Below are 72,089 nucleotides of genomic sequence, written 5' to 3' on the forward strand. Positions count from 1 at the left end.
GCACTGAAGGTCAGGTGGTCAGATGTGTCCTGGGGAACAGGCCGATCTGGAAAAAACAGGAAGCCGTTGCCATCCCTCCTTCCAATGTCTCCAGTTACGAGGGTCCCAACTGAACCCCGACAAGGCTTTGATTACACAAAAATCAAAAATTTCTTCTAAAGCAATTGTGATAATAACAAAACCAAAGACAGGCAAGTGTGGGGAGTGTTAGCAATCTTAATAAAGCCGAACAAAAGAGGCCAAAATCCGAGGACGTTGAATCTCATCAGAAATTAAATAAATATAAATAATGAAAGATTTGCTCTGCTTAGATTTCATCTGGGTAATTATGCCTGTTTCACTTATCTTAATTTTACTAACACTTTTTTTTGTCATAGATTTTAAATCTCATCAGAAATTAAAAAAAGCAAATAATGAAAGATTCTCTCTGCTTAGATTTCACCCAGGTAATAATGCCTGCCTCTTACTTTTACTACCATTGTTGTTGTTTGGGTTTTTTTTTTTCATTGTTTAAATATTTAATTGCAGTATGTTCAAATCAGTCAATAATGCAATCCTATTCCATGCTCAATTGCATAGATTATTTTCTGGATTACTAAATGTATACAAATAGAAATTGTCAAAGAAGTGGTCTCAGATTTCCAAACACGACAGCACCCCAAGGGAGATCTGTTGTTACTTCTTTTAATTTTTCTTTATTTATTAGAGCATTGAAGTTATACATAGTAGTTGGGTTCATTTTGACAAAGTCATAGATGCATGGAATTTGATTTAATCCATTTCAGTCCCTCCAAGAAAATCTGGTTTTGATCTTAATTATATCTGGCTTTGGGGTTATGATGGAGAAGTGTGTGGCCTCTTTAAGAAATCTAAAGATGAGTTTTACTTTCTTCTCTACCATAAAAGAGCCCAAGTCCCTCTTTCTGTGGAGGACCACTGAGCTTTTCATTCTGTTTCTATTCCAGTTTCTAGGTCAAGGCAGGCTGTGGTTTCTGGCCACAGGAGAAGATGCAGTTCATTTTCTCAAGGCACCGGTTCCCAGAGTCACCAGTGTGAATCAGGCCAGAGCAGCCCCCCATCACCCTGTCTGACAGCACAGGATCCCAGGATAGATCCAGGAGGTGGCTGCAGTGCCTGGTTGCGGGTCAGGACCTGTCACCATCGGTCACTCCCAGCCTCGGTGTCTGCAGGTCTGCTGTCTGCGGCAGGATGGTTCCTGCCCTGTGTCCATTTCTGCACACTGAGAGGTCACCGGGATATTTAAATCAAGAGTTTTTTTTTTTTCTTTCTGTCTTTAACAGAACTCCAGTCTTTCCTTACAGAACTCTTTTTATTTTTATAAGCAGGAAGCTGCTTTGAGAGCAGTCTTAGTTTTGCATTAAGAGATGAGCAGGAAGCGCAGAGTTCCCTCCCGCACACAGAACACATGCAGCACTTCCAAAGCACACACTGGCACTGTTCTGTACTAGAACTCGATTCCAGCTGAGGCTGGCAGAGGGCGGAGACGTGGACTTCTGCGAGTGCTCGGCTGGGCCAGACCCACTGTGGGGTTTGCAGGGAACACCCTCATCCTGTCAGCATGCACACAGCTCACTCTGAGGGGAGCTGAATGCACCCAAGACAAGCAGGGAATGACTTCCTCACATTATGGAGTGTGTGTCTCAGGAATAGTGACCAGACATTCAACATGATCCAAAAGGAAACAGAACGTGCTTCCTACAGTCACATGAGTCCTGTAAGAGAGACCGAGCAGGAGAAGAAAGGAGAAAACACCGGCTCTGCATTTATGTAACTTGAGTTATGTAATTTCCCCCTCCTGAGCTTTGTATCCCTTCCAAAGAGACGGAGACTATTTTCATTTTAAAGACATTGCAATTGGATCAATCACATATTTCAGCAAAATGTACTTCTTGTACCAAGACCAGAAATATCACCATTTGCACCAGCTGGTATCTGGGAATTAGAGCCAGGAATCTCCCCCAAGCTCCCTCCTCTGTCACACGGCCAGGCCCTGGTGGCCCAGCTAACTCACATCTACCCAGCATCCATGGCCCCCAGAGCCCCTCCCCACCCTTCATCCCAGTCCTTCATCAGGGGCAGAGGGCTGGCCACAGCGGGTGGTGAGGGAGGCACGTGATCCAAGTCACTCCATGCAGACAGTGACAACCAGGACTCATGCTGGGCCTGTCTGGGGAGAACAGCTTCTCCACCAGCAGATGGATGCTGGGAGCTGCTGGCCACCATATTCCTTCAGGATGGAAGAGCAACTGGGAGGAATCCAACCATGGACGATGGGACAGGCTAGGAGGGACGGCTGGAGCCCACACCCCAGACCCCTGGTGCCCGTCCACCATGAACTCCACCTGTGTGAGGACTACAGCTCCTTCTCTGCTTGGGCTTTGTTAGTATAATGCCCAACACCATAGATGGACAATGTCCACTGAGAAGCTCCCAGCCCTCAAGGGACATCTCCCATGTGACATAGCTCCCCATTACAGAGCCAGCAAAGAACCAACCGAACTCCGATCTCTGCCAGAGGCAAGGTTTGAAGAGCATGGTGGATATTGTTGGCTGCCCACCAAGGGCCACTCACCAGCCTCCTGTGGTAGAAGCAGAACTGGCTTCCAACACAGACGTCAATCATGCCAGTCACCTGCCTCCCAGAGAATACGTCAGTCCATTCCTCTCCTCCAGGATCTGAGCGAAAAACTGCCAGAGAATTGTGTGAGAGAATCTCATCCATGGTTAAAATAAGAGACCTGAGGACAACGTTCCCTCTTGTTGATGGAGCTGGGTTAATTTGTGATGTCTGGAGGCCTGCAGCCATATGGAGTTCGTGAGGTAGACCACCTAAGGAATGCAGGTGACTAGAGAGACAAAGAGCCTGGGTGATGGTTTGATGTTTCTCCTCCAAAATCAGGAGTTGCCAACGTGACAATATCAAGAGATGAAGCCTTCGAGAGGCGATAGGCCACCAGGGCACGTCCCTCGTGTGTGGGATCAAAGATTCTCAGTGTACAACAAGCTTGCCACTCTGTCTTTGCCACATAGGGACCCATTGTCCCTCCCCTCCAGGGGATAGAGCAGAGCCTGCATGAGCCTTGATCTCACTTAGATGTCCGCTCCTCCAGATCTGCAAGAAAAGAACCCTCTCCTTTTTGAAACTATCTTATCATGGGAGACTTGATTCTGCAGCAGGCAAGGTTTCCAGAGGTGGGGTGGGGAGACCAGGCTGCAGGCTCAGAGCCTCGACTGCAGCACATGCTGACCAGACAGGGACCCGCACAGAGCCACCAGGCCCCGGGCCACTTCTGCCATCTGAAATCAAACTTCAAAGGAGGCAGAAGAACCCCTGGCCGCAGCCTGCTGTGGTCTCGAGTGTCCATGTCTCCCCCCGTTCTCCCTTCATTCATCTGCAGCAGATGTCCGTGGGCATCTACTAGGCTTCCCCCTGTGAACGGAAAAGGTTGCACTGTCCAGAGAAGAAGGGAAGATAGTGTAATGTATAAAAGCACGGCGGCCAGCATTAGGCCCCAAGTACATACACCTTGAGCTGAAGGTGGTTTTTCCACAAGGGCCATAGCTTGGCCCAAAGCTGAGCAGTTCCAGACGGATTCTCTGCTCAAGGTGAGGCAGGTATGCTGTGGACAGCTTTGGAACCCATGGCAATGACCTGCTGGGTTCTTTGATGACAAGTTTCTGTCTTTGAAGGGTTCGGAGCTTGCGAATGAGTTCAACCCCAAACCCCAAGAACGACCTTCCAGGCAGAAAGGAGAGGATGGGGCCCTAGGATTCAAGCTCCCCTGGCTTCCAAGTCCTAAGACAGTTTCTGACTTAGTGGGCAGCAGGTACTAGGTGTCACACCTGCAGAGTGATCGCACCTAAGCACAAAGTACCAACACCCCACAGTAGCTCTACCTAGCTTTGCACACCAAAAATCCCACACTTGCCTCTTAAATCACTTCAATTTTTCCCATATCAAGGCTGAACTCTGTGCTGCAAAACATAATAATAGCAACAATATTTTTTAGGTAATTTAATCCAAACTTCCTCTACAGCAAATGTGAACTGGGCTGACTTTGGCCACTTTGAATGTAACTAGGTCATCAACGCATGAGGCCTTGTGGAACAACACTCCTTGTAATGGAGCCACTCAGAGGCTGTTTGGTGGCCAATGTTAATGAGCCCAAGGAGCAGACGTCACCAAGAACACTGAGAAGCATCATTTCATGAAATCTCCAGAAATCACTGTCCTGCTTTCAGGTCTTGTGGGTGTCCCTGTGGTCTCCAGGGTTGAGGCCCAGGCAGGCGAGGGAGGCAGGGTCTGAACACGGCAGCTCAGTTGATCTTCTGTGTTGATTGCCATCATCAGGCACCTGTGACTTTCTTCTCCATGAAATCCTAGCTCTGCTCCTAAGCTCACAGGTCAGGGTCTGCTCTTCTGGAGCCCAGAAGAAGCCTGGTCCATGCTCACCTCCACGCGTGGCTAAGGCACCTTGTCCTTCACTGCCAGGTCCCATGTTCCTCCACGCTGTCACCTCTGAGGCCCTGTGCCTGTGAATCAGCTCCCACAGTCCTCCTGCTCCCCCTGCCCCTGAGTCACCTGGGAACACGGGGCTCTCAGTGATGTGTCTGCCCTGACGCTTTCGCTCTCTTGGATCCAGGATATTCTTGAGCTGCCATAAAGGCAGAACTAAATAGACTCCCTTGCAGGCTTGGCAGCTTAAAGTTTCCAGAAACATCTATTTGAAAGTCTGGGGGGACGACAAGTGAGGAAAATGGAAGCCACTAGACACCAGCCCCAGACCCTCCCCCTGAGGCTCAGTTCCCTTCCCTGAGGACATGTTGCAAACTGAGCCAGCCCCCGGGGAAACGAGGCCGGCAGGAAGACCTTGCCCAAGCCCAGGAGGTGCCCTCTCACACTCGCCTTGTGGACTGAGCATCCACAAATCTATCCACTCTGCGGGGCCTGGTTTTGATCGACTGCTTTTTCCATTTTGTGGTGATGAGCTATTGACCACAGAATCTCTCTCTGTGATCAGTGGCAAATATTAGCTTGGCTGTGTCACCCACATCTCAAGCCATCTGACAAGTGCTGGGGTGTAGCTCAGTGATAGGGAGCCCTCGGGCTCAATGACCAGGACCTCCAAGGGGAAAAACCTGCAGCTCCATGGAACATGGCCCATGTCCCTTCCCTTGGCAAGCACATCGCCCATCTTACATTTTATGAAGTCTCTGCTGGATGTCCGTCATCCACGGATTTGTTGCCTGATCTCATCAAGTTATCAGGTTCCATAAAGATGGAGAGTCAGCATCTGGTCCATCAAAGCTCCACCAACTTCTAATAAATGAGCCCCTGGGAAAGGGCATTGTCTTCTTCCCCAGGGGCCTCAACACCTCTGATGTCTTCCTTGGCAGGCTCTGCCCAGTTGTGAGATCCCACAGGGGCTGATGGATTGCGATGTGGCTGAACGTCTTGTAGGATTTTGTAAGGTCAGCCCAGGCAATACTGGAGAGCCCCTGGGGTCCAGGCAAGGAGAGATGGGATCCATGGCATACCCACAAACACAGACAGTTATCAACCAGAGAAGGGAGAGGTTGTCGCAGGCGAAGGGTGTGCGCAGGCTTTAATCTGAATGTGAATTCTAATAAGCTGTCCCTATGGCACCCTGCAACTTCCTACCACAAAGCTGACACTCGGCGGCGGGTGCCCGAGGCTGGCCTGACAGCTGCCTGTGGCCTCCTTGCTCTTTGACAGTGTCATTTTTTCTGCCTCGTCTGTCTTTCTCTTGAGAAGGATCACTCCATTCTTGCCTCTCCATTTCCTTTTGCTCCCTCTTAAACACTCGGCCAGCTGGACTTTCAGAGGCGAGACTCTGCTTCCATACAGCTCTGACCTACCCCCTTCATAAGCTGTAATTAGATACTTAACCATTTAGTTGTATAGTAATATTTGCTGTCCTCAAAAGCCACGATTATTATAGCACCCAGAGGCACGTGTGCAGGCTTACTTCTGTGTCCCTGACACTTAGCACTGGGTTTAGCAGGTACCATGTTCCCAGAGTAGGTTTGATGATCCAGCGTGTGAGCCCCTGAGGCAGCCCAAGGAGGTCAGCCTGAGACACTTTGGAGCAAGGATTAAAAGCTGACCATGCAGAAGCCGATGAAGCTCACAACATCTCACCTGAATTCTTGTGCTGTATCTGCTGCCACCACAGAGGTTCTCAAGTAAATGCTTGTTTTTCCAGGTCTTGGCTGGGCTCTGTGGGATGGCTTTGCTTTCCTGGTGAAGGAGACATATATCACAAGAGTTCGGTTGTCCCTCAGTTCCCTGATGGAACAAGGTTATGAAGGTTGAAATGACAGCAAGCATTCTGTGACCCTGAACCAAATCCATGCCTTTTGTTTTTGTTTTTTAAATCAGAAACTGGGGCCTGCAGCTGCTTACCTCCAGATCCTGTGTGTGTGGGCTCCTGGAGTTTTTGTCGTATGTAGTCATAGCCTGTCTACTGAGTGAGCAGCATGTGTCGGGTTAAGATAGCACAGTGCTCTGGGCCTTTAAGATATCACAGTGCTCTGGGCCTCATCTCTTCAGCCATGAAATGAAAAATAGGATCTGGGATCTGTCTCGCCCCATAGCACTAAGATGGATTCTAAGGCAATTCAGTCTCGAATCTGGCACCTCGAGGAGGAAGGAGGGAGAGCCGGCGAGAATGCAGAGCTACTGTTGCTTTAGTTTGTGAGCTGGTCTCACAAGAAGTGAGTCTGTCGTTTCCTCTCACCTACCAGTGTTCTTATAAATAGCTCAGCTGCTGTAAGGAGGCCCTTGAAAAGGTGAGACATGCGTGTGATGTCATCTTCTTACTAGCCCAGGCAGCCAGCTGCTCCTTCAAGCCTAACATTAATTATGTCACTCACTGATGTCTACATCCTTATCTGCTGATTCCCTCATGTCAATTCAATTTCTTTAGAATAAAAAAAAATGGGCAAAGAAAAATGTTTCTCTGTTCCATGAGAATATATAATTAACTCCCAAAATAGCTGTCCTTTATCCCTTGACAGAACTTTTTAGAGTCTCTGGGGAAGTCAGTGGTACCCCACCTTCGCTCAGCCTTCTCAGCATGGCTAATGAGCACGGCGTGGGCCTCGCACCCTTGGAAGCTCGGCCCCCTCAAGCCTGAGAGTGACAGCTGTATTTTCAACTGACCTCCACCACTGTGATCGCCAAGCAGACTCGGGTTCTGAGACTTAGTTGCTTTCAGAAGTAAAAACCAAGCTGAATTTACCCTATGCTCATACCCGCATGAGCTGCCGGGCTTCACAGCTCCATCAGATACAGCAGGGCATTCTGGGCTGATACCACAAACCCTCTGACACAGTAGCCATCGTAGCCATCGCCTGTGAAATTGACACACAGATGGCACATGAGCACAACTTTGTTTCTGCCCCATGGTCTGCAGTTCTTACTACCAGAAAATCCTATTAAGGGCTTTATTAAGCTGCCCAGTGATTGAGACAGGGAGAGCGGATCTTATGGACTGAGCTATGCAAGCCGCCCCCCAGGAACAGGGCTGGCCAGCTCCGCCTGCTTCTTATTCTGCATTATGAAGCACCAAAATTGAGTTATTGAATTTTTGCTTAAAAAAAAAAAAAGGAGATGTCTACCCGACTCATTATGTATCAAGCCACAAATGATCTCCTTTTTCTTCATCCCAACATGTCATTATAACCAGCTAGTGAGCACCAAGAGACAGACGCACGCCAACCAAATAAAACTCAAAAGTACTCCAAGCAGGGGTGAGGCGAGACCAGGAGGGAGGGGGAGGGCTTTGTAGGAAGAGCTGCCCTGGAAGCCTTGGAAGGAAACCCCAGAAAAGCTGTAGTCCACTAATTGCTCTCTCGCTCTCTCTCTCTCTCTCTCTCTCTCTCTCTCTCTCTCTCTCTCTCTCACATACACACACACACACACACACACACACACACACACACAGTTGTAAGTTGAACCATAGCAAAAAAGTTAAAAATTTAAAAACCCACAGAACTAGCAAATTGCAGGGAGAAGGACTGGGGAGGGCCTATCCGTTCAGGACCCGCCATCTCATGCTTCTGCAGGGAGCAGAACCCACCTGCAAGTGGGCTGTGCACTGGACAAATTTTCAAGGGGATGGAAATGAGGGAGAATTTCCTGGTGCCTTAGTAATTTCTGATTTTAAAGAGGAAGACATCCAGGAGGGATGGATACCAGGAAGTTAAAGGCTGTTGCTGATTCCTTTCCTGTTCACTAACAACTCCACCTCTTTCCTAAAAGGAACCCCCCCCCCGAGTAACCCCAAAGCTGGAGCAGTCCTCCTGGGTCACGCTTCCACCAAGCAGAGGCGCCAACAGGTCAAAGTGCTCCACAACCGAAAGCCAGCCTCCTGAGGTCTCCAGCGGGTGAAAAACCACCATGACAACCATGAGCCAAGTAGGCAGCACAAACAGGGGATGTCTGGCATGGAGAACCTTAGAGTGGATGGGGCTCATCAACCCTATTTTATCCGTCTTTAGCACAGGTGGTCTCAGCATGGGGGTTAATGGGAAGCTGAGGAACGTCCATCTGCCAACATTTACCATGTGCCTACCCAGGCCACAACACCGTTCCCAGCCAGGGTGACACAGGCACAGCTCCTGCCTACTTGAAGCTGGCATTCTAGAGAAGGCCCCAGGTGTTAAACAGGTAAGAAAACAGGATTCTTTCAGAGGGTCATCGTTGGCAGTCCCAGAAGCCTGCAGAAGGTCCACACAGCTGGAAGGCAGGAGTGCGGGGCTGACTCCAGGGTTGCCGGTGTCCTAGAGAGGGCATGGGCAGGCACGTGCAGGGTTTGGATTTTCTTCACCTTCTGCCATGACTCATTCAAATACCAGTCTTTCTCAAAATTGCCAAAAAAAAAAAAAGATACCTTTCAACTTTGCTCCCAACCCAAATTTCCAGCTTAATACCATCATTGAATCAGGTCCTCTGCGTGGGTCTCCATGGGGGTTCTGCTGGGTCATGCAGGAGCTCTGCTCTCCTCTTATTTTGTTGAGGAAACTGTTTTCCAAAAAGGCTACAGTAACTTACCTCCTTCCCACTGATACGGTGTCCAATTCACTTTTCTCCACATCCTCACAAACTCTCCTCATCCTTCACGTTTTGTTAATAGAAAAAACAGGTGTCTTAGGTGGACATGCTAATTAGCCTGGTTGGGTCCTTCCACAACCTCCACATGTCTACAATGTTGCACTGTATACCATGAACACAGCACAGCTATGATTGGTGAACCAGCACTCTTTAGGCTAGAATTTCTACATACTAAGAAATTCAAAATGGCTCCAGCAAAGTCTCCTTTTCTTCCAGAGAAGTGGATCCTGACATTGACCTGACATCCCACCCCCAAAGGCAGGCGGAATTGCCTTTAGGCTAAACCCAGGGGAGCACAAGTACTAGATAAAAGTTTTGATTTTCATATAAAGAGAGAGTTTCAATATAGTTAATATAAATGGAATGCAAGTACATTCCCACAGTGACAACAAAAATCATTGCTAAGGACCCTGGAGGTTGGCAGATTTTTTAATACAGTATTTCAAATTTAATTCAATTCAACAAATATTTAATGAGCTCTAACAAGCTGCCAGTCCTGTGCTGAGACGCAGGCACAGCCAGTCAGCCACTGTCTACAATAGGCTCATTATCAAAAGTGACAGGCCACCATTCAGATAAGGCTCTGAATAAAATGCAAAGAGGACAGAGAGGATACAGATAATTATCTGAAGGAGTTTTGCAGATTTAGGCTCGGAAAATATGCAGTCTCACCTAATTAAAATACTTAATTTCACAATTACGGGTTATAAATTTTAACGGGAAATAGTATGTTTTTTTCTCTCATTAAATAATCCACCCAAAACATGACAGAACTCTATTTTTAGTAGAATTAATCAGGCTAAAGGATATACACCAATTACAGAAGAAATCCAGGGAAACTGTCACCAAGTGATAGCTGTTCGGTTAGGACAAGAAGATCACAAAACGCACTTCAAAGGTTTTCTCAGCACAGTGCTCTTGGATGTCAGGTATGTGGCAACCCAAAGATAAGCAACCTTAAACCTTTCATGTAGAAGAGGCAAATTAAACCAGTTATCCATCAAGGAGTTGACCACAAAATTGCACATAAATAAAACACATCCACTGGGCAGACAAGCACTTTAAAAAAAAATAAAGTAAAATTCTCTAAAGCGATGGAAAAAGGAAGGCAGACACCGATGGATCTTTGGAAAGCCATGTGGGAAACACAGATTCTTACTGACTGGCAGAAAGTAGCCCTGTTCACCTCTAAGACTCTAAAACTCAGAGCCTCACCTCTGCCTTTCCATGGGTCAGCTCCCCTTCAGCCTCTCTAAAACCAGAAAAACTCTGAGCTAGACACAAGGTCCCTCTTAGGTGTGGGTTGCCTGTTCCTACACACCTCCCTGCCAGACTGCCTGAAAGAACCGATTTTGTCTTGACCTCTTCCAGAACATCTGTGTTCCAGAACATCTGTGTACCAGGGGCTGCTAGGTTTCTGTCCAAAACCCTTCCATGATTCCTTCTAACAGAATCCTGATTTTTCTGGGTCTGGAAACATATCCAGGTTTTTAAAAAGTCCTTGCCCTTTAGATAGATCAGCCAAATGCCGCAGCTCAGGCCACAGGGACATGGCAACAGATGCCTGGTGAGGCTATAAGAAAGCACCTTGGAAAGCTGTGTGCAGTGGGTGGGGCTGGATGATGAGGGGACCTAGACTCCTCCTAACTCCTCCGAGAACTTTTAGATCTCACCTCCGGCACCAGCTCCCTAGTGCCCCCTGAAGCTGCAGGACATGTTGGGGCTGGAGGTCACCCTGGTGGAAGTATTTACACCATGGACATCGTCAAATGCTACAGAGGGCCAGCTGCCAATCATTTGACAGTATTCTCCAGTTTCTCACCCAGGACCAGGTGACCAACTGGTAAAAACTATAAGAACGGTGCTTAGCTTAGATTCCCACCTGCCCCCTAGCCTCCTCCTTCCTTTCCAACTCCCATCCCTTCTCACACAGGGCTCTTGTTTAAATCCTCCTGCCACAGGCTGCAACCTGACAGGGTTCTCTGCTGGGGTCTCCTCCAGCCCTGTGCAGCCTGGCTCCTTCTCCTTACAGAGGTTCTCCCCCCTGATTGCTTTTTCTGACCAGCTCCCTCCCCATCCTGCTGATAACCACCGCAGATTGCTGGGAATCCTCATGTTGCTTGCTGTATTTTCAGATTAGCTTCTTGGTTTACTGACATCTGTGCTTATGTACCAACATGGTGTGGACATCTTGAGAGCAGAACTTGGTCTGCTGTAACTGAGTTTTACACAGAATAAGTTCTAGAACCTCCCCATGCTGTAGAAGAAGGAACCAAGGCTGACAGAAGCTAGATGACCCATTGCAGGTGACTGCTGTTGCTGGGATTCCAACCAGACAGTTTCTACCAGCAGGCTGACCAGCCTCCTCACTCACACCCAGGTGGGGAGAGCTTTGCTGATGGCCTTGCCAGCCCAAGGTAGCCTGTGGGAACCTGGAGCTCTTTCTATCTTCTATGGGAGGAGTAGAAATATGTCTGCTCCATTAGCAGCTTGTTCCCAATGCAAGTGAGAGACCAGGAGGTCAAGTGAGAGGGTGGCTCGGTGACCCCAGACTCCCACCCCAGCCCTAGCCATCCACAGAACCTTGACATCTTGGTTAGTTTTTGTAGTAAGCTTTGTCTGTCATGAAAGAGCTCTGCCATTAACATAGACCAAACACATTTGTGACTTTCCACAATGTCAAAACTTATTGAATGACAATAGATTCATAGGCCACACCAGTTTCATCTGTGGCAGTTCACTGAATACGTGTGGGTCACCTGGTAGTTATATGAAGGGCAATCACAAGTTCTTTCATTCCAATCTTAATCTCTAATGTCTATCACACTCAAGTCACACATCACACTTTATGTACATTACAGAAAGGCCAAGAAAGGGTTAAGGCAGCCACAGGGGTTCAGAGGCTGAACTGAGAACAAAGGCAGAGACAGACTTGAAAGCAGAGTCTCTGAGGGTGGTCAGAGAAGATTAGGAACCAGCCTAAAAACTTGTTCAGGGTGCAGAGCTGCCCAAGTGCAGGAACTTACGCTAGGCGAGGTTCCTGACAGACAGCCTTTTGACAGTGTCACCTTGGAGTGTCAGCTTGAGATGTCATCTTGGAGTGGGACCTGCATGGTCATCATGGGCAAGAGAAGCTGCTCTGCTCAAGTCACAGGAGGGAGATTCAGAGTTTCTGGCGATTTTCTGGGCAAGGCTCATGATGAGCCACCAGGTGACAGGGTCAAGGTGCTGACCTTTCCAGTCTCAGGAGATTCCTCCTTTGGTGGGTCTGAGGTGAGCGTGTTGATTTTGGTGAGGTTGATAAGCTAGCGTTCCTCGTAGGGTTTGGGATGACCACACAATCAGGTGCTCTTTGATTCAGTTTGGTAAGTTGGCACGTGAGTTATTTACCAGTCTGTACCTTAGGGTTGTGCCGGTCAGATGGTGTTTGTTTACTTGTACAAACAAGGAGTGGAAACATTTCATCTCAGCCCTGAAACCCTAAATGGAGTGACACAGAGCAAACTACTGCTTTATATGATGGCACAGCAAAGAATCAGGCACAGCCTGAAAGCTGCTGTTCTACACATCATGGAGTAACTATCTGCTCTCCATTTCCCCCCCAAAATGCCCATGACTGAATCCTTGGAACTTGTCACTATGTTGCATTGTACTATAAAAGGAGTTTTGCAAATGGAATTAAACATGAGAGATTACCCAGCATTCTAGTGGAGGACAAATATAATTGCAGAATCCTTAAAGGAAGAGGAAGACAAGAGTGAGACAGGGAGACTGGAGGAGATGACTTGGGAGAGCTGAGGGGTATGAGCAGGACTCTACTATCATGGATGCCTTTCAAGAAGCCGGAAGGAGACCATGCATGAGGCAGGAGCTGAGGGTGTCTTCCAGAGGCCAACAAGGAAACACATACTCATCCCAGAGCACAAGCCAGGGCCTGAATGGGCACAGGAACTGCTTCTCCCCAAATTTCCTCCAGGAAGGCGTGCTGCCCTCTGACATCTTGATTTCAGCCTGGTGAAACTCACTTCAGATAAACTGTAAGATCATAAACCTGTGTTGTTCCAAGTCACCGTTTGTGGTAATTTGTTATGGCAGGAGTAGAAAGGTAATGAAATAATAGGCAGAAAATAATGTTTTGCCCAAATAAAAGAGCTTATCAATCTTTGAGGATTCTCAGGAATTGATAAGCTCAGATCCATAAACAGGAAAGCAGAAGTAGCGGCAGATGTCCTCATCAATTAGGTGCAACTTGATTGACAGGCTAGGAATATTAAAACAAAGACAGTATGCTGGCTCCCGTCTTGTCTCAGTGCCCTGCAGCAGAGCTGCGGCAGACGACTCCCTCTGCTTGAAGATGTACCCTGGCACAGCAGAGTGTGGGACAGACCCACTACATTAAAGGAAACCTCTACATACAACCTAATGAAAGGAGCCTTTCATTTCTTCTGAGAGCCCCAGCTGCATGCCTTAATGTCCCCAGAAACTATCCATCCATGATCAAACATGGCAGACCCAAGTCAAGTGATGAATCCTGGTCCACAATGTGTTTCTAGAATCTGGAAAGGCTGTGGAGACCCGAGGTGTCTCAGGACCTAACACCTAGATCTCTCCCCTGTTTGTGGTAATACTCTGGGCAACCGCCCTGAGTTCAGTCAGCAAACATGGTGTGGGAGGAGCCCAAGTACTCTGCAGGTGGACAGGCTTATCCCATCAGAATTGCTGGCTTATCCAATCAGAATAGTCCTTCCTCTGTGCTATAGCAATTGGCACAGGGATGAGCTTCTGACTCCATCAAGCCAAGGACAAGCAGCCCTGGGGTCTTTGCTGAACATCAGTGCTCAGGAGAGCAGCTAGCACAAATGAATATTTAATAAGTGAATACATAATGATGAATGAATGAAATGTTTAATAAATGATGCATGCTGTTACTTAATTGCACACAAATCAGACTTTGCCAATATAAGCATTTATTTGGTGATGGTTTAATTAACCTTCTCAGTTGCTAATTGTGGATAGGTTAGAGCAACTCACTTGTCTTTTGAGGGGAGGAAATTTTCCTTGATAGAATGTGTGTGCTATCAGTGCAGGGAACACATTTTTATTGGTTCCCGCTGTATCACCAGGGTCATGTAGAATTCTTGGCACACCGTAGGCACTATGGAACTATTTGTGGAAAGAATGACTAGCACTCTTTTATTCCAAGCCTTAATACTATCACTTTTCCTAGATTTTATGGCCAGTCTCCCTTTGTGTAGTTTGAATTCTGGGTCTTTGACTTGGGAATCTTGAGCACAGGTATAAAAAAACATTCTCCATGTGACTGAATAAGAAAGCAGCTTTGTCAAGTCTCTCTCTGCCAGGAAAGCTCTGGCAAGGTGGGGGCAGGATTCAACCCCGTGGACTAAATATATATGTGCACTCTCAGCTTAGTTGAGGCACGGCCTCTGTTTATTCACCAACCTTTCCAAGAGAAGCCTCTTGTCTCAGAGTTCACAGAAAACATGCCAAAGTGACCACTGTACCATGAGGACTTGAAATCCATAATTATGACAAGTACCAGCCAGTAAGTACCTAGCACAGAAAATATGGTAACATCCAAGTCCCTACCACCATGCTTGGGAAGATTGACTGTGTGGAAGTCTGGAGCTCTAGCAAATTAGTGATCCTTGCTCCATCGTGTGTGTGTGTGTGTGTGTGTGTGTGTGTGTGAGTGTGTGTGTGTATGTGTGTGTGTCCAGGCTCCTGAGCACTTGAGCTTAACTGTCTTGTGATGCCACCTCTGAGCCCATCACAGTAGCAAGCTTCCCCACAGACCCTGGGTTGCAAAAACCTGGATCAGATCTGGTCCCCTTGCTCTGTCTCCCTGGGAAAGCCACACACCTTCCCTAGATGCAGTTTCTTCACCTGGAAGGTGAAGGTGATAATTATGAGAACTTCTGAAACCCATGAGAGGAATTAAAGATGAGGAGGAGTGAATGGACCACAGGTGTTCTCAAAACTCCAAAATGTGTCCAGTGTTAAAAATTCCAGGGCATGGAGCTTCCATTTGACTAATGTCCCAAGAGCAGCCTTAGACCCACACCAGGTTCAGGTCAATCCCTGCTCACCTTCCTTTCAAATCACCTCCTCCAGGAAGGCTCCTCTGGCTATCCACCTGGGCAGCACTGACCCTTGCCTCCCTGATATCACATCCTGCCCACGTCACTTCCTGAAGCCCTTGGGAGGCTTTTGTGTGGTGAGAGACCATCTAGCTCAGTGGTGCCATCTCCCATTGCCCTTTGTGACCTCTCAGGTCCTCAGCGCCCCTCAGGGACTGAGGAAGGACTATTGTTAAGAAACCAGGGGTGACATCTCCAGGTTTCAAGCTCAACCCAATCACAGCCCAACATTACCCTGCCCCCTGCCCACACTGTCAGAAGTTTTTAGGGCATTGCCAAGCACAGATTCCCACGTGAAACCTGAACCGAATTATACGTGGCTGAAAAAGAAATTGAAGTTTCGCTGCAACTTTCACTTCTCAAGTTTGGACTGAACTCTTTAATGTGACACCTGAGCAGAAAACTCACAGGAAAAGATACAGAAATGTCCCCCAGACACAGAAAAAAAGTGGTCAAGCTCACTGCCACTTCTGGGAATATTAAACAACACTGAGGTCATATTTCTTACCTAACTGGCAAAATTGAGAACTACCCCAGTGCATCCCACAGGATAGGCTGTCGGGACCCGTAACTGCATAGGTAGATGGCAAGGATGTGGACAGACCCACCCCTGCTGGGGGGAGAAGTGGGCTATGCTTAGCTGTACTTAATGCACTTAACTTTTGACTCAATGACCCCACTCCTCGAAACCCACCCTGAAGATAAACCTCGAAAATGTCTGTACGTGTTACTCCTCTTAGCATTGCTTACACTTGTAAAACACCAGAAACAATAAAGATGTCTACACAGGGCACAGTGGTTGAATGATGTCATATCTGCAAATCAAGTGCCCTGCAACTGCTAAAAAATACAGAATGCTGTGAACTAAATTGGAGTAATTTCCAGGATATACTGAGAAGTACCCAAATAACAGAACACCATTTTCTCATTTCTCCAAGTGAGAAAAAAGTGAGTCTGAGAAAAGGCACAGGCATCAGCATTTGGTGAAAATAATTATAGGAAGAATAAACCAGAAAGTAAAAGACGGAAGGGCTGCGGGAGATTTGAAAGAAGTGCACTCCACCTCTTCCGTGTGATAGGCAAGAGGGGCCACGTCTCCCAGGCAGAGCTCGCTCATGGAACCACAGCAACATTTTATACATTTAAAGATAAATGCATGAGTTTTAGAAACCGGAGTGTTGGGATTTTAAAATGGCATGTGGAATGATCATCCCTCCCATATCACAGATGAAAACCAGCCATATAAAGGACAGGAGAAAGAAAGGCACCAGGCTGAGTAGCTTATCAACTGTGTTTTGACTGGATCTAGCAAGCCCTGTACAGCAATGTTGAAATAACTGACCCTAGGATTGAACAAATAAGTGAGTGTACAGGATGACATGATAACCATATTCCTCATTTTCAGAAAAAGAAGTTACAAATAAGGGAGGCTAGAACAGACCTGGGATGGAAACAGAGGCATTAATTCAAATCATGTTTGTAAAGGTACACAAACATGGAGAGTCTAGATGAACAGATTAGATAGGTGGATGAAAGATAGATAGATAGATAGATAGATAGATAGATGCATGCTGGTTAGAGAGATGATAGATAAAAAAGTGAATGAGTGGATAGGTGGATGGGTAGATGTATGGATGGGTGGATGTATGGATGGGTGGATGGATGGATGGGTGGATGGATGGATAGGTGGATGGACAGTTGGATAGTTGGATGGATGAATGGATGGGTGGATGGATGAATGGATGGATGGATGGATGGCAAGTTTAGCTAGATGATAGATAGATAGATAGATAGATAGATAGATAGATAGATAGATAGATAGATAGATAAAAAGTGAATGAGTGGATGGGTGGATGGATAGATGGATGGATGGATGGGTAGATGGATGGGTGGATGGGTGGATGGATGGACAGTTGAATAGGTGGATGGATAAATGGGTAGATGGATGGAAAGTTTAGCTAGGTGATAGATAGGTAGAGAAATGATAAAAAGTGAATGAGTGGATGAATGGATGGATGGATGGACATTTGGATAGGTAGATGGATGAATGGATGGATAGATGAATGGATGGATAGATGGATAGATGGGTGGATGGATGGGTGGATGGGTGGATGGATGGATGGATGGATGGGTGGATGGATGGATGGATAGATGAACAGTTGAATGGGTGGATGGATAAATGGGTAGATGGATGGAAGAGAGACAGAGAGAGAGAAATGATAGATAAAAAGTGATTGAGTAATGAGTGGATGGGTGGATGGATGGATGGACAATTGGATGGATGGATAGATGGATGGAAAGTTTAGCTAGATGATAGATGATAGATAGATAGATAGATAGATAGATAGATAGATAGATAGATAGATTTGCACATGTTGGCATGGGTTAGTAGGATAGGTCCATTTCCAGCCCTCTGTACTGAGGGGCTCAGGAGCAATGATCCCCAGGAGCCATAAACAGGCCACATGCTGAGAACTGGGAGGCAGGAGTGTCATTCCCTGCAGTCCCTGCTACTGCATCAGAATGCTCTCTACTTGAAGTAAGTAGGCTCACTGACAACCAAATTAGAGGGTAAAATGTCAAAATTTTGTCCTTCAAGGAGACATTCAAGTCCTCTGTAAGCGTCACAAGCATAGGAGGAAAGGAAGGGAAGTGCAGATCATCAACTGCTTTCCATCTTGTGTGGCTCCTTGTCCAGAAATACAGGCCTCACAGACATTGACTTCACAGAAATTGAAGGCAGCGTCCCCTGTCTTTGTGGCTGTGACAAATCCCTCTGGGAATTCTGGGAAGTTCCCACACCTGTTGTACCATACCTCTTGTAAAAAGTAAGACACTTTGTCTAAAAGCTTGTGTGGAAGGTCACAAATGTTGGATGATGGGCCTCATCTTATCTTAGCACCGCTTTCTGCAAAATGCAAAATAGAATTTAGAAAGGTTTCATGAAGCCCCAGGGATGTGTGGATAAGGTCCTCATGCCTGGACAAGCCCTCGCTCCCCCATTTAATTCCAAATGCAGTCTGCCCCGTGGGCAGCTGACACAACTGCTGTCCAGGCCCTGAAAGAGACATATAGCAGAATGTGCCCTGGTAGTTCTGACATTGCCTTTGCCACCCCATTGTGTGAGCCATGTCCCAAGAGAGGAGCAGGGGAAAGGCTCCGAGAGGCCAAATGCAAAGGGCCTCCAGTCCCTGCCTTCATCATGTGTCATAGAAAGAACTAAGTTCAGAGCTTCCGAGGGAAAGCAAGAGCCCACTACGTGCACCAAGAAGAGCTCAAGGAGGTCTCCTGAAGTGGGCAGTGCCAGGGGACCTTGCTCTGGGACACGCCAGGGAGCTTCTCAGGGAAGGCTCATGGCATACAGAGTCCAGAATTCACCAGGACACCAGGAATCTTGCCAGGGACATCATGAACCAGAGGGCTTGGGTCAATGAAACTGCCACATGTAGAACTTTGCTTGGAGCACGCACACGTGCCTACAGAAAACATCCAATGTACAGGCATGACCTCCCCCTCCATGAACACAGACAGCAAAGCATGAACCATCACAGCCTCCAGCCTGGACCCCCACCCCAGTCGCTAACCCCTCAGCTACCCACCCATACAACACAAGAGACCCAGCTTCTCCACATTGTCACTTGCACTTGGAATTGTCTCGGTTTTCTTGTCTTTGTCTACCTATTCCAACAGGTGTGTGGTTTTTTCATTTCCTGTTGGACTCACTGAATCCCTCAAGGCCCTTCAAGGTGAGCACCTCTCCTCAAACACTTGTTTGCCATCTACATTCTTCAGTGAGGTTTTCTCTTTGCCCAAGATCTAACTGGAGGGCTTTCCCACCATCAATGTTGACCAGGTGTGTGGCCTGCCAATACTTTATTGCCATGTCTCATCTGCTTACACAGAGCAAGCACTTCTGACTATTGCCAGAGCCCAGTGCATCTTTGTTTCCTGTTCTTTTATGGATCCTGCTTTCAGCTTCATAGTTGAGAATTATTCACCAAGAACACTGAATAATTTTGTTTCCTTTAAAAGTTACATGGTTTTGACATTTTACATTTGGGTCTAGGATCCCTGAGCAGGAGGGTAGCCCAGTGGTTCGTGCTTGCTCCCTTGTGCCAGGCCCTGGCTCAACTCCCACCACTGCAAAAAAAAACAAACAAACAAAAAAAGTAAATAAATGAAATGAAATCTGTGATCCATTCTGAGTGAATTTCGTTTAAGGTGTGATGTTGAGGTCGAATTTCACTTTTTGGCCTTTGCATGCCCAATGGTATTAGCACCATATCTTGGCAAATACTGCACTTCTGAAAATCAAGATGTGCTCAACTCTGCCGAGGAATCTTCTTATGCACAGTTTTCTGAAGGCAACCGCTTCTCTCTTGCTTCGTCTTCACTTACCAACCCTCTGTCTGAACAAGTAGGTACAAAGGAAGTGATTCTCAGCTTTGCTGGAGCATTTGGGAGAAAAACTCTCTGCTAAAACCATAAAGAGCAACATTTGTAAAGGACCCAGTTTCTGGAGCTGTCTGGAAACTTTGTCTCATGGGAGTGGTGTCCCCTGGATCCTCAGCCTGTTCTAGTGATGCCTGAATACTAAATCTGCCTTTTAAGGTCACTGGGCCCCACATCTCTGCCAGTGTGTGTCCAGGAGCTTGGTGCCCGAGAAGGAGGGCAGAGGAGGGGAAGAGAGATGCCCACTGCCAGGTGGATTTGGCTGGGCACCATGTATAGACCCAGGAGCTGGGTTCTAACCCACAGTCCCTTGGCAGATGCCTGACTGGCAGTGAGTGTGACACTCCTGGCCCTTCAGACCCTCACCCCAAGGCCATGAGGCAGTAAAAAATGGATAGTCCCACCTCTGTTCTCCCAGGATCTCCAACCCAGGACCTCAGCAGAAACTGTGTTGCACAGCCACCCATGGTCTGGTTAGGCACAAGGCTTGCTCCTGGTCTGTCCTGGAGGTGCTGATCCCGTGTGGGTGGGAAAGGACCCAGGTACCCGCTGTCTAGGATTTAGGGTTCACCTTTCTGCTCCCTTCTCACCCAGGGTGCCCACTGTCCTCCTTGGCCTGTTTCTCTCCTGCTCACTGCCAAAAGAAGCATCTCTACAGACAGCCCACAGCCTCGGCTGAGAGCCCACTCTTATGTAGTTGTAGATAATGAGCCGAGGAATGCACGGGAGAGTCGCAGGTTGACTTTAAGTCACTGGTAATGTTTCCTTTAAGTTGCTGCTGCGAGATACAGAAAGCCTGGTGGTGCATTCAGAATGCAGTATTTAGCCTTAATGTAAAATTGCCTGGGAGGTAAGAAAAGCAGCAGGAGGGAGAGCAGAGTGGAGAGTGGAAAGCAGTTAACACCGAGTGTGCCAGATCCACAGCCCCTCGACAAGCAGGAGGTGGGGGAAGGGCCAGCCTGACCGCAGAGCAAACCTAAGATGCGCCCAGTCCAAGAAGGCCTTCCCGCTACAAAGAGCACAGTGAGGTGGGGAAAAACAAAGGTACACTTATTTAATAACCCTATAGGAGACAGGTGACCTAGGTGACACTAGACTGTGCACCCACCATATTCAGCCAATGAGGCATCAGGAGAAGGACCCCTGCACACTATGGGGTAGAGGCTGACGGTGGCTGCTCTGAGGGCACCTGCTCATCCAGACACCCAGTGTTGCGAGACTGTCAGTCAAAAGCCTTGCTCTCACTCTCCCTCATGTCTCTTAGTGGATTCTCGGGTTTGGAGAGATGAGCTTGATTCTCAGGACTTGGGGGCTCCTCCTGGATCTCTGTAGCTGTGTGCAGCATGAACCTGGTGGAGAGAAGAGATACTCCCCACCCCACTTTGTGGGATCTGCTCTGCCTTGATGTCCTGGCCCCGACAAAGTCCATACAAACACCTGGACCATTGTCTCAGGGAGCACAGCAGAAGCAAACAAGTCGCCAGCAACCAGGTGAACTCATTCATGAGCCAAGGTAGAAAACGGGCCTTGGCTGTCAGAAATTGGGAGGGTGAGTGTGTGGGAAGGAGGTGTGTCCTGGGAGAATTTAAGTGCAGAGTCCTGGTGGGCAGTTTCTTCTCCCCCAAAAGAATTGACCAGAGACAGATGGAGCAAGAACTCAGGGTGTCCAAGAAGTCCCCAGTTATGGGGACTGAGCACACAGTGAGCTCAGAGTGTAAGAAGTCTCCAGTAAGGGAAGCTCAGTTACAGGAACCTACCAATGACGGTGTGTAAGAACTCGAGTCCTAGGACAGGGAAGGAAAATAGAAGGTCCCACAGGTACAAGTCTTTTCTTTAAGAACTTCTTCCTGAGGAACTCATGGCCTCTCCCATTCTTTAAATATCTGCGCTGACTCATCTGATCCGAAAGGGCACTCGGGTCTGATGTGGACAGCCTCCTTTACCAGAGTAATTACAGCTGCCCCTTTAAAAAAAAAAAAACACTTTGATCTTCTTCTGAGCTCATGGTTTTCCTGGTGTATTCACCTTGGGTCCTGAGAACCTAAAGTTATATATTTTACTCATTAGTTTTGTTTTTACTAACTGGAGTTTATTTATGTTTTTTAGCTGCACACCGTTTTTTCATGCTCTCTTTATTCAGAGACCAACTATTCAAGGTTCAGCTCTCAAAAGCACTGAAAAAGGAAGAGGTCTTCTCCTTTGTCGAATTCTGAGGAGGAAAACACTGGGTTAGTGGGAGTAGATCTGCCCCATGGAGGCCCAGTGGCTGCTGGAACCTTTGATTTCAGCCTCCCCAGAGCTGACAGGCTGTCCCCATTGTTTCCAGTCCTACATGCCCTTCTCATGTCTGGCGCATACTGTAAAAACCTATGACAGGCTCTATTTTAATTTCTAAAGGGTCAATTTACATTGGTAGGTGTGACAATGTCTTTGAAATTATTAACATACATAGAAATTTTTCATGTCCAGCCAATCGAGAAAACATCCCTTTCTATAAAATGTTTAGTGTAACATCCATTGCTTTTTAAATTTTTAATTTGTTTTAATTAGTTATACATGACAGTTGAATTCATTTATGCACTTTGATAGACCATATATAGATGGGGTATAATTTATCATTTTTTGATGGTGTATGTTGTACATTGGTACATAAAGTAATAATGTCTGTTTCATTCTACTGTCCTTCCTAACCCCATATCCTCTCCCCTCCCCTCCCTTTACTCCCCTCTACCTAATCTAAGGTAACTCTATTCTCCCCGAGTGCTCTCACCTACCCCATTATAAATTAGCATCTGTGTACCAGAGAAAACACTTGGCCTTAATTTTTATGGAATTGGTAATTTAGCTTAACATGACATTTTTTAACTGGATCCATTTACTGGCAAATGCCATGATTTCATTTTTCTTTAAAGCTGACTAATATTCAATTGAATATATATATATATATATATATATATATATACCACATTCTCTTTATCCATTCATCTACTGAAGGACACCTAGCTTGGTTCCATAGTTTAGCTATTGTGAATTGAGCTGCTTTAAATACTGACATTCCTGGTGGGACTGCAGGTTGGTGCAACCGCCCTGGAAAGCAGTACAGAGATTCCTCAGAAAACTCAGGATGGAATCACTACCATTTGACCCAACCATCCCACTCCTTTGTTTATACCAAAAGGACAAAAAAAATCAGCATATCCATTGCTTTTAAGAATTTGTCTTTGGTAGAAACAACAGACTTAAAGTGTGAATTAAACTTGTATGATACTTTGGTTTTCATGGGTAACCTAAATTAAAAATGAATAAATTAGATTTAACATAAGTGAAATAAACATTTATAAATGTGTTTATTAGAGTAGAAATCTTATCAATTTGCAAAATTAAAATACTAAAACATCAACTACTAAATTTAAATTTAGGTATTATTGTCTTTTTAAATTACATAAGGTAAAATATACTTGGATCTATTAAGTTGGTAAATGGAAAAGTTGGTAAATCTATTAAGTGTACTTTCATAAGTTTGGTAAATGTGCTTTCATAAGTTTGCTTTGCTTCTGGATCTAAACTAAATCAAGGTTACTAAAAATTAAAATTCTAACAAACATAATTCTATATGCAAAGAGTATAAAACATTTCAGCTCAGTTTTGATTAAAGTGTTGTAAAAAGCACAGAGTATTTTCTCTTATTAAAAAAGAAATAATTTTCTAAGTTCAGAAATTTCATGAGGATTTTTTTCATAATATGAATTTAAGAAAAGGTTTAAAACTAAAAAAAAGAGATATAAGGATGTTATCAGTATAAAAATATACTTTATTATGAAAAATTGGAAAGAAAAAGAAATGTTGTTTGGTTGAGAAATAATTTTATATGATAAAGTATATATTTGTATGTATTAAAGTCAAATATAAAAAAGGGCAAAACCTAGGATATAAACAAATTGTAGAATGTCTAAGTAGGTTGCAGAAGATTTGTGAAAGGGAAAGCTAAAAGTTTGTGCATGTGATTAAATTGGCTATAATTAGCAAAAGCAGCCAAAATTATTTAAGGGATTTTCTAAGGTTGAATTTTAATGTTCTGATACGAAACAAAAATCAAAAACATTGATCTGTTATTTTTCATCAAGACAATTTCTTGAGTCCGTTGGGTGTTATTTACTAGGGAAATGAAATATCAAAGGAATTATGGTTTGTGCTCATTTTAAAGTCTTTTAAATGAATACTCTACTACTAATTAAATAAATAATAGTTATTTTCACTTATTACAATGTAGTTGACACCATAAATCTATGGAGCTAGAGATAGGTATACATCTGAAATTAAACATGCCTGTCTGAGGCTTGTCTAAATGTTCTGTAAAATTTGTAAAATGAAAGCATATATAGGTTTACAGGCAAGGTGGCCAGTAAATGCTATTTTTTTTCTATTTATGATCATTAATACTGTTTCCTAAGTGTGTGAGATTTAAGACTGTCCTTTGCTTTTTGCTAGTATCGCTAACCTGCTAACCTATGCAGACCTGTGATTATAGTTATCATGCACTATGGATTTAAAACCTTATTTTAAAAGTTATTAGTTAATATAAGGGCCTCTGTGTGATGTGACACTGTTACTGGCTTCTTTATGTATTTCACGTATTCATATTCTCTATGTACACAAGAAGTCTTTTCCAATGTAAAGCTGAGAAGAGCAATTTACCAAGTTGGTGTTCTCAAAAATAAAATTATCTGTAGTGAAATTCTTCTTCGGATTTATATAAAAATAACAGATTTGTTTGGTGTTTATTTATGTCATTTAAGGTTCTGTTACTGGATAGAGGTTACCTTTTATCAGTAAATTATATGTAATATTTTGTGTTGTTTTTTAACTCTGGGATGGAAATTTACATGCATTTTTGAAAGATAATGAGGAGAAGCCTAAGTGTTTAAAGGTTGACAATGTGAAACATAGAAATGTTTTTACATTTTTTTAATGAAAATGAGTTAGGAGCTCTCACAGCTTTGTTCGATTCGTGATGCAGATGCAGTGTTGAACTGTGCTGTTTGTCAAGAGCGAAGCACCTGAGATAAGGCTCTGCCCCTCACCCTATTCCATGTCAGCATGGCTCCAAGGAAGGCTGGACTTACAATCACTTAAAGTTATGTTCAAAAGATAGACTTATTATAAGGATTACTGTGACCTCGAAAGAAACAAGGCATATGATACAAAACTAAGTAAAGAAAGCTTGGGGGTAAATTATAAAAAAAGTATTTAAGGTTGAAACAAATTTTAAAAGAAATAAAATTTGTAAAGAATCCATATGTGATAGAGTTGATAAATTTATGGATCTTTGTGGAGGCAAGATAGATATCAAAAGTACATTAATCCTAATATATATAATGTTTATTGGTTCAAAGCTATTATACAATTTAATATGTTTTTGCTCCTTGTTAACTTATTTTGAATTTTCCTTGTAAAACTTTACAACTTATCCTTGCTAGTGTTTTGCCTTCCAGAACAACTTGGGTTTGTTTCAGGTAATATGCCATCAGCTATAGGACAGACAGGACATTAGGGTGACTTCCAGTACTAATGCTGACCCTCATTAAATGGAGGGTGAACTGTAAGATCATAGATGCAGATTTAAAGCCCAGTACCCCTACTTCAGACTGTGAAACCCAGTCTTCTGGATATTTAAATCCAAAACTTAGAGACAGAAGTCAAGGAAGGAAAATGGTCAAGTAAAACTCAGATTTTAGCTCTTGCTCTCAAGACTCAGCCAGGATCCAGGGGCCTCTCTTAGGGTCCCGAATCTCCAGTGGGTCACCCAACCTCCCCATCAGGGAAATTGAGAGGACCCTAGAGAATCAGTGCACCTTCTGCCCAGAGAAAAATCAGGGCCAGAGGAAATGTCCCTGGTGCTTCCAAGGGGAGCCACACATGGTCACCCAGACCCTGACCTGTCCTGGCAGATGGCACAATGGTAAGAACAAGACAAAGGAGCCAAGAGTCTTCTCATGAGTTCCCAAGAGCCATTCCTGGCCAGTCTTAGCTGATTCTTAATAACAGACCAATTTGGCTTTAAATACCTGGCAGGAGAATGTTACAGAACACAGCTACCATGGACATTTAAAAGTTAACACAGTGGTCCTCATGATGTTAATTGAGACGTATATTATGTCAGTCCTTCCAAAAGTAAGTAAACTTTCTAAACTGGGAGTTTAGAAAGAAAGTATTTTTATGCAGGAGTTCCTGATAAATCTCACACAAAGATCTGTCAGAGTCACAAGTTTGAGTCTATTTGAGACCTACAAAACTTCCTACCCTCCTCTGTGGACAGACTGATCTGTTTCTGGTTTTTTGTTTTGTTGTTTGTTTGTTTTTGTTGCTGTGATTTTCTAGCTCTGGTATTTATTACGAGCTGCTATATGGGCTCCTTTGAGAAAAACTACAGAATTCCCTACCATGGAAACTAAAGACCAATTTCTGAAAGAATATTTGCTCGGGCTATGTTCTACTTTACCACCCATCAAGGGCTCCTTGCTCAAGCTCCTCCTCTGGGGTTTGTAGTCACCACCTCCAGCTCCCTTACTTGGTTTTAATCAAGACCTAGGAAGAAGACAAGCATCAACTGAGTTGGGAAGGGTTGTACCGAGGGCTCCTGACCTAGGCAGCTCTACAAACTGCTAATATCATGACCCTGGGCAGTTTCCACCTTGAAAAATTGATATGGCAAGGATGGGTGGCCATACTAAAGGGTATGGGAGCAAAATGCAAAGTAGACCCAAGATTATCCAAAGAAAAAGAGAGGACTTGAGAGAGAGAGAGAGAGAGAGAGAGAGAGAGAGAGAGAGAGAGTCTGGTGGTTCATTTTCCAGATACAGCACTTAGCCTTGAATGTCAAATTCGGATGTAAAGAAAGCAGCAGGAGAGGGCAGAGTGGAAAGCTAAAAGCAGTTAACACTGGAGTGTGGCAGGTCAATCGCCCTGGACAAGCAGGAGGTGGGGGAAGGGCCAGCCCGACTGGTAGAGACAAACCTAAGATGCTCTAAGCCAGGAGAACAAAGGCGGGTGAGGACAGCTAAAGGCTAACTTCTTCAAAGAACCCAGTCGGACACAGTAAGACCTGGGTGACATTTGGGAAGACTGTACACCTCGAGGAAAAACCAAGTAGGGACCCTGGGACTCTGGGGAATAAAACACTGACTGTGACTGCCTTGGGCCTGCTTGCCATTCAGACCCCCGTCATGCAGGACTGTCAGTATAAAGCCTGGCTTTTGTCTCCTACTTCATTGTTTGGGTTTGAGTAGGTTAGCGAGTTCTCACACGCCCAGAGCAGATGAGTAAATACCTTGTAGCAGATGATAACTCGTAGAAAAGCCCTGGGTACAGAGACCTTGAGAGTAAGCAAACAGAAGGAGAATCAGCTAATTGGAGAAATTCTTCAAAAAAACAGGATTTATGGGACCAACTCTTGACAAGACCATAAAGGTCAAGATAGAACTAGAAGCCATGGCCACACGTGCCTCTTTCTATCTCAGAAAGGGGGATTCTTTAGTGGGACAGGCACACTAGGAGAACTTCTGACCAGTACTTACCCCAGGATGGATTGACCTGTAGATGAGGCCCCCTGAATAGGAGGGCCACCGTGACAGTTCTGGAGAGAACCAGCTAAGGTCACCAACTCCACCACTGGCAACCTGAAAGAGAACCTGGTCACCTGATCAGCAGAGGGCAGAAGGTGGTTCCTGCCTCTCTAGTGCATCCCCATCACATGTGTGGGAACAGCACTGTGTCCTTGGAGGTTCTCTGCTTGGTGACTACCCGCTTTCTCTCTCCAGAGTGCTTTCTGCTTAAGCCTCACTTTACCTTCACCTTCATTTCACTTTACTTTCTCCCATAATGAAGTTCTCTTGAGTGGCTTTTGGTGTCTGACTTTAAATTTGAATTATTTTGGTGGGAACATAAGGAACCGGGATTGAGCTTCAGCCTCCCAACCCCCGTGATCCTCACCAGGTTCTGCTGTGGGTTCAAGACCACAGAACCATCCAATTAATGTCAAGATTGCCTAAGAAGGCTCAGATTTTGTTGCAAGTATAACTAATTAATCACACGGAATTCCTATTAATTAATTTTCTCACAGAGCAGTAAGAGCCAACACTCAGGTGTCTGCTTGTGAGCTCATTTTGCATGTATTAAGTCACCTAGTCCTCCCCAGTTGTGACTTTTACAGGGTCACAATTTTAGTACGTTTTTAAGGCAGTGCCATTTAAACATGAAAATGTTACATGTATGTTAAGTCTTTGCAAAGCATAGAGCTGGACCTCAGGAGAATTGGGGTGTGGAGTTCACATTTCAAACCACAGAACTGCCTTCCCTGTACCTCCTCAAAGACATGGCATCCAGTCCTAAGGTAGCCAGAAATGCCACTTCCTGCTAAGCCTCCACTCTCTGGACACCACAGGTGAAGCCCATGAGCCAGAGGACAGCACTGCTTCACTGAGACCCTCTCCATGACATTTACTTAGTGGATATCATACAGAGAGAGCCCCAAACTGGGGGAGGGAACACAAAAAGGATTCTCTTATGAGGAACTAATTACCCCCAAGTGTGGTAGCCAGAATCAAGTCCCCCAAGATGCTCACATGTCATCCCAGAAATAGTGACGAGGGCACTGTCCACACCCAGGGGAGGAGAGGGAGCACTTGGTGTGTGCTGGGTCCTTCCAACAAAGCATCTCACCTAATCCAGCATGGTAGCCCCTGAGACACTATTGTTACTTCCATGAGAAGGCCCAGAAAGGCCTAGTTACCTGCCCAATATCACACAGCTAAGGGTGACAGAGCAGGACTGGAAGCCAAGTCTGTTTGATCTTCTCTAGAGGAGAAGGGGAGGGCCTGCCACTCTCTCAGATATTGGTGAGGGAGAGTCTCGCCCTCACCACAGTCATTTTCAGATTCCAATGTCTAGATACCACCACAAAACCAAGGCGTTGGAGTGAACAGAGAATGAAAGCAGCAGAGCCAGGGCATCTGGCAGGACTCCTGGCCCCACACCACTTTCTGCTCTTGCAAAAAGCAGACCCAGTCATTAGGAGAAACACTGATACCATCCATCTGAGGGCATCCATGTCCACCTCAGAGACTAGGCTCAATAGCGTAATTTTCCTTCAGCCTAACATCAACCAGGTCCGTGAGCTGTCGGATCAGTATTGCAGATGATGCCATTCACACGTCATAGAGATGTGATGTGAGACTTGATTGATTAAGTATGTGAATAGATTATACTTGATCAGTGCCTCTGTGTGTGGGATCTTGTGGGATCTGTTGCATTTGGTTTTTCTACAATAAAAAGAGGTATAGTGCTCCCATATACTGTCCAAGTAATTTCAAATGTGCATTCAAACACCAAAACTTTAAATTCAATCATGTCAACTTTTCTCAATTCACATTTACCACATTTACCACAGCATGACCTGGAAGTCAAGCACTGGAGAGACAAGGGATTTGTCTGCAGTCACCATGGGCCTTGCTCTGGGATCCTATCCTCCCTCCCCCCCGTTCTGGGTTCTGGGAATTTAGTATACCTGTCAGCTTCTCCTCTCACACACTTTGCTATCATCTGAATGCTTGTGTACCCCTAACTGCAGTCAGAATCCACTAATCCAGGCCTCCCAAATGGGTGTCCTATGCCTGGAAGTTTCTAGAAGGTTCTTAGTGAGCTTTGGGGATTTCCTCCTAACTAGAAGCAACAATTACTTGAGCTTCAGTTGTTTACATACTAGGTCAAACAGCTTTCACAAGTTCCTGCTCCTTTTTTGGCAAACCTCCAATTATACAGTAAATACAGATTCCTGTCTATAATTACTGCAGCTTGGGATAAGGAATTATTACTGGACCAGAATTTTAATTCATGAAAACAAGTTCAAAGTTCAGTATCTGAGGAGAGTGGCATCCAGGGTTACCTCCTGCAGGGCTCCAGGGTGGTCCAGATGTGCAAAAGGGAGGCTGGGAAGTCGGTTGGGTGAATTAACACCCGTGAAGCTGGTGATGATGCCAAGCACAGCCAAAACTGGTGGAAAAAATTTCTAGCCTGAAACTTCACTCCTCATGACCCAAAAGGAAAATACAAGACACAAAAACTATCTTGGACAATTCTCAAGACTGTCAGCTGATGTGATGTGGTCACTAGTGCCTGGCTACTCCATAGTCTATTAAAGTTTCACCTCACTATGGCATGACAGCATCAGCTCAAAGGGTCTCCTGATCCAAGCCAGGTGAGGTGACTGATGGGGCTGCTGGGATGGCACATCTTAAACAGATCTGTGTGCGCCCAGGTCCACTCAACTGTGAGACTTTTAAAAAGAGGTGAATCACCTGCTGCCCAGGCCACACATCCAACCACAAAGTTCAAGCAGATGTAGAACAATCTTCATAGACATTCCTATGCAAAAAGAAGGACATGAGAGCCCTGAAGTAGCCACTAGCCCATAGCCACTCTGGCTTACAGCCAGGAACACTGTGGAAGTTCCCTGATTGAGACTTGATTAATCCTCTCCAGCCCTAGGTGCCACCCTCAATGGAGAAGATGAGAAGAAAGCAAGCATTTGTGTCTGTGTGGCTCTCTCAGCATGACCCCTGTCAATTTGAGGGACACAACTGCTGTATTGAATGGATGCTGCCTCTATCCTTTTAAATTCAAGATGACAGTGTATCCATAGGTATAATTCCCTCTAGCTCTGGATGGACCTCCTGTGAATACCACGGAGATTCACTCCATTAAGTAAGAGCTGCAAATATGAACATCTCTTACATAAGCCATAATCCCATAAGCTTCCTAGAAACCCTGAGGTATGATTAAGAGATGGACTCCCACTCCCTCTGATGGGCCTTTTGTGTGATGCTCAGTCCTCTTCAGTACCATGTTTGTGCTTTCCAAGGTCTTTACCAATGTTCTTACAGCCAGACCCTCAGGTCATCACTAAGCAGTCTTTTCCTGGTAGTGCCCTGCATTTCTCGTATGCCTGAGGACCATTTTAATACTTCCATTCTTTGTCAGCAGGAGGCTGAGAATTTTACAAATCATCAGGTCCTGGCTTATTTTTTAACAGTCTTTCCCGATTTGTCTCTTGTCTTGTATGTTTTCCAGTCCGCAGCACCTTCAGCACGATCCTCAGGATCGGTCAAGCACAGTAGTCACATCGCTATTCTCCGCATGCCCACAGGTGAGGGCAATACTGAGTTTCTGCAGAGATGCAACAGGACACTGTTGAGAGCCACAGCCAAAGGGGCCCCAGCAAACTTCTAGCTGCCAGCAAACTTCCAGCTGCCGACTGATGATCCAGCTGCCAGCAAACTTCCAGCTGCTGGCTGATGATTGGCTCACAGTGGCCCCAGCAACATCTAGCTGATTGGCTCCTCTGCGGTGATGTTCATTGGGCTGTTTCCCTGCCCTTCAGACTGCCAGCTGACGATTGGCTCAAAGCGGCCCCAGCAACATCTAGCTGATTGGCTCCTCTGCAGTGATGTTCATTGGGCTGTTTCCCTGCCCTTCAGACTCCCAGCTGACGATTGGCTCACAGCGGCCCCAGCAACATCTAGCTGATTAGCTCCTCCAGGGAGCTGCTCATTGGGGGACTTCTTTGGCTCTGCCCACGTAACCCAGCCAATCGGCCTCAAGAGCAGGAGGATGGTGGGAGGTTGAGAGGCTGGTGTGGGGGTGAGAGGCTTGTGGAAGCCGGTGGTGGCAGTTGGGCTCTGAGGGTTTTTTCCCTGAGGAGCTGTTTTGTTTGGCGTTTGTAGTTCTAAAAATAAAGTTAGTTTCTTTTGATAAGTGGCTCCTGAATTGTGCCCAGCCAGACTTCGGCAGGACACCCTCTGCCAGCTTCCCAAGACATGTTTCCCACTTTCTCCTGAACTCTCAGTACCTAGAAGCAGATACCTCCACCAAGACCACCACAATCCACCAAGGACAACTTGGCTTTCTCTAATATGCTACTCAGAATGCCCCTGCCTCTGACCCATGCTCACTTCTCAGCTACTCCAAAATTCCTGTGCTTCTACTATGGCAGCTCCCAACTTTCAAATACTAAGATATTCGTTTCTTTATTGTTTCAAAAAAATTGTCTCAAATCATGATGACTTAGAACAGCAGCCATGCCTCAAACCTTCGTTGATGGGACACCTTCACCAGTTGTCTGTGGCCCAAGATCTTATACATGGCTGCTGTCATCTGTCATCCAGGGCTGCAGTCACACAAGACTTGGCTGCAGAAGATAATCAGCTCATGAAGAAGCTCATACTGGAGGGAAATGGGGTCTCTAGGGGAAAGGCAGTGAGACCTGAGGCCACTTCCTGCCCTCTAGTGGCAGGATTATCATAGGCTGAGCCTGAGCTCAGCACAGGGCCAGGTCCCCCAAGCAGTCCTTCTATCCAAGACTCTGGCCCCTCCTTACAAGACCACACCCCGCTAGATGGGAGTGGCAGAGATGAGCAGGCTTCATCACTCTGCCCAGGCTTACCTGTCAGATAAATCACACTCTCCCAGGGCAGGAGGGAGGGTCGGGAGAAGATGCCACAGGACCTGACTGTTCTCAGGACAGACCAAATGATGCTCATCCCAGCACAGACGCACATTCTGGGTCCACCATTCTCCACCAAAGGCATGCAAGGTGAAGTGCTGAAGATGTGTAGGTACAGTCATGGTTCACTTTGAGAACATCTTACTTCCCATTAGCAGAGGGGTAAAGTGCTTAGAGCAGTCAGCCACACAGACTCCCAGAGGCCATCAGGAATTCAGACTGGGAAGGGGCAGGGGATCCATGCTCCCCACACATCTCACTCCAGGACAGGTCAGCAGGGTCACTTGCTCGTGAGCTACATCTCTCTAATTTTCCCAACAGAGACTATGAGGGAAATCTGACTAAATCTAATTGTGCATCGTGTATTCCACCATAGAGTGGAAATCTATTTTTTTTTAAATAGACATCCAGAGAAAAAGTCACAAAAATTATAATGAAGTGTTAACAGTGCCAGAATCAAGGCATAGGGGAAGGGGATAGTTTCTTTCTTTTTTGACATAATAATAAACAATTTTGCCAATGAGCTTATCTTGCTTTTGCAACCTAAAATACATAAATAAACAAAGAATTAAATAAATAATTCTCACATCCTTAAATTTTATTTGCCATCTGGGAAGCTTAATGAAGCGTCTAGCAACAGCAGTTTTGCTGAGATTTGGGTCTCAGGGGAGCTGCTGAAATCCCCCCTGAATATACATAATAAGATGTGAGTGATCACCTCAAGCAATAGAGAGCACTCAAGTTCAAACCCCTAAATTCCAGGGAGGATTTTGAATAGGCTGCTGTTCTTGATCATCCATGTAAGTTGTGTAGTGATTTCCTGAATACTCTTTCCTTTATGAGCTGTGACCTCAAACTTGACCATTTTGACAAAATCCCCAGGAATTTAAAAGATACTGAGAAATCCAGCCCACACAACAGCTCTTGAGCAATTAACAAGATAACAACTCCAGCCAGGTGTGACCTTAACTGAGAATCATTTCATTACCCCAACCATGATAATTATTCTCTCAATAATGGGCTCAAATTATGCAAACAGACTAACATAAAGTGTAAAAAGTGAAAATGGAAAAACAGCCACCTTTATTTCCTTCCTAATGAGTTCTGCTAGAGACCTCTGTACCAGAGCCAAAGGCAGGGAGGTTTCTTGAGACAGTTGAGCTCTGTGCTCGACAAGTTGTGGATCAAGACCTAGCAGCAGGCTAGGAGACAGTCTGGTATGTTGCCATCAGCCTTTATAAAACATGAAATAGCTTTCCAGTGTCAGCTCTGACATGACTATTACTTGGGAGTCCTCACCTCTATCCTTACACAAGTAAAAGTTGAACAAAGGGAACATCAATAAATTTTTCTTGGTCTATCAGAGAACTGAGGTTCAGGGAACTCCACCCTGAGGCCAGTGCAGGCATGTGCATCAGAAGCTGCAACTGAGATCTGTTTGCCTGGAGCAGAAGACCTTGGTGAACAGGCTGGGAGAAAGACTTCAGTGGTCATCATGGTGGCTGCTGTGGACCGATGTGAGAGTCAGAACCCCTGGGAATACAGGAGGAGGGAAGACATCTTTCCATGGCTTTCACTGTCAACAGTTTCTCCAGAATTGGATGGTGAAAATCAGAGGAAAGCCTCCTGATGGTTTGGCAGCCAGAGAGAAGGAATGATCATTGTGGAATATTCTCAGAATGTTCTCCATAACAAACTGCTCTTCAAGAAAAAAATTTTTTTCAAAAGTCTATTCCTAGTGGAAAAAATGATATGTCTTCCATGCCAGCCCCCTAAGATCTGGAAGGACACAAAGATTACCCTTCTCTTCATGTCTACTCAACATTATACTTGAAGTCCTAGGCAAGGCAATATGAAAAGAAAAGGAAAAAAAATGTTTTTTTTTTCCCTAAATAAAACATGGTTGTATATGCAAACAAAGAAACAATTAGAATCAACAATGCTTTAGTGATTATAATAAAGCTGCTGGAGATAAGGTTAACACACAAAGCAAATTGCTTTTGCATATTCCAGCAATGAAAAATTGGGTTTTGAAATTTAAAATACATTATTTATATTAGCACCTCAAAATGAAACACTTAGGAACAAATCTAAATAAATATATGAGATATGTATAAGGAAAACTATAAAATTCTGATAAAAGAAATCAAAGAATAACTAAATGAATGAAGCTAGAGTCCATGCTCAAGGATAGAAAAATAATGTTATTGAGATATAAATTTTTCTCAATTTTATTTGTAGATTCAAGGCAATTCCAAACAAAATCCTATAAAATTGTTTGTGGATATTGACAAACTGGTTCTAAAATGTATGCCTGACACAATACTGAGAAAAAGAGTCAGAGGACTGAACTTCACTTCAAGACTTACCATATGACTATAGTAATCAAGCAGTATGGCAAAAGACTAAGATAATGTCAATGGAACAGAGTTATAACCAAGCAATAGATCTATATAAATGTAATCAGCTGATTTTTTTATAAAGGAGGAGAAATTATTTAATGGAGAGAGTCTTTTCAACACATGGTGCTGGATCACCTGGACATACACCTTCAAGGAATGAATGTGGACACTGATCTAAGACCTTGCACAAAACTCAACTTGAAATAATTACCAACATAAATTTAAAACCCAAAACCATAAAAAGTACTTTCAGTAAAAGAATATAACAGAGAAGATTATCTAAGTAGTCTTGGGCCTAATGAATTTTCAGATAGGAAACCAAAAACAGAATCCTTGAAAGAAATGTTAAGTTGAACTTCACTAAAATCCACATGACAGTGTTCAAATAATGAAAAGATAATCAGAGACTTAGAGAAAATATTTTGAAAACCATATTTTGAAACCCATATCTAATTAAAGACTTTCATCCAAAATATTCAAAGAAAACTTGACATTCATCAAAAAGATCAAAGAGTACAATTAAAATATGGTCAAAGGACCTGAGTAGGATCCTTAGTATAAAGGATATGTAGGTGGCCAGTAAGCTTATGAAAAGAAGTTCAACACACTGAGGTGGGAAAAAGTCCTAAAAGCTGTGGACGGTCATGGGTTGAGTTGTGTACTCTAAAAATAATATGTTGAAGTCCTGCCCCTCAGCAGCCTACAGTTTGACCTTATTTGGAGACGTGGTCTTTGTAGCAGCAATCAAGTCATTTCAATGAGATCCTTAGGGTAGGTCATGATCTCATACAACACAGAGACGGGCACACAGAAGGGAGATGATGTGAAGACTAAGGACCACGTGAGGCTACCAGCAGCTAGGAGAGGCAAGAACGAGAACCCTCCCTGGAGCCTTCAGGGTGAGCATGGTCCTGTTGACACCTTGGTTTCAGATTTCTGGCCTCCAGAACTGTGAGACAACAAATTCCTGGTGTCCTAAGCCTGTGGTGTGTAATTAGAGAAGTTCTAGATGAATCACACAAACACCTGTGGCTGCCCAGAATTCAGAGTGACAGCCACTCTGACTCAGCACTGACAGAAATATAAAAGGCTCTCTCCATTGTGGAAGAAATATTGGCAGGTTCTCACAAATATATTATTAATAAGCAAACATCAATCAAGCTCCAAGGTGTTCACCCAACACTTTTTCTATATTCACGAATTCACCACCTGTGAATACTTGTAGAAGCTTCCTTTATAATTGTCCAAAATCAGGAGAAGCAAACGATACAAGAAGGTATAATAAGTTACTATAACTTATACAACAGAATAGTATTCATGGATAGAAGGAAGTGAAATCTCAAACACATAGGTACATCTCAAAACACACAGGCAAATGACATGGTTGTAAATTTATTGCTATCCAAGTAAGAATTGAAGAATTAAGCAGATGGACGATTCCAGGAGCCAAGTTTCTCACTGTTGGGAGGGAAAGTTGCAGATAATGGAGGGGAAAAGGGAAGAATGGTTGATGTAGCAATGAGTTAGAGCTGAGCCCAAGAGTATGTGCTCAGGCTTATCTTAATATGAACACAAGTAGCTGCTTCTAAAAATGTCTGTAGATATGTATACGTGCAGGGTTAGTATGCACATGTGTATTTCCTTCCCTTGCCGGTCTAGAGGCTGAGAAGCAACGCCTTCCAGCAACAATGAGAAAACCTAATGCTCAGAATGTGGTTTCTAATACTATTCTCTAGGAGAGCAAACCAAGTTCCCCTGGAGAAAGCCAGATACTAGGACTTGGGCAGGATAGATGTAAAATGAACATGGGCCAGCCCTCTTGCATTACATGAAAGGAAGGTTTTTGATTAAACAAAAGAAAATTTACCCTAGGAGGTGATGTCAAAGCAATACAAGGGAGACAATGGAAAGTGCTCTCAATGGTCAAAGCTGGAACAATTTAAGCAACAAAATATTATACAAAATTTAAAACAAATATCTACTTCCTCCCAAATATAAAAAAAAAATCCATTTACCTATACTGGCATAATCAGAAATTGAATAAGTAAATAAACGGAGGAGAAAATGTATCATTTAGAAAAATTCTTAATGGTTTAAGTACGCACACCCTCAAAAATGGGAAGTGGCTGTGGATGGGAACCTCATTCCAAAGAGTAGCGTATAGAAAGGGAAAGGAAAAGTCACTTTCCACTAGAGGAAGTTTAAAAATGCTATCTTAGTCAGATGATTGAGGATGGCATTTACAGTGATAAGACATGATTATATTTTGTACCCTGAGTACAACATGGTAGGAGGGGCACTTTACCCCTGCGGTCTTCCGCAGGTAACCTCATCTAACAAAGAAAAAGCAGTCATATGAAACCTACTAGAGGTGAGACTGGACACAACCAGTCCTGGACAGTTTACCAAGCACACAAGTAGTGCTCCTAAAGCTTTGGAGACCATCAAGAACAGAGAAGATCTGAAATACTGTCACAGCTGAGAGAAGGGGTTTGTAGGATCTGTCAACACCCGTTTGAAATTGTTTTGTAAATGTAAACAACTTTTAAAATAAAAGAATGTACTTTTAAAGTACACACACTTGAATGATTTTCTGGAAAACTGTTGCCCCCATGATCACTCCAGATGATGGTGCTGAATAAAGACTCAGGTGATTCTCATCCATCATCCCAGATCACAGCCACTTCTCTGGCTCAGCTGTGATATGGAATTCATTTTCAGAGCTTCTCAGAATCTCATAATCATTCTCTTCTCTTCCTGGAGAAAGATCAACACGCTGTCTTCTCTCTGATTTTGAAGCTTGATCTCCAATTTCAGCACAACCAAGGTTTTCAGTAGTTGGTTCATAACTAATGGAATCATCCCTCCAAGGTCAGGAAATGTGGCAGGAGGAATATGAGATGACATCTGAGGACAGAGGGAAAAGTCAATTGGTAGAACCAGAAAGCCACGTGCTTTGTGATGTGCTGTCACGATGAGGTTCATTCTCAGCTTTCTCTACTTGGCCATCCAGGTAAGATGGTTACTTTCATGTGTGTGTGCAAGGGCTAAATTCCTGACTCTGATCCTTGAACCAAGCACCTGAAAGAGGTAAAGAGAAAGCCTCACTTTCTTTCTCCACACACCTTGCTCCAAGAGTGAGCAACCTCCTGAGGAAGAGACTATGCTATGGCTTGGATGTGAGGTGTCCCCCAAAAGCTCATGTGTGACACAACACAAGAAGGTTCAGAGGAGAACTGATTGGGATGTAAGACTCTTAACCCAATCAGTGATTTAATCCCCTGATAGGGATTCACTGAGTGGTAACTGAAGTGGTGGGGTGTGGCTGGAGGTGGTAGGAATCCAGGCACGGCTTTGGGTACATATTTGTATATGGAGAGTGGAGATTCTCTCTGCCTCCTGGTCACCATGATGGGAGCTGCTTTCCTCCACCCCCTCTCCCACCATGATATTCAACCTCACCTCAAGCCCTGAGGAATCGAGTCAGGCATCTATGAACTGAGACCTCTGAAACTGTGAGCCCTCAAATAAACTTTTCCTCCTCTACAGTTGTCCTGGTCAGATCTTAGAGTCATGGCAACAAAATAGATGACTAAAACAAACTACATCCTGATCCCAGTCACTGAGGCTGGGATTACTCCAGGTGGCCTGATCACCACCCTGTGTCTTGGATTCTGAAGGTGTATCATCCAGTCCTGAGGAAGAGATGAGGCCCCCATGGAGACCAGCTCCAGGGCCCCTGAGATCCCTCACCCAAATTTTTCCTCACATTCTTGCCCCCCAAACTCAAAAGTGAAAGTCAAATGGTCCTCAAAATGTTTGTCTTTGATTTTCTTCCAAATTCCTTCAGGTTATTTGGCATAATTTGGCTTTATTTGTAAAAAGATAATTTTGAAACATCCAGTGTCTGCCTTTAAACATGCACACATCTCTCCCTGGCTGCTGTATGTATAGCACATATTAAGTAGAAATTCGGGTACACTGACAAACACGGGGCACTTTCATTGACTTTGAACACAGAACTTGGAGAACATTTGAGAAAAAACTTCCAAAATTCATTCTCTTTGGAAGCTGCTGTCTGCTCCCAGAATTCGGGAGAAGTGACAGGAATATTTTTAATTGAAATTCCAGCACTGTCTCCTCTGGAAAGACAGACCAGTGGCTCCTCTTCTTCTCAGTGGTGCAGACTGCTTCTTCACAGAGTACCTCAGGGCTTGGGCTCAGCAGAGTGAAGCAAATGCCAAGGCAGAAAACAGAGCTCTGTCTCCAGCTTTCAAAACAGAAAGGAGTCGGGGTTTGTAACAAATCTACTGATGATGGGATCCCGTGTCCCTGGAGACTGCATCCCTCTATCAAGATCAGTGAGAAGAGATACTCCTAATAATCACATCAGCAGGGGATGCACTGGGAAATAGTTCCAAATCTCAAGTGTTTTCAAAAATACATGGATCAGACTCTAGGTCACCAACACCCTCTCTGGTTTTCTTCTATTTAAAAAAAAAAAAGAATTTCATCAGCTTAGAATGCTCTGGAGACCCTGAATGTGCCTTTACTACATTCCTTTCTGCACTCCCAGAGAGCTGCTCGGTGCCCAGTGTTTAACAGCAGCATGGTCTCTTGGTAGCCTGGGGTGACCTCATGGGTGTGGGATGATTCACTCTCCAGCTAGGCCTATCTTTGAGAAGACTTGCAAAAGCTTGCATTCAGACAATTAATAAATATGGAGATAGTTACAGTCCACACAGATTCTCCTCTTGCTTTAAACATTAGCTCTCCTGGTTAATGACATCCTATTTGCTTACAGATCATGGGCTGTAAGAGTTTAGATCAAAAGATATTCTTAACGTGGGGTGGTGTGGAATTAGAAAGCCCTGTTGTGTAGGCATGAGAAATGTGAAGCCAAAATGAGAAGAGTGACATTTTCTGTTCATATTAAAAAGAAGATTTATCAAAACGATGTCCCAATGGCTGATGGATGTGTCTGTGGCAGAAATTGGCCTTTGGTTTCCTTTTACATAGAAGGCAGGTGTGCAAGAGAAACCTGTTCCCAGGGTCTCCTCTTAGTTGATGTCAAGAAAAATGGTAACACAAGTGGAGAGCTTGAGAAGGCTTCCACCAGCATCTAGGAGCCAGAGAGAATGCGTAGGCTGCTCCCAAAGGAGCCTCCGTGAATCCCCACTCCTTCCTTCCCTCCCACCCCTGGCTCTGCAGAGCCTCAGCCCATATGGCTCTTTCCAGTCTTCCTGTCACCCAAATGCCATCTTGCACATCTTACATGAGTCATAATTGGAAGACACCCACCAGTTATGTGAAGTAACCCCCTAGGGTGGCCCTAGAAGTCTAGGCCCTGCTGTTAACAGGGCTGAGATTTGTTCTCTCCATCCGGGAAACCACACTGGAGTAAATGATGACCTGGATTCATTCCAGTCTGACTCCAACGTCGACACTAATAATTTGATTCAGAATAAACTGAAACCAGCCTTCATTCTGCTCTGTTCTCAGATACCCAACAGGACTTTAAATGCTAAGCTTTCCTATCTCTGTGTTTGAGGGTATTTCAAGATTTTCACATTCCAGAGTCATCCTTTTCTTTGGCTACAGATTTGAGGGGAGCAAGAGAAAGCCACCCAGGTTGGAGTTAACACAGGGTCATCAAAGGATAGGGGGCTACACTGAGCAAATAAAACACAAGACGCCCAGTTCATCCAATTTCAGATCAACACTTAATTTTAGTGTAGGTGCTGATCTGAAATTCAAATTTAACTTGGTGTTTTACATCTTATCCATCAACCTTATTGGTAGTTAAGCTGAGATAGTTTACAAAAGTACAGAGCTTTCTAAACATGAGTTTCCTTTTACACATTCAGTATCCCTTTCAGATAAAGCCAGGAGGAGTTTATTTATGACTCTATAAGACATAACAGAGCATAAAACACGCTTCTATTTCCTTACGAAAGTATTTCTGGGAGAAAACAACTGCTCTTACATCATGAATGCAAGGGAAATGATTTTTAAAATAGTTTTGTAGAAAAAATACATAATGGTGCGGATCCAACTACAATATGCTGTATATCATATATAAGAAAACAGAGCTGGATTTGAAATAGTGGCCAACTAGTGCTGAGAAATTATGGAATCACAAAGCTAATAGAAATACATCAGAGGCAGTGAGTGCTATAACACAGAGAGAAATACCCAAAATGTGCTTGGAGATGGAGTCTGTCCTCTGTAGGAGTCATTATGAGAACAAATGCCAGTAGAGTGGCTCATAGCCTACCAGTGACTAAAAAGCAAGGTGCACTGTGAAATAATTGACACCCACATCAATTCCCACCCTCTACTTGGAGGCAGAGTGAAGTGGGCAGCAATAATAACAAAAAAACATAAATTTTGAAGGAATTCCCACCCAGGGAATGTGGGCAACTTAGATGTGAATTATATGTAGATAAAACAATTTTTCAGTAAATATCAGTAGAAAACACTGAAGGGGAAAAATAGATTCCAATTTCATGAGCACACATGCAGAAGAAATTAAAACTTCACTCACCGTAGAGAATAGCCAAGGGAGAAAGTGGGTGCAATCTTGGGAAACTGAGCTTACTCAAGAACTCACCAGGACTTTCATCAGCATTCAGAACAATCCAACATTGTAGCAGCAATAAATAAGAATAAAATACACATACAGGAAATAACAATGAACATTTTCTGGGGTTTCTTGGGTCTTGTTATTTATGCAGAGCAAACCACACTCAAATAGGTGATTTCTAGCTGCGATGCTATTAGCTCTCCCACCCGAGAGTAGTAGCATAGTTACTGTCCTGAGAGCCACTCCCTGTAGCTCTACCAAAACTTCCAAGCAGCTATTGGCTTTTGGCTTGTCTTGTAGGTTTCATGGCCCTAAATAATTTTAAAATAAGTTGCTTTTGGAAAAAGCTATCAGACAGTGCTCCAGTTTGAAAAGTAGATGGCACCCTTAATTGATCAGAGAGGTTGAGGGAAAAAATACTGTTACGTTGTCTGTGTGCTGCTTGATTCCACTTTTCTGACTGGATCTGTTTTCACATATCTAATAAAACTTGTCCCTGGGTCTGTAGGAAGTCCTAAATGTCACATACCTCCTTGTTTCAATGGCTCTCCCCAAATTAAAGTTCATAGGAGGCCTCCCAACCTGCTGTTCTCCAGGAAGGCCGTGTTCTCTGGTGTCCAAGGTGAACATATGCAACAAAACTTGTCAAGCTCTTGGGTGCCCAGGGGCCAATCAGATGCTCTCAATGGCATTAAGCTAGAGTGGGGGTGAGCATGTGTATTGTGATGTCACAGGTTCCAGACCTGCAGCCCCTTGAGCCAGGACCAGAGGAGGCACAAGTGGAAGCACAGAGGAGGGAGCTACCATGAGATGACAAGAGACCCAGGGCAGCTGGAAGATGGCAGAGCAGGTACAAGAAGCCACACTGGACTCTTCACAGCCCAGAAGCAAAGCAACAAAAGGGCCCAGAGGGGACTTCTAGAACTCAGTGTTGAGCAGGTCAGAACTTAGAGGGATTTGAAATTAGACCACAGGAGTATAAAATAAGGACAGAATTTCTTGACCCCAAATGCTGACCAGGGTGGAGTAGGGGGACGGTGGGGGGGTGGGGGCATGGGGAGAGAGAATAATTAGGAGGAAAAAGCCCACAGCTCACTTTCTCAACAAGAGCTAGAAAGAGAAGCAGAGTAAGTTAAAGTGGGAGGAGCAGCAAAGACTGTGAAGGAGGTCAAGCAGCTGAACCCAATATACAGGCGGAGAGCCATGCTGGGCAGGGCATCCACTTGGTAAAGTCCATAGCTAGTCCTCCTAGAAGAAATTAAATGAACAAAGCTTCTTTCCATCTTCTGATAGCAGCAAATAAAACCAAAAGGAACATTTCTGAAGTGGGTTGTCTCAGGAATCGATCTCGAAGAAACATGTATAGGGATTTTTGTGAAGATTACAGAAACCCCCTCCCCATCACCTCAGGAAAGGGGAGTGGGGTGGAGCTGAGCTGAGCTAAACACTCTCAAAGGCTTCTAACCCCCATCTAGTGCTCCCACATCATCTACAAGAGCTCAGATCCCATCCCTGTCAGTGATGGGCCAACCCTGGAAGCCAGGGTGAGGCTTCTGGGTCAGAGACCACCCCCACAGAGCCTGCATCTACAGGACCCCCAGTTACAGACAACCAACAAACACTTAGCACCACAACCAAGAAGCCACTGCAGAGGGGCGTGGGAGCTCAGGGACGTATGGCTGCCAGCTGTGGGAGCTCAGAAGAAGGTGGGCCGACTGCAACCCTGCCATGGGGATGGTACCCCAGGATGGACATAAGCCAGGGTGGAGGCTTCTGCACCACAGCCTGCCCACAGAGGGTCTGCATTCACAGCCCAACAGTCAAAGACAATATGAAGAAGCCCGTGAGGAGGGATTTTAAGAGCCACAAGAGAAAAATTGTGTCACATTTAGAGGTAAGCTAACGAGGCTTTCTTCAGATCTCTCAGCCTTACATTAAAAGCCAGAAGGACTTGGAATAATACATACCAACCCCTAAAAGATAACGGGTGAAAATCAAGATTACTAAATCCTGCAAAAAAATAGACTTCATAATTGAAGGTGAAATACATTCTTCCATGATAAGCAGAAATAAAAAGAATTCATAACCGTTAATCCTATACTACAAAGCCCACTCAGTAAAGTCCAACATGCAAAAGAAATTAAAAATAAATGCCAGAGTCAGCATGTGGATGAATGTTGCTAGAAGAATAGTCAAGGGTCAGTCACTCTCAATCATAGGAATAAAACAGAATGGCAGGAAATAAAAAATGATCTCTCTTTAGTAACACTGAATATGGATGGTTGAAACTCTCCCATCACAAGACTGACATATAGACTGACATAGTGGATTACAAAAGAAGACCCAATGATATGTTGTTGATAAGACACTCTATAGACAAATGGAGGCCAACAGTGAGCAGGAGTAGGTACTCTCTCATGACAGACAAAGTAGAAGTCAAGCTAAAATTATTCAGAAGACATCAAGAAGGTCAACTCATAATGGCTGAAGGAGTCATCGAACAAGAAGTAATGAGAGTGAATGTTCATGTCCCAAACATTGGTGCACCTCAGCCATAAAACAAATCCTACAAAATGTAAAGACTCAAATAAGCCCGAGGACAATAATACAGGATAATTTTAACACACCCCTCTCACTATTGGATAGGTCATTCAGAGAAAACCTAAGATTCTCCAGAACAATTAAAAATAATTTTAAAACAAGTATCTTTTTAAAACCATTAATCAAAAGAACTGAACAGACATCTTTTGAATACTTCATCAACAACTGAATTCACTTTCTTCTCAGTTGCTTATGGAGCTTTCTCTTTTTTTTTTTTTTTTTTATTGTTGGTCGTTCAAAACCTTACACAGTTCTTAATACATCATATTTCACAGTTTGATTCAAGCGGGTTATGAACTCCCAACTTTACCCCGTATACAGATTGCTGTATCACATCAGTTACCCTTCCATTGATTCACATATTGCCTTTCTAGTGTCTGATGTATTCTGCTGTTAGTCCTATTTTCTACTATCCCCCCTCCCCTCCCCTCCCCTCCCCTTTTCTCTCTCTACCCCTTCTACTGTAAATCATTTCTTCCATTTGTATTATCTTGTCTTACCCCTCCATTACATATTTCTTGATATATCATATTTCACATTTTGATTCAAGTGGGTTATGCACTCCCATATTGCCCCTTATACAGATTGCAGATTCACATCAGTTTCACTTCCATTGCTTTACATATTGCCATCCTAGTGTCTGTTGTATTCTGCTGCCTTTCCTATCCTCTACTATCCCCCCTCCCCTCCCCTCCCCTCCCCTCTTCTCTCTCTACCCCCACTACTGCAATTCATTCCTCCCCCTTGTATTATTTTTCCCTTTCCCCTCACTTCCTCTTGTATGTAATTTTGTATAAACCTGAGGGTCTCGTTCCATTTCCATGCTATTTCCCTTCTCTCTCCCTTTCCCTCCCACCTCTCAACCCTGTTTAATGATGGTCTTCTTCTTGTGCTCTTCTTCCCTAGTCTGTTCTTAATTACTCTCCTTATATCAAAGAAGACATTTGGCATTTGTTTTTTAGGGCTTGGCTAGCTTCACTGAGCATAATCTGCTCTAATGCCATCCATTTCCCTCCAAATTCTATGATTTTGTCATTTCTTAATGCAGAGTAATACTCCATTGTGTATAAATGCCACATTTTTTTTATCCATTCGTCTATTGAAGGGCATCTAGGTTGGTTCCACAGTCTTCCTATTGTGAATTGTGTTGCTATGAACATCGATGTAGCAGTGTCCCTGTAGCATGCTCTTTTTAGGTCTTTAGGGAATAGACCCAGAAGGGGGATAGCTGGGTCAAATGGTGGTTCCATTCCCAGCTTTCCAAGAAATCTCCATACTGCTTTCCAAATTGGCTGCACCAATTTGCAGTCCCACCAACAATGTACAAGTGTACCCTTTTCCCCACATCCTCGCCAGCACTTATTGTTGTTTGACTTCGTGATGGCTGCCAATCTTACTGGAGTGAGATGGTATCTTAGGGTGGTTTTGATTTGCATTTCTCTGACTGCTAGAGATGGTGAGCATTTTTTCATGTACTTGTTGATTGATTGTATGTCCTCCTCTGAGAAGTGTCTGTTCAAGTCCTTGGCCCATTTGTTGATGGGATTATTTGTTATCTTATTGTCTAATTTTCTGAGTTCTTTATATACTCTGGATATTAGGGCTCTATCTGAAGTGTGAGGAGTAAAGATTTGTTCCCATGATGTAGGCTCCCTATTTACCTCTCTTATTGTTTCTTTTGCTGAGAAAAAACTTTTTAGTTTGAGTAAGTCCCATTTGTTGATTCTAGATGTTAACTCTTGTGCTATGGGTGTCCTATTGAGGAATTTGGAGCCCGACCCCACAGCATGTAGGTCGTAGCCAACTTTCTCTTCTATCAGATGCCGTGTCTCTGATTTGATATCAAGCTCCTTGATCCATTTTGAGTTAACTTTTGTGCATGGCGAGAGAAAGGGATTCAATTTCATTTTGTTGCATATGGATTTCCAATTTTCCCAGCACCATTTGTTGAAGATGCTATCCTTCCTCCATTGCATGCTTTTAGCCCCTTTATCAAATATAAGAAAGTTGTAGTTTTGTGGGTTGGTTTCTGTGTCCTCTATTCTGTACCATTGGTCCACCCGCCTGTTTTGGTACCAGTACCATGCTGTTTTTGTTACTATTGCTCTGTAGTATAGTTTGAAATCTGGAATCGTTATACCACCTGATTCACCTTTCCTGCTTAGTATTGTTTTTGCAATTCTGGGTCTTTTATTCTTCCATATGAATTTCATGATTGCTTTCTCCATTTCTATAAGAAATGCCGTTGGGATTTTGATTGGCATTGCATTAAACCTATAGAGAACTTTTGGTAATATCGCCATTTTGATGATGTTAGTTCTGCCTATCCATGAACAGGGTATATTTTTCCATCTTCTAAGGTCTTCTTCAATTTCTCTCTTTAGGGTTCTGTAGTTTTCATTGTATAAGTCTTTCACCTCTTTTGTTAGGTTGATTCCCAAGTATTTTATTCTTTTTGAGGATATTGTGAACGGGGTGGTTGTCCTCGTGTCCATTTCAGAGGATTTGTCGCTGATATACAGGAATGCCTTTGATTTATGCGTGTTGATTTTATAACCTGCCACTTTGCTGAATTCATTTATTAGCTCTAACAGTTTCTTTGTAGACCATATTGGGTCTGCTAGGTATAGAATCATGTCATCTGCAAATAGTGATAACTTAAGTTCTTCTTTTCCTATTTTTATGCCTTTAATTTCTTTCGTCTGTCTAATTGCTCTGGCCAGTGTTTCGAGAACTATGTTGAACAGGAGTGGTGAGAGAGGGCATCCCTGTCTTGTTCCAGATTTTAGAGGGAATGCCTTCAATTTTTCTCCATTCAGAATGATGCTAGCCTGAGGCTTAGCATAAATTGCTTTTACAATGTTGAGGTATGTTCCTGTTATCCCTAGTTTTTCGAGAGTTTTGAACATAAACGGATGCTGTACTTTGTCGAATGCTTTTTCTGCATCTATCGAGATGATCATATGGTTCTTATTTTTAAGTCTATTGATGTGGTGAATAACATTTATTGATTTCCGTATATTGAACCACCCTTGCATACCAGGGATGAATCCTACTTGATCATGGTGCACAATTTTTTTGATATGTTTTTGTATCCGATTTGCCAGAATTTTATTGAGGATTTTTGCATCTAGGTTCATTAGAGATATTGGTCTGTAGTTTTCTTTCTTTGAAGTGTCTTTGTCTGGTTTTGGAATCAGGGTGATGTTGGCCTCGTAGAATGAATTTGGAAGTTCTCCCTCTTTTTCTATTTCCTGGAATAGCTTGAAAAGTATTGGTATTAGTTCCTCTTTAAAGGTTTCGTAAAACTCTGCTGTAAACCCATCAGGTCCTGGGCTTTTCTTAGATGGTAATCTTTTGATGGTTTCTTCTATTTCCTCAATTGATATTGGTCTGTTTAGGTTGTCTATATCCTCCTGACTCAATCTGGGCAGATTATATGACTTAAGAAATTTATCGATGCCTTCACTATCTTCTATTTTATTGGAGTATAAGGATTCAAAATAATTTCTGATTATCTTCTGTATTTCTGAAGTGTCTGTCGTGATCTTGCCTTTTTCATTCCTTATGCTAGTAATTTGAGTTCTCTCTCTTCTTCTCTTCACTAGCATGGCTAAGGGTCTGTCAATTTTATTTATCTTTTCGAAGAACCAACTTTTCGTTTTGTCAATTTTTTCAATTGTTTCTTTTGTTTCGATTTCATTAATTTCAGCTCTGATTTTAATTATTTCTTGCCTTCTACTTCTTTTGCTGTTGTTTTGCTCTTCTTTTTCTAGAATTTTGAGATGAAGTATGAGATCATTTATTTGTTGGTTTTTTCTTTTTTTAAGGAATGAACTCCAAGCAATGAATTTTCCTCTTAGAACTGCTTTCAATGTGTCCCATAGATTCCGATATGTTGTGTCTGTGTTTTCATTATACTCTAAGAATTTTTTAATTTCCTCCTTGATGTCTTCTAAAACCCATTGATCATTCAGTAACCTATTGTTCATTCTCCAAGTGATGCATGATTTTTCCTTGCTTCTTTTATGGTTGATTTTTAGTTTCATTCCATTATGATCAGATAAGATGCATGGTATTATCTCCGCTCCTTTATATTGTCTAAGAGTTGCCCTGTGACATAATATATGATCTATTTTTGAGAAGGATCCATGTGCTGCTGAGAAAAAAGTGTAGCTGCTTGATGTTGGGTGGTATATTCTATATATGTCAATTAAGTCTAGGTTGTTAATTGTGTTATTGAGTTCTATAGTTTCCTTATTCAACTTTTGTTTGGAAGATCTGTCCAGTGGTGAGAGAGGTGTGTTGAAGTCTCCCATGATTATTGTATGGTGGTCTATTAGACTCTTGAACTTGAGAAGAGTTTGCTTGATGAACGCAGCAGCACCGTTGTTTGGGGCATATATATTTATGATTGTTATGTCTTGTTGGTGTATGGTTCCCTTGAGCAGTATGTAGTGTCCTTCTTTATCCCTTTTGATTAACTTTGGTTTGAAATCTATTTTATTTGATATGAGTATGGACACTCCTGCTTGTTTCCGCAGTCCATATGAGTGATATGATTTTTCCCAACCTTTCACCTTCAGTCTATGTATATCCTTTCCTATCAAATGCGTCTCCTGAAGGCAGCATATTGTTGGATCTTGTTTTGTGATCCATTCAACTAGCCTGTGTCTCTTAATTGGTGAGTTTAAGCCATTAACATTTAGAGTTATTATTGAGATATGGTTTGTTCTTCCAGCCATATTTGTTTATTAATGCTGTTAAACCTGATTTGTTTTTCTCTTTGATTTTTCCCCCCCTTTACTGTCCTACCTCCCACTGTTGGTTTTCATTGTTGTTTTCCATTTCCTCTTCCTGTAGTGTTTTGCCAAGGATTTTTTGAAGAGATGGTTTTCTAGCTGCAAATTCTTTTAACTTTTGTTTATCATGGAATGTTTTAATTTCATCTTCCATCCTGAAGCTTAATTTTGCTGGATACACGATTCTTGGTTGGAACCCATTTTCTTTTAGCGTTTGAAATATGTTATTCCAGGATCTTCTAGCTTTTAGAGTCTGTGTTGAGAGATCAGCTGTTATCCTGATTGGTTTACCCCTAAATGTAATCTGCTTCCTTTCTCTTGTAGCTTTTAAAATTCTCTCCTTATTCTGTATGTTGGACATCTTCATTATAATGTGTCTAGGTGTGGATCTCTTATGATTTTGCACATTCGGCGTCCTGTAGGCTTCTAGGATTTGGGGTTCTGTCTCATTCTTCAAGTCTGGGAAGTTTTCTCGTATTATTTCACTGAATAAGTTGTCTATTCCTTTGGTTTGGAGCTCTGTGCCTTCCTGTATCCCAATGACTCTTAAGTTTGGTCTTTTGATATTATCCCATATTTCTTGGATGTTCTGCTCATGGTTTCTTAGCAGACTTGCTGAGCTGTCTATGCTCTTTTCAAGTTGAAATACTCTGTCTTCATTGTCTGATGTTCTATCTTCTAAGTGATCCACTCTGCTGGTAGTTTTCTCAATTGAGTTTTTAAGTTGGTTTATTGCATCCTGCATTTCTAGGATTTGTATTTGTTTGTTTTTTATTTCCTCTATCTCCCTGTGAAATTGATCTTTTACTTCCTGGATTTGTTTATGAAGTTCCTTGTCAATGTGATCTTTCATTGTCTGATTTTGCTGTCTCATGTCTTCCTTGAGACTCCAGATCATCTGAAGCATGTATATCCTGACCTCTCTGTCTGACATTCCATCTGTTGCAGCTATTACCTCTTCTAGAGTTGAGTTGACCTGCATTGCCTGTGGTCCTTTCTTTCCTTGTCTTTTCATACTGCTGGCGTTTCTTTCTGCTTGGTGAAGCTGTTGTGTTTTTGAGATTTTCCCTCTATTTATTTATATTGCTCTTGTATAGTTGAAAAGTCTCCCTTGCAGGACAGATGGTGGCTGTGATCCTCCACCAATTGGTGCGATCTGTCTACCACGCTGGCGGGCCCTAGGTCTGCTCTGCTGGCCGGTCGAAGGTCCGCCTACCCAGCAGGCGCGAGGGGCACCTCTGTCTCTCCGTAGGTTGCTGGGCCTAACCTCCCGATGGGTCCCTGGTATGCCTACCTTGCAGGCACTGGGGGTGGCGCTGGCTCCGGCCGCAACAAGCCGCTGGGCCTGATCTGCCGCTGGTCGCAGTCCCGCCTACCTTGCAGGCACTGGGGGAGGGGACGGGCCTGCCCCACAGAAGGCCGCTGGTGGGTCGCAGGACCCTGTTCCCTGCAGGCGCGTGTGTCAGCTCTGTCTCTTCGCAGATTGCTGGGCCTGACCTGCCTGTGGGTCGCCGGTTCTCCTACTTTGCAGGCACTGGGGGTGGGGCCGGCTCCGGTCCGCAACCAGCCGCTGGGCCTGATCTGCCACTGGTCGCAGTCCCGCCTACCTTGCAGGCACTGGGGGAGGGGACTGTCCTGCCCCTCAGCAGGCCACTAAGCCTGATCTGCTAGAGGTGACAGTCCCGCCTACCTTGCAGGCTCTGGGGGAGGGGACGGGCCTGCCCCACAGAAGGCCGCTGGTGGGTCGCAGGACCCTGTTCCCTGCAGACGCGTGTGTCAGCTCTGTCTGTCCGCCGATTGCAGGGCCTGGCCTGCCCGTAGGTCGCCGGTTCTCCTACCTTGCAGGCACTGGGGGTGGGGCCGGCTCTGGCCCCAACCAGCCGCTGGGCCTGCTCTGCCGGTGGTCACAGTCCCTCCTACCTTGCAGGCACTGGGGGAGGGGACGGGCCTGCCCCACAGAAGGCCGCTGGTGGGTCGCAGGACCCTGTTCCCTGTAGGCGCGTGTGTCAGCTCTGTCTCTTCGCAGATTGCTGGGCCTGACCTGCCTGTGGGTCGCCGGTTCTCCTACTTTGCAGGCACTGGGGGTGGGGCCGGCTCCGGCCCTCAACCAGCCGCTGGGCCTGATCTGCCGCTGGTCGCAGTCCCGCCTACCTTGCAGGCACTGGGGGAGGGGACTGTCCTGCCCCTCAGCAGGCCACTTAGCCTGATCTGCTAGAGGTGACAGTCCCGCCTACCTTGCAGGCTCTGGGGGAGGGGACGGGCCTGCCCCACAGAAGGCTGCTGGTGGGTCGCAGGACCCTGTTCCTTGCAGGCGCGTGTGTCAGCTCTGTCTGTCCGCAGATTGCTGGGTCTGGCCTGCCCGTAGGTCGCCGGTTCTCCTACCTTGCAGGCACTGGGGGTGGGGCCGGCTCTGGCCCCAACCAGCCGCTGGGCCTGCTCTGCCGGTGGTCACAGTCCCTCCTACCTTGCAGGCACTGGGGGAGGGGACGGGCCTGCCCCACAGAAGGCCGCTGGTGGGTCGCAGGACCCTGTTCCCTGCAGGCGCGTGTGTCAGCTCTGTCTCTTCGCAGATTGCTGGGCCTGACCTGCCTGTGGGTCGCCGGTTCTCCTACTTTGCAGCTGGAGCTTTCTCTTAAACAGAGCATACTTTAGGACACAAAGCAAGTCTTAGCTAGTACAAAAAAAAAAAAGATAATTCCTTGAATCTATAAGGTCTTGGTGGGCTTGGAGTAGGAATCAATAACAAGTTAAAAAAATAGAAAACATTGTTAACAACTGAAGATTAAATAAGACACTTCTGGATAATGAATGGATCATAGAAGAAATCAGAGGGTAAATTTAAAAAATTCTGAGAAACAAATGAGAACAGAGATATGACATTAAAATCTACAGGATAGCATGAAGGCAGTTCTAAGAGTAAAGTTTATATCATTCTGTGCCTACATTAAAAAAAAAAAGATATCAAATAAGCCATCTGACACTACCCTTCAAGGTTTTAGAAAATGAAGAACAAGTTAGTGTCCAAATCAGTAGAATACAGAAAATATTTTAGAGCCAAAATTAGTGAAATTGACAATAAAAATATAAAGATTCATGAAACAAAGAGTTGGCTCTTTAAAGAGATAAACAGGATTTATAAGCCCTTATCAAAACTAACCAGAAGAGAGAGAAGGGTTAAATTATTAAAAAGAGATGAGAAAGGAAATATCACCAATGATTCTTCTGATATCCGGGAGATCTTTAGGAATGTTTTGAAAATTTATACTCCAAAAAACTGGAAAACCTACAAAATACTTTTAAATTCTTAGACAAATGTGATCTACACAAAACAAACCAAGAAAATGAAGAAAACCTAAACAGAAAAATATTAAACAATTAGATTGAAAAAAAAATCTGACCAAAAATATTTTTTTTCAGGACCAGATGGATTCTCAGCCAACTTTACCAGATTTAAAAAGAAGAAATTATGTTAATCTCCCATAAATTAGTCCATGAAATAGAAAGAGAGGATTTAACACTCTCAAATTCATGCTATGAAGCCCTGTCACCTGATGCCTAAATCAAACAAAGACAACAAGGAGAGAAAACCTCAGAACAATATCGTTTATTAATACAATGTCCTTAATAAAATATATCCCTGATGCAAAAATCCTAAACACAACATTAGCAACCTGTGTTCAAAAACACATTAAGAGGGTCTGAGATTGTGGCTCAGTGGCAGAGCATTTGCCTCGAATGTATGAGGCCCTGGGTTCGATCCTCAGCACCACAAAAATAAATAAATAAATAAATAAAGGTATTAAAAATTTTAAAAATCACATTAGGAGGACCATACCACATAGACAAGATGATTGTATCTCAGGGATGCAAGTTGGTTCAATATATACAAATCAGCAAATGTAATTCAGCACATAAATAGAATTAAAAACAGGAAGGGAATGAACATCTCAATATAGGCAGAAAAAAGCCTTGAACAAAATCCAGCAACTGTTCATATTAAAAATACTGAGAAACTAGTGTTAGAAGGAACTCACCTCAACTGCATGAAGGCTATTGTGACAAATCCAAGATCAACATCATACAAAAATGAAGAAAAACTGAAACATTTTCTCTAAAATCACAAATAAGACAAGGATGTCCACTTTTCACCACTCCTATTCCATATAATTCTTGAAGTTCTATGCAGAGAAAATATCAAGAGAAGGAAATTAAAAAGAGACAAACAGGAAAAAAAGAAGTCAAATGATCTGTGGACTGATGACATGATCTTATATGCAGAGGACCCTAAAATTTTACAAGAAGATTTCTAAGGCTGATAAACAATTGCAGCAAAGTAGCAGGATTCAAGACCAATGTAAAACGACCTTAAGAAAACAATACCTTTCTTATACTCTAATAATGATTGTGCCAATAAAGAAATAAGCAAAAATATTTTGCTCACAATAACCTCAAAAATTTTTTTTTAAAAATACTTGGAAGTAAATCTAAGGAGGTGAGCAGTCTCTACAATGAAAACTACTGAACACTGAATTGAAAACATTAAAAGGTTAAAAACCTCACCTGTTCATGGACAGGCAGACTTAACACTGTTAAAATGGCCATATCATCAAAAGTGATACACAGGTTCAATACCATCCCACTAAAATACCAATGACATTCTTCACAGAACAAGAAAAGTACTAAAATTCATATGAAAGAGTAAGAGAACTGGAATAGCCAACACAATCCTGACCTAGAAGAGTAACACTGGCAGCATCACAATTCCTGACTTCACGTTGTACTACAGACCTACAGTAACCAAAACTGCACAGTATTGGCATCCAAACCTACTCGAAGACCAATGGAATAGAGGCACATAGACAAACCCACATAGTTCCTGACATATGAAACTTGACAAAGGTGCAAAGTACATATGCTAGAGAAAAGATTGTTTTTTAAGCAATAGGGCTGGAAAAACTAGATATCCACATGTAGAAGAATAAAACTCTGTCCCTGTCACTCACCCTGCACAAAAGTCAAATCTAAATGTATCAAAGACTTAGGAATTAGAAACCTGTGAGTGCCAGGAGGAAACGGGGACAATGCAATACTCCAACATATTAGCACAGACTTCATCTTCCTCAGCAAGACCCTCAGACTCCAGAAAGAAACCAAGAATCACTCAATGGAATGACATTCATTAAAAAGTGTCTGCAAAGTAAAGTAAAAGAGAGTGTGAAGAGAGAACCCACAGAATGTTACCCAGCCACTCCTCGGATAAGGAACTAACATCCAGAATATATGAAGAACTCAAGAGCTTAACACCAGAAAAAAACAAAAAACAAATCTTTCAATGGGCAAAAAAACTGAACATATGTATTAAAAGAAGAACAACAAACGGCCAAGAAATATATAAAGACATGTTTAAATATGTAAAAAGAAAATGTTGACCATCCCTAAAAATTAGGGAAATGCAGACCATAGCTATATGGAGATTTCATCTAACACCAGTTAGAATGGCAATCATGAAGAACACAAAAACAAGAAAATGCTCTTCAGCATGGGGTGGGGAAAGGTGCACTCATGTTGTTGGTAGGACTTCAAATTAGTTCAGCCACACTGGAAAGCAGTAGAGAGAACCCTCAGAAAAGTAGGAATGAAACCATCATAGGACCCAGCTATCCCACTCCTCGGTATTTATCCAAAAGAACTAAAGTCAGCATACGATTGTGAAACAAGCATGTCAAGTTCTACAGCAGCACAATTCACAATAGCCAACTTGTGGACCCAACCAGGTCCCATCAACAGATGAGTGGGTAGGAAAATGTGGTGGATGTACACAATGGAATTCAACTCGGACACAAAGAGGGGTGACACCATGTAGTTCCCTAGTAAAAGGCGAGAACTGGAGAAGATCCTGCTACGTGAATTCTGCCAGACTCGTAAAGTCAAATGTTTTCTCTCCTGAATTAGAGTGAAATTTTTAAAAAGGGAGGGGGGAGGATTCCATTAAAATAGAAGAGAGATTTGTGAAGCAGAGGGAGGAGAGGGAGGAGGGAGAGCAACAGAGACAAACAGTGCAGAGAAATTGACCAAATTACACTGTGAACCTATGTGAATACACCACAGAGAGTTTAAATTTTACACATATCTAAAATGCACCAGTTGGAAAACCAAGAAATAAACAGAAGAAAGACCAATAGAGGAAAAGGAACAGGAGAGGGAGGAGGAGAGGGAAAGGGGAAGGTATTTGAAATGAAGCAAATGATACCCAATGCTTGTATAATGATGTCAAAATGAACCCACTGCTGTGTGCGACTCTACTGCACAACAAAAATATTTTTTGAAAAAGGAGACCAATGGCCTCCAACTTACAGAGATGGTGTCTGGTGGGTTCCTTTTAAGCTCACCTATTTTGTCATTTCTGTTTCTGGATGGACTGTTAACAGCTTAATCTCACCTCTCCTTTTCTTAGATCTTCCTTCTTACCTGAACCTGGATCCTTCCTGACATAAGGGAAAATTTCAGGGAAGACCACTCTGCGATCTAAGTGCGTTGTGACCTTGGGCAAGTTACTTAACTTCTCTGGGATTCAGATTCCTCATCTATAAAATGGCAACAATCAGCTCTGTAACACCAGAGTTGTTCTGTGGATCAGAGCAGCACACTGATGTTCAAGAGCTGCGTGTCTCACCTGACACACCAGCCATGCCCAGCAGAACCATTGCTTCCACTCTTAATTAGGGATTTAGTTTTTCTGAACTTTCCCTGTGTGCGGGTCTGAATTCCAATGGCTTCTGCAGGAATCTGTGTTCCTTCAGGGGACTCTCTGCCCAGGATAAGCAGATTCCTAGTGCAAACAGTTCCTAAAGTTGATCATTGCAGTTAACAGCAAAGACCCTGGGGCCACTCCAGGGTGGTCCTGGCTCCACCTCTTAGTGGTTGTTTGAGGCTGGGCAAGTTAACTCACTTCTTTGCTCCCCATTTTCCTAACTTGTGAAATGGGAGTGACTCTCTAAAAGGATACATTGAAATAAGTCAATGTAACTCAGCAATTTAAAGCACTTCGGGTGCTCTGTGGGGGTCAGCTGGAGTCATCCTAATATCCAATTTCCCGCCAGCAGCCAGAGTGGCAGCCCTAGAGCACAGATCTGCCCTTGTGATACTTCTGCTCAACATCCCTTTGTAGCTCCCATCTCCCTTGAAGTTTTTGCTTCTTGGTGCAGACCATGCACTCGTTACCTTGCACCTGACATCTCTAGGCTTGTCACCAAGTCACACCATGGATGAACCTAGAGCTAAGCCAAATGACCAGACATGGGAGGACTTCTGCACAGTGTCACTTACTGGCTGCATATAAAATAAACCCATGGAAGCAGAGAGTAAATGTTGTTTTTTAGGGGCTGGGCTAGGAACTTGAGGAACTGCCATTAGTAGGTATATGTTGTCAGTTACGCAAAACAAGTAGCTCCTGAGGTCCACTTTGCAATGGAGTGCTTTATTGTGGCGCACTTGGAAACCTATTGAGGCAAGGGAAAGAAGCCCTCACTAGGTGGCCCTGGCTGAAGGAAGGTCTTTGTGGGGCCAAGCATGGGGCCAGGGCCTCGAGCTCTGCCTTGATGCCAGAGAGGCCCCTTCAGAGTCAGCCAGAGGGGCAGCAGCCCCCTTGGGCCATGACACCAGCCCCTACATTTAAGTCCTTCAGGTAAAGAGCCTTTTCAGATCCAATTTAGAGATATTTGTATCAGGGAAAAAGGTAGTTGTAATTACCAAAAGCCTGCAGGCTAAGGAAATGAATGATGTCAAAATCATGGCTTCATCAGGTGAAATTAGCCAAAAGTGGAGAAATAAATAAAAATGAAGTGTGTTTTTGGTTACTGCTAGATGGAGACTGGCAGTTGAAGAACTCATTTGCCATTCTTCCACTGGTTTATTATTAATCACAGACGCCCTTGTTTGTGCAATGTTTTGTCATTCATAAAGAGCTTTCTCACAAACCATGAAATTGTCACTCAGCCACCTGAGCAAGTGAGTTGTCCCCATGTTGTTCTGGATCTGGTGGCAGGACTCAGTGAGGCTGGTGCAGACGGACCAGTGTGGAGATCTTGGGCCAGACACATTATTTGGAGCATAACCTTAGGTCTGTAAACCCAGGAATCCTCTGTCTCCTCTGCTGTGACATGGTGGAAGGCACCAGCAATGGTTTCCATCCTGGGTCTGTCACAGGATGTGATGCTGCAGGTAGATCTCTCTGCATGGAGCTGGGCACAGGGTCCCTGCACTGTGCAGTATAGCAAGGGGAGAAGCCCACAGGGCAGTGGCTTTGGACAGCACCAGGACACCACCTCACAGTTCGTAGGTCAGAAGTCTGAGCTGCGTCTCGCCAAGCTATGAGCAAGGCACTGCAGGACCATGTCCTGGCTTGAGGCTCCAGAGGCTGCTTCCTTGATATCTGGGAGGTTAGTTTCCATTCCTTCCATGGTAGAACCCGGGGGGTTCTGCTTCCTCATGTCAGCTGAGGGTTGTGGTCAGCTGCTGGATGTGGCAGCAATCCTGGACCCCTGGTTCCCTTTCTCCATCTTCAAATTCAGCCACAGCAATTCCAATCTTTCTGCTTCAAATTGCTCCTGCCCTCTTGAGGGACGTCTGACTCCTCTACATCCCTCTTCATTGTTAGAGCCCACCTCAATGATGCAGGATAATGCCCATACTTTCAGGTCCATTGATCAAGGACTTTAACTCTCTTTACCATGTAATGTCACTTATTCCCAGGGATAATGCCAGGAAGGAAAACCCTGATTCCAAACTCCCACCTGCCACAGATGGCATTTCCCATCTGCAAATCTGAGCCTCTGGAGATTGCTTCCTAGAGACATGATTTGTCAGGGTCTGAGTGGCTTAAGGGTTACAAGAGCAGACCTGAAGCCAGGCTTGTCCATCGTGAGTCCTTCCCCAGGGCTTCCAGCTGTGATCTGGTGAAGTGGCTTGCTCTGCATGCCTCTCTCTCTGAGAAATGGACATAATTGTCTCCCCCATAAGCCTCTTGTGAGGATGTGCAATAAATGTCACCTGAAATTATCATTACATCTATTTGCACTGCCTTCTCTACCTGTTATGGAGAACCTATCTCTGGAACAGTTTGTGATCACCCCACATACAAGCCAGGGATAATGACGACCTCTTATTGTGCACAGACAGCATTTTATCTACATCACCAGGAAGCATTACCACAGTGGACATTTCTGTGGAGTTGGTATTCCTGCTGTACAGATGAGGAAGTCAAATGAGGAGGGGAGAGAGGCTTGCTGCACCTCCCCAGAGGTCCTACCCAGTGGAGGAGGGGAAGCCTCATCAGGATGGGGGACAGTGAAAAGCCAGGGCTCACACAGCCATCAGGGCTGTAGCTGCAAGTGGAGATGAGCTTGACAGCTCGAGTGTCGGTGGTGGGGTGGGAGGACTAAGAAACGTTGGAGTGAACCACTGAGAACCACCTCAGAGCCCTGGAATTGGGCAGGTTAGTAAAAGACCAAGGACTATCCCCTACTCCAGACTAATGATCTGTTGTGGAATTGCTGGAAATGTTTTTGTAAAGTTCTCCAGTGAGATTCTAATGCACTATAAGCATTGAGGACTACTGGACTAAACTAGGAATTCCATGAAGACCCAAAGAGTGTCCTCTGTCACAATACCCCATACAGTATCCCAATTACATAGCATGTAGCCGGTATTTGATCTAATAGAGCTGTGACTATTCCTGCTCCAGGCACCTGAATTCTGCTCTATACCCCACGTGGGGTCTGCAGTCTCCATGCCCAGTGTCTGGTCCCACCGTGTTCCCTGTTCTTTATGCTATTATGAAGTTCCACTATCATGAAGGACTAAATCAAACATCTGTGTGTTCATGAGGGTAGCCCTGAGCTCCCCAGGAGGAAGGTGCTTCTTTCTCCGGCATGTTTCCCAAAACATACCCACACTCCATTTGCAACCGAGCTCATGGGAGAGCATGACCTCACCTACCTTCCTGGATCTCCCTGAAGGCAAGTCCCAGCCAAGGTGACCTCAGCCCCCCCAGAACCTAGAGGGCATCCAAGAACACCACAGGTGCTCAATAAATGTACTAAGTATCATGAAAAAAGACTGGACCCAGGTAGAAACTGGTGACATGATGCTCTCATCTCAGGAAACAAGTCCTGCTGACCTCCACTAACTGCAAGGATGTGAGGAAGGACTGGGGGAAGTCTGAAGAAACAACGGATTTCAGAGAGATCAGGACCTGGGGTTGGGAGCTTCAGACACCTTTAGGGAAGGCCCTCCATAGAAAGACCACTCGGGGAGCCCCCCGTTGGAGAGATTCAGACCCAGGCCTCCTCTCCTGGCATCTCTTGGCTCTGTGTCCCCAGAAGAGCCTGATTGGAGAGGCTCGGGTCCCAGAAATATGGCCAGGGTAGGGCAGGGCTTTTTGGTACCTGTTCCTAAAGGGCTCTCCTGAGGCTCCCTGAGGAATAAGTGAGGTGCTGATTGGAAGGAGGGCAGAGTAGAAACTGGCCAGGCAAGACCAGAAACCTCCCCATGACCCCCTGCTCCATGGCTTCAGTTCTTTTCCGAGGAGCAGAAGAAAGGACATGGGCCTGGAGAGGAATGGGTCTGGCTGAGGGATTCTATGATCATTCTATTCTACAGATTCATGAAATGCCCTGCCCTGGGGATCATCTGCAATGACCTTCCACCTTCCCCACTCTGAGTCACACCCAGAAGTGCAGTGTGAAGCCTGCTTTTACTCCCCGCCACACACTGGGTTGTGATTGGGCTGCTGTGGCCTCTATTCCTTTACAACTTTGCCATATTTTAATGGTACTTCTGAAGAAAGGGAAGCCAGTTAATAAGCAATATTTGTATATCTAAAATGTATGCATATGTTTTATTTAGATATATGGGTAACAGAGCTGGAGGGGACCATTACACTGAAAAATTTAGTGCTATCCTAAAGATAGTGGACTTTCTTCTACTAAGTAGGGGAACTTCACCAGTTGGAGGTTCTAAACACCCCCAGCTGGGTGATGTTGGGCAAGTTATGCCATCTACCTGGCTCTCCATTTTCCTATCTGTAATTTGAGAATGGAGTGTCTTCTAACCCAGAGGGTGATGGTGAAGGTTAGCTGGGTTAGTGAGTGGACACACAGTAGCAGTATCAGGCCTGTAGTAAATGCTGGGTTTGCTCTTATGAAGGATTTTTGCTATGATTTGGCTTCTATCAGAACATTTCTAAATCCTCTAGATGAAAGGGCCCGTGCTTAGTGTTTTATGGCTGCAAACCTGTTCCATCCAGACGAGGAGGACATGGTGGGACATGATCCTGATTCTATCTGCCTTCTTCTTCCTTCCTGATGCTTTTATTCCCGACATGGGGAGAAGCAGCATCTCTTTTTATTTTATGGCCTTGTTTTCCTTGTTGGTGTCACACCGTTAAACCAAATGCACATCCTGGCCTTTAGAAATTCAGCGCAACTGGAACGTTAATATCTCTGCAGATGGATGAGGGCACGGGAAGTCACCAAGATGGCTTAAAATGAGATCCCCTTTCCACTCACTCAGGAAGACAAATGGCAGGAGTCGATTGTCACCAGTCAACAGGACCATTAGCATTTCCCTTATTTAAGAAATATTTCAGGCTCTTCCAGAGCTGCATTCCCACTGGCTGGCTGGGGACTTCCTATGTGACATCCTTGCAAGTCTTGCTCAGTTGTCTGGAACCAGATCAGGGAATGACCACTGAAAGAGTGCCACTGGACTACAAAGCACACAGTGGCTGGATTGGCTGACATGGTTCACTGGACAGTCGACAACCCCTCGGCTGCTGCTTCCCAGTGTGTCCTCCTGAAATGACATTAGCACTTAAGTTCTTAGGTCCCCTGCCTTTTGCTAAAAGTCAACTTACTTAGGCTCAAATCTAAATGCAAACTACCTTAGCACCCGCCACTGCCCCGAGGTATTGCTATTAATAAATAGGAATAGCTTCACTCTTCCACATGTCCATCATGTACCTATAGGACCATCGTCCCAGCAGGGCCCACCCATGCCTTAGCTTGTCACGTCCCTTCTGTGGGGGATACTGAGATCCCAGCTTCAAGAAGCACCTGGGTTGAGTGGCCAGCCATGCCCTTGGCAATCACGCTCACACAGGTGAACAGGGAATGGTCCTGGCAGGTTCCTGGAGGGGAGGCAGGTATCACGGATATTTAAGGCAGCCACGAGCAGGGCACAGAGGACTGTGCTGCTCCCACATGAAAGTCAACATCGTGTGACAAGCAAAGGACATTTGACTGTGCATTTGGTGACTTTATGGCTCAAAAGCTACTAGAAGCCACCAAAGGCAATGAACAGCAAGGTGACATGGTCGTGCTTTCTGTATTCTCTGAATGGACCTCTGTATTGGCCCCATGCTGCAGTCCCCAGATGCAGAGATAGTGCTGATGTGGGGCCACACAGAGTCTCTCCTCCCCACACACCTGCACAGGCAGGGACCGCCCAAGGACTGTTGGGACTTGAACTTCCTGACCCCACCCTCTATATTATCATCAGCTCCAGGACAGGCAAGCTCTTCAGGCATTCTGACCCACAGAAGCTCATCACTAAGTGACCATGCAAGATGACAAGCTGTCTTCCAGTGGATTTCAGAGATGAAACACTTCAGAAATGACAGGTTTGTCTGAGCACAACAGGAATGATGAATGGATCTGTTTTCTTTCGAAACTAAAAAACACATTAGTGTTTCTTGTTGGTTTTTTTAAAGAAAAGCCTGGGATTGATAGAGACCCAGGAGAGATATTAGAGCTCAGATTTTAAAGAGATAGGGGAACACTAATGGATTAGCCAGGGATTAATTTGGCTACAAAACTCACATGATCTTGGCGTAAACCAACAGATTTTCTCATGTAATAAGAAGTCCACAGCCAGGCAGTCCAGCAGGGAGCATCAGGGATCCAGGCTTTATCCTCATGGACCAAGGGCATTTAAAAATGATCATGTTCCAAGAGAGAAGGTTCAGCAAACTAAAAGAAGTATGGTCCACACCAGAAAACCACAACAGCCCTTGAGAAGTAGCCCACTCTGTTGTCCACCTCAGCACCAGATGAACCTCATAGGATCGCTCTGGGCTGAAAAGAAGAACAGAAAACCAAGCTACTATCATTCCAAACTTCTTCAGTAAAATCAACCAAGAGACAAGGTGACTGCAACAGAGTGTGGAGAGAGCCAGCTTTTGATACATCATCCATATTAGGAAGGATGTTGGAGGACCCAAGAGTTAGCTGAGACCTTCAGCATGCCAACCAGAGCCCCCGCATGCCCCCGCAGCCTGATAGCCTTTTAAAGCAGAGATTGCTCCTTGACCAGGTGCCCCTCATAGAAGTGCTCATGTGACTGGTAGCCTGACATATTCTTTTTTTTTTTTTTTTGAGAGTTAGAGTGGAGAGAGAGAGAGAGAGAGAGAGAGAGAGAGAGAGAGAGAGAGAGAGAGAATTTTTATTATTTATTTTCTAGTTCTCGGCAGACACAACATCTTTGTTGGTATGTGGTGCTGAGGATCGAACCCGGGCCGCACGCATACCAGGCGAGCGCGCTACCGCTTGAGCCACATCCCCAGCCCCCTGACATATTCTTAAAAAAACAAAATAATTGTCAATGTAAATTAAAACAACAATATATGAAAAAAAATTCTACTCCTTTTGTAAGATTAGAACATCTGGCCGCAGCTGTGCCCAGTGCCATCTTCTCAGTGGGGAGCAGAAGAGTTGACTCCCTTTTACATGGGAATGCCTGCTCAAGTCCCCCTGGTCCAGATGCTAAATAGGCCACAGTCCCTACCCCTCGACAGCTCTTCCCACGTTCATTCCACAGCACTTATGACCTGTTCAGCTGCAGACACTGGGCTACGTCCTGGAGATGCAGAGATGGACAAATGTCCTCCCCTCTCTCGGAGAACAGAGTCAGACACAGGGAAAGGGTAGCAGAGAGCCACTTCTGATCAGGTGTACTTGTGTCCAGGAAAATGTCTACAGTGTTATAAGGGCCTAAGGGAGGGACGGTTGCAGACTGGGTTGGTCGGGAGAAAATTCTTGCGTCAATGAGAATAAAATGACCCAAGCCAAGAAGGCAGGAGGGCCTGGCCCCTGCACCTGGGGAGCAGAGTGAAGCGACAGTTCATCACACCCTCAGGAAGCCCCAAGCACTTCCTACCCTGTAGGGCTGTAGCTCAGAGACCCTTATGACTCAGGAGTCCCTGCCTCTGTCAGCGGCTGGCTATTTAATGCTCTCTGATCCCCTTAGCTCCATTTCGTCCAGCTGAGGGCCCATTCTGCAGGGGCAGGAACTCTCTTGTTCACGTTCCACCTTCTTGAAGTGGAAAGAAAATGCTGGCCTTGTGAGAAGGACCTGGTGATGGTCCAAAGCAGGTGGTGTGGCTGTGTGGATGCACATGTGCCCAGGGGAAGATTTCAGCAAAGCCCGTGCCCTTGGTGACCCACTATGTGCTTGCAGATGATCACCCTCTCAGGGCCAGAGTCACGCACTCAGGGACTGAAAGCAGCATCAGGGACAAAGGAGGGCCCTTCATCATCTATTGATTCAATCGATGCATCAATTAAAGAGGGAGAAATCCTCAAAATGAAAGAAAATGATATTTCCGAAGCTGCTTCCTTACTTCTGAAGTTGACAAACATAAAAGTCACGTAGTCATCATTTTATGTCCCCTTTCGCACCTGCCCAGTGCTGCTACTGGAACACAAAACAGCCACAGACCCCATGTAAAGGAATGGGCATCCCCTAATTCCAATAAAATTTTGTGGTCAACTTAAATTTCAATATCATCATTTTCAAATGTTGTCAAAATAAAATTTTCTTTCAATTTCAACTATTAGAATGCAAAAGTCCTTAATCCCCGGGTTATACCAAACTAGGTGTTGGTCCTTCAAACCACAGATAACTGAGCCCCACGTGTTTTATGTGAGCAGGTCCTGGGCCCCTGTAAATCAGCTGTGTGCTGTAGACCTCCGACCTTCGACACAGAGGCTGATATTTATGGAGGAGCCTGTTCCAACTCCATCTGCTGTGGTCACCAATGGCTCCTCTCTCTTGATTCCTTGTACTGAAGCACAGGCAGTGAAATTTTCTCTGGCTCTGCTGAGATGCAGATCAAACAGTGGACTCTCCACAGAATCATTAGGTGCTTTTCTGTGATGCTATGTGGTGCCATCAGGAGTGGCCGGACTCCATATTTAATCATCCCCCCAAGAGGTCATGGTGGGGAGACCAAGCTTCTGATCACAGGTCACACTGGCAAACTGAGGGAAGGTTTGTGGGGTCAAAGCACCTGCTTGCCCTCACTGGTGATGCCATGGCAGCCCCATGAAGCCAGTGAGACCCTCAAATTTGAAACTCCCTCCCGAATGGTACCGGGAGAGGTGCTCATAGACCTAGAGCTGCTGCGGCCCCTGAATCTGGTCACCTCTGAAAATTACTCTCTCTCCTTGTCACATCTTAACCATAAGCATAGGGAGAGGCCTGCTGCCAGGGCAACTGGCTTTGGGTGGTAAAGCGGCCACCTACCCTGCCTACAGGCCCCAGTGCCCTCATTGGATCTCGCAGAACACAGGTGACCAAGCCCTGAGATTCCTCTCCACCCTGGTCTCCAAGTTTTTGAGTTTGAAAACTCACCAGAGTCCGCTTTTCCTCTGCTCCTTTGAGAGGCGGATCATTTTCACTTTACAGCCTAGGCGTATCTTGCTGGGGACCTGAGAGTTGTCCCCCCTGAGAGGGGACCCTCAAGGAAAACTGGCCTCTACAGGAGGGAAAGAGCCTCAGGCTATAAAACTGCCCTTCCCATGAGGACCAGAGAATATTTAGCATCGGAAGAAGCCATGGTGTAGGACTCTGTCCCATGCTACTCTTTCTTCCAGTGAAATTGAGCTCAGGCTGAGTTCTGGTCTCTCTCCCCATCACAATAGTCTGGAATGGTTTGATTATCCGTGCTGAAGATTTTGCTTCAATCTGGCCATGTTTCTGTACCTTCGAAGTGTGGGATTGAGTCCACGCCCCACCCTGATATTCTGCTTTAGGTCAGAGGAGTCCAAACCTGGGAGACTCCATGAACCTCACAGGGCACTTGTTAAAGTCTTGACCCTCCAGATCCCACCTCCAGCCTTAGGGACCAGTCTTCTCCATTGGATCCTGTCATCTGCATTCTCACTCAACATCCTCAGACCATTTTGTGTGTCTATTTGCGTGGTCCGGAAAGCCTGCGAAGTTTAACTCTTCAAACCCAAAGAGTCCAGAGGCAGGGTACCTACCTAGCAATTTCTCCCAGGCTCTGCTCAAGGCAAAACTCACCAGCCACAGCCTCAGGAAATTCTTCCAAAGAAAAAAAGATAATCCTGCTGTCCTCACCCGTTGTGCACACTTTGACCCCTTCAAAATGGGAAAAAAAGAAAAAAATAGTTTAACTTGCTGATAAAACTGTTTTTGGTTTATTACCCACTCAGGGCTAAAGCAAAGTTCAAGGAGATCAGAAAAATAAATAAAAAAATAAAGCTTTTTGTCTGCAAAACACTTTCCCCCATTAGAGTGAGACAGAGTGAGGACAGTTCAACCAAACAAAGTTATCCATGCGTTTCCCTGTCACCTTTAGGCCATTACTGCACCTTCTGCAGACCCTTACAGCTGAAGGTGTTCTTTATTCACCTGTCCTGCTCCCACAGTGAGCGAGAAAGTTGCTTTCAGGTCCCCACCCCTTCCTTGACTCCTTCCAGTAAGATGCCAGCATCACTTCTGATCAGGACACTGGTGCCCCGCTCTAGAAAGCAGACACATCTGAGCTGTGAACATCTCATCTCTTCCCCTTCTTATCCCCCTAAAACCTCTCTCAGTTGCCTCTTTACCTACAACATAGTGGTAAGGTTTTTATAGTTTGCACATGATTTTGCATATCTACCCTAGACTTCCATGTTTTTCTCCTGGGTTGGCTTTCTTGATCAGAAACCCAGTGAACAGAATGTGCCATCATCCCATGAGCCTGGGAGATAGACACAGGGACCTTTTGGTGACCCACTCCTGTGTCTGTGGACCTGCCACTAGATAATGGTGAAAAGAGAGTAAGAAGAGGAGTGAGGGAGAGTGTGGGCCACAGGCATTCTGGGTCCCAGCAATACCCTGTGACATGAGCTGGCTCAGGGATCTAGAGTATTCTCAAGAAAATATGCCCAAGAAAGTTCACAAAAATTATGAGTGCAAATTTTATTTTTTGAATATTGAAAAAGTAGTTTAATGCATCCTGCTGGCTAGTTTGGACACACAGGCTCCTGGCAGGTGGGGACTCCTGCTTCTCCATGGGGACTGGTTTGCTCCTTGAGGTGCCTGCTTCTTTCATTAAGCAGTAGAAGTGTGCTCCTGGGGGACAGGGCACTGCACTCTCCTCTGCCCACCCACTGGCCTTCACAGGTGCCTGCACTGGCCCTGGCTGCCCACAGGTGTTGCTGGTATCAGCAGGTTGGGAAGCCCACTCAGCAGGTCTGGAAGGGACCTTTCCCAGGGAAGACTCGAGCCACACACACCTATGTCTATGGGTGATGTTGGAATTTATCCCCCTGAATTCTTCCCTTACATAGATAGGCAACGTGGTCAGCTGCACATAGGTCAAAGGACACCGTGCTTGTCACACACATCTGTGGGCTCTCTTCCCTGTGGGCCAAGACATCAGTGGAAATGGTGCCAGTGAACAGGCTGAAGAACTCCCCAGATGCAGCCCCTTGATATGGGCAGAGTGGAAGGAAGCACAAGGAATATTAAAGGGTTTAGAGGATGATTGAAAAGACCCGCGGGGGGCTCCTCAGCTTACAAGGGTGTTGGGTTCTGATAACCCTCATAAATAAAAAGTACCACACATCGAACCTGCATTCAACACCCAAAGAACCAATAGTCTCCTTTCTCTCTGTGTAAATTTTCCAAATTTGGACATTTAATATAATTGGAATTATATGCAACATGGTGTTTTGTGCCCAGCTTCTTTGGCTAGGCGTGGTTTTCTCAAAGTTCATCTACAATGTAGCACCTGTCAGAACTCCATAGAATATGTTGTCATAGAATATTCCAGTTTGGGGATATACCACATTTATAGAGCCTTTACCACTTGAAAGGTGTTTGGACTGTTCCTGCTCTTTGATTACTAGGAGCGATGCTGTTACAAAGAGCTAAATGCCCCCAATCAGTTGTTAACTTAGTCTCACGGGAGCTTCCCAAGTCTTCTATCCAGGCTGCACCTGAAGCTAGAGAAGGAGGCAGGGAGGGGTGGGGATGTGGCTCCGTGCTAGAGTGCTTGTCTAGCATTCAAGAGGTCCTGGGTTCAATCCCCAGCAAGGCAACAAAAGGAAAAAGAAAAATTCTTGAGAACATGGGAGGGAGAGTGAGACAGAAAAAACAAGGTTGAGTCAGATGAGCTAAAGAGAAATCCCTTAGTAAATGCTACCAGGTGCCATGATGCAGTTACGTGGCAGACTCAGGGAGGTTCACTGCCGAAAAATCAAAGCACAATACCCCACAGGCTTAGTGACTCTCTGAGCCCCAGAGCTGAGATTATACTCTTTTCCTTTAGTGAGTATTTCATGGTCAATTTGTTATCAGTAGGGGAATGAGACCCCAGTCTGGGTGCTTTGGTGACAATACAGAGCCTGGCTGCTTCCAGTAAAAATGCAGAGAACAAAGAAGGAATTTTAACCACTTGTGAAAATAAGCCCAGCTGGTTTCAGGAACCCCAAGACTGTGACTTGCAAGTAAACTCTCAGGCTAGTGAGGGTAGCAGTCAAGAGGGAAAAAGGCCAGAGAGGTCTTCAACCCAGGGGCCAGAGAGGAGCATCACCATGATAGAGTTTGAAAGTGGTAAGAAGATGGGCTTGCGGCTAAATTGGGATTCATGTATTTTTAAATCTCTTAATTGGCAAGTGAATACTTGAGGTAAAATTTAATTTCCAGTAGAGACTTCTGTTTGAGATACAGCAAAGGCAAGATCAAAGCAACGATATTATGATACTCAATAAATTTAAACTCTCCAGACCCCAGGAACTTAAGTGAAAGGCCTGCCCCTAATAACCCACCTCCTCCAGCCACATCCTCCATGTCTGCAGTCACCATGTAGTTAATCTCCATCCGCAGATTAGTGTGCTGATTAGGTTCAGACTCTCTTAATCCAATCATCTCACTACTAAACTTTCTTGCATTGCCTCACCTGTGAGCTTTTGCGGGTTGCCTCACAACTAAACCCTAACAGGACTTTCGATGGTTTCAGATAGGAGCTCGGTCCAGTCTGAGGAGGGCCTCAGCTTATGTGAAGCCCAATACAAAACACAGGTGCAGCCACGCCACCCCTGCCTATGCTCCAGCCTCCTCTTGTGCAGATGGAGGAGGTGATGCCGCCTAGCTCAAACACCGCCATTCAGGGCGGGTCCTCTTAGCTTCTGGTCTCCTCCTGGAACACTGACCATCCCATCTTGTATGAATGACGTTTTTGCATTTGTCCCATCTATCCTCTGTTTCCCAGCATTCTAAAGATAGCATCTGTCTTGGTGAAGGAAAACTTGGGCCTGGGATAAAGACTTAGGCAGAGGTAATTTAGATTGGGAGGTGGGCCAGGCCAGAGGGAAGGTCTCTGCTGTGGGCAGTGGGGGCTTGCCACCCGCAGGGCCTCCAATCATCACAGGAGGCAGGACAAGAGACCGGATCCTTGCTCAACCCTCCTATGTGGGGAAGGATCACACGTGGGGCATTCTCACTCACACACCTGAGCTCTGCAGTAAGTAGAAGCTGAGGGTATTCCCCCGCCTGTAAAGGAGGAATAATCCTAGCAGCCACCAGACATGAGATGAGGATCATGTGAGTATCAAGGTACCCAACCTGCCCCTAAAGCTGGAACTGAAATCAGAAGTGTGCTGAGGGGGTGCAAGGGTCCACGGAGTGTGAGTCAGAGTGTGAGCATAGCTCCTGTGGTTAGGCGGGGTGCTTTTCTCCCACAAAAGAGCACAGAGCTGGGCCTCCCTGACTCTGGGGTGCCATGCCCATTCCTGGAGTGGGCACCATGATGATGGAATAAGGAGCTTTGATTCTCTTGGCCTGGGTTACTTGCTGGTCTCTGGAGGACATGCAAGGCATTGTTTCCAGGGACAAGGTGAGTGGATGTTGGGTGTCAATGACATAGAAATCCACTGTTATCCACAGATACTCAGAACGAGTGCCTTGATGTGAGTTTATATCACAAGTTGAGGCATGTGGCCATTTGGGGTCTAAATTGTGCCTTCCTGTGTACACCCACAACTCTGCTCATCTCTCACTGCCCAGGGCACTCCAGCAAGCAGCGTGACTCAGCCCCTGTATGTGAAGACAGGGATACAAAGTTCACATGGGGAGAGCAAGTTGTAGAGCCAGCACGGTGTGGCAAGCTGTGTGTTGGGTACGTGGTGTCCACTGTCCCTCCCTTTCCTTCTCTCTTGGTGATATCTTGGATCATCTGGAAAAGGGAAGCCAAATGATCCATTGCTGGGTCTGATGATTGCACCTGCCCCCTGGGCACCCACACATAGATGATGAGGGACCTGTGGACCTGTGACCAAGGGAACAGATGGCATTCTGCTAGTCAGATGCTCTCTCTCTCCATGGTAATCGGGTAGCTGGTCAGCAGGACATGGTCACAGCAGTGCCAGGGTCCTGGGCATTTGCTCTCAGAGGATGCGGGGGCACCCGCCACACAGCTGCTCAGCGCCTGGCTTGTCGCTGCAATAGGTAAATCAGATCGATCGCTCCTCTGTGTATTTCTTCTTTTCAAGCTATTTGTACTTTTTCACCTTCAAAGACACACAATCAATCAAACATGAGTGATTGCTGCAGCAGGTATTGACCATTTGTTTTTTAAACATTGAAGGTTTGGAGGAATCTGTGCAGGGCTTTGTAAAGGGTTGAGAAGGACTACCACTCCCAGAGACGTTTTCCTATGGGCCTTTGAAGATCTCTGTGCCTGTGTTGAGGATTCAGTCCGAATTTGTACTCGCTAAAGATTTTCTTTAATATTCCTAGAAGAATGAAATCGCAGTTTAGATCGTTTTTAAAATGTATGTTTGGGGGCAGGCCCTGTGTGTGGGAAACTGGGAAGGGGAGGAGTTCTAGGCTGTTTCTTCCCCATAATGGAACTTACTGGACAGCTAAGGATAGGGATCTGAAAGTGCTTATTTGAAAGTAAGTTTCTTAAGGGAAATTGTGATGCAACCACCCTGTCACACATGCTGCTTTGAGGATGTGTACCTGGGAAACCTGGTCTGTGGAAACTGTATGCCTCTGTATTATAATAAGAAAACTAAAGTGTGCCCATGGGTGAAGACACATAATCACCCCAAAGCAAAACGGGAAGCCCCAGAAGTCCTGGGCTGCCCGTGGCTCCATGCTACAGTGGGAGACCTCGATCACATATTCCTGATTTCCTTAGATGGTTTCCTACCAACTGGAAATGGCTCAACGGCTTAAAGTCTCACATCCTTCCAGGAGAGCAGAAAGAGGAGGGAAGTCAGAGGGACCTCCACTCACCTCTGACCTCTCTCCCTTCTAGTGGAACTCCCTCGAAGCTGCCAACAATTCTCTTATGGATCATTGACAGAATCAGGTGCATAGACTCCCCAAGACCAAGCACGGTAGACACCATCGCAATTATCCCAAAAGGTGAGACCAAATGCAATTCATATTTGTAGCTTAGGGACAGTGGTATCTTCTTTTGGCACCTGACTAATGTTAGGGTGCTGTTTGTGTGGAAAAATGAAATAAGTACTACATAAGTGACCTTTGTTATTTCATTACAATGTTGCCATATGGCCCCAACCTCATTAGGGGGAGTTCCAGAGTCTCCCTCTTGCCTCTTCCTCCTACATCAAATTGCTCAACAACTTAGTTTAATAGAGTCCAAAAGTAATCCGTTTCCCTTTAAATGCTAAGAAGGAAAGAAAGGGCCTCCCATCAGTCTCCTGCTGCCATTTCTCCATGCTGACCCCCAGTGTCACTGACCAAGTGTGGCCCATGTAGATCTGCAGCTGCAATGCTCTGTGGCTGCAGGACCCCTGCTGGGCATGAGGTTAGACTGTTTTGGGTTCATGTCTAGATATTGCTTGAGCTAGGTACCACCTGGTCCCCTGCAAAAGCCATGGGAAAGCAACCTCCCTGTGGCCTGGGGTTGAGCTCCGTTGTCATCCTCGACCTAATCTTTTCACAGATTCCTTTATTTTATAAAATTAATTGTCCTTGCCTCTTCCTTGACCTTGACCTTCATGTCCTTCTTTATCCGTCTGCTCTGAACTCCAAATCTGAAGGGTCAGGACCCAGGGGATCCACTTTCCCTTCCAGGGGGCATTAGATCCATTTTACAAAATAATGGCCTCTTTCCAGTAGCCATCTTGTACAAGGTGGAGGAACAGGTAAGGTCTCTTGCTAATCCAGCAGAATATAGTACTGTCTTCATAGGAACCTTCTATATATTTTTTTTGTAGCCTTCTCCACAGCAACTGGCTGATAGCAGGAGCCCAGAGTTTTAAATGAACAGATGGTTATCACCATCATGTCTTGCTGTTTGACACTTTTGAGGCAATGAACATTAATATAATTAAAAGTGAAAATCTAAAAGAAGTTTTCCTTGGACAAGAAGGTGCCCTCGGGTTGGTTATCTCTCCACATGACCAAAATGTATCAGACAGCTTTCTGTTCCTGCAAAAACTACCTGAGATAATCAACTTGTAAAGAAGAAAAGGTTTATTTTGGTTCAGTTTTAGAGGCTTCAGCTCATGCTCAACAGACCCCATTGTTTTTGAAAATGTGGTGAGGAGGGACACCATGAAGGCAGTAAAACCACTCCCCTCATGACCATGGAGCAAGAGAGAAGGGAGAGCAGACAAAGTCCAATACCCACTTCTGGTGTGTGTCCGTAACAATCTAGGACCTCCCGCTAGACCCCACATCCAAAAGTTTCTACCATCTCCCAATAGCACCAAGACTATGGACTATGGCTGTGACACACGGGCCTCTGTGGGACATTTAAGATCCAAATGATGGCAAGAATGAGCCTGGAGCAGTTTTAAAAATGCCCCTCACAGGTGTCATCTCTTACCTTAGTCTTAGCCACCCCATTACACACCAAGGGGCCTGTGTACAGTTGAGCTCTGCTCCCTCAAGTCAGCCCTCCAGGGTCTCCCCAGCCAAGCCGTCTCCTCTCGGAAGCTCAGGAGTCCTGGCCAGAGCAGGGGAGGCAGTACCTGAGTCCGGCTGCTCTTAGGGACGGTCACTGTAGGGACCAGGCCTTCTCTTCTCCAGAATGTGGGCACCCC

Source organism: Ictidomys tridecemlineatus, chromosome 1, assembly GCF_052094955.1.
Source record: "Ictidomys tridecemlineatus isolate mIctTri1 chromosome 1, mIctTri1.hap1, whole genome shotgun sequence".
Classification (NCBI taxonomy): Eukaryota; Metazoa; Chordata; class Mammalia; order Rodentia; family Sciuridae; genus Ictidomys; species Ictidomys tridecemlineatus.